The sequence below is a fragment of the Protopterus annectens genome, chromosome 2.part1 (assembly GCF_019279795.1).
Source record: "Protopterus annectens isolate FY-2018-M chromosome 2.part1, PAN1.0, whole genome shotgun sequence".
In the NCBI taxonomy this organism is placed as follows: Eukaryota; Metazoa; Chordata; order Ceratodontiformes; family Protopteridae; genus Protopterus; species Protopterus annectens.
The window spans coordinates 1,051,429,307-1,051,501,395 of record NC_056729.1 but is presented as its reverse complement, the minus strand read 5'-3'; positions in this window follow the sequence as shown (position 1 = coordinate 1,051,501,395).

The window sequence follows — 72,089 nt, the reverse complement described above, 5'->3', positions numbered from 1 at the left end:
GCACACAGACATGGGTACCAGTACTAGCATACATGGGTGCACTGCTTCATGGGTTTGTTGAGGTTGATGGTGCCAGATGGCTATACAAGGCTAGGCGATGGGTATACCTTGGCATCAGGCCACATGACAATGGTCTGCAATGTGGCTCAGGGGTGTAGTGTCTGGAGTTGCCCACACAGGTGGGTATTGTATTCACCATCCAGTCACCTGTGTGACTATTACATGTGGTCAATGCTGTGCATTGCTTGCCATGTATGTGTTCCTTAGTCCATGATATGGGCAGTGTCTGGGATGTGCACACCTCCTACATGCATGTACAGTGACATGTGGAACTGTACCTGGGGTGTCTGGCCCATGTTGTGTACACATATTGTTATCATCAGATTTGCCAGTCCTGGCCTCATGTGGCAGGAACTGTTAATGGACAGCATGTTGACCCTGCACCTACATTGATAGCATGAGACCAGTATTCCCTGGTGTCAGTGGCATCTGTCCATACAGGGCTTGTGTTTCAGGCATTCTATGTCCTTTGTGGGTCACATTTGATGGCAACACAGGTGTTGCAGGTGTCCAGTGGGGAACATGGGGGAGGTGCACTGTTGGCATGTACATGCCTATTGGACTAATGGACAGGGTGCCATGTCCTCTGTAGCCCACTGCAATCACACCATGGTTACTATCAGTGGGCAATATGCAGGGTACTACCAACATAGCAGCTGTTGCCTAGGCAAGTGTGTGTGTGTATGAGACATGGGTTGAAAGTGTTACCTGGGTAATACAAGGGTTGCTAACGTTGTTCAGCTGGCATTGATGTCACATTTAGGGCTATGGATTTGCACCCCAGCCTCTCAGTTATTTCACATCTGTTATCCCTGTATGGTGGACATTGTGATATATACTTAGTCCACCATATAAGAAGTTTGCAAAACCCGCTCCACACTGAGTGCAGTTGTTACACACTCACAACCACCTCCACACTGGATACAAATGACCAACACAGAAACACACACACACACACACACACACCTGTCATGTCTGGGATTAGAACTCCTACCTAACTAGTATATTACACAACAGCACTACATCATTATAGGATGCTCCACAGAGATTACTGGAGTACTCCTTACCCAAAGGTGTATTTCACAGTGAATGACATCAGCAGGATTGCCAAAGTAGGGCATGTGAATTGTACTGAGTGTGACTAGCCTAACATGCATTGCTCCCTACACAGACATAGAAACACGCACAAAACATCCGCAACTGCCATGTGTGGGAATAGAACCCCTACCAGAATTCTATATCACATTACAACATGATGCTCTTATAGGATGCACCACGGGGATTTCTGGAGTGCCACTTCTCCAAAGGTGTATATCACAGTGAATGACATCAGCAGGATTTCCAAAGTAGGGCAGTTGAATTGTACTGAGTGTGACTAGCCTAAAATGCATTGCTCTCTACACACACACACACACACACACACACACACACACACACACACACACACACACACACACACACACACACACACACTTGCCAAGTCTGGGATTAGAACTTCTACCTAACTGTTTTATCACACTACAGCTGTACACAGTTATGGAACGTGCCATGGAGGCTACAACCTTCCCAGATGTGTATTTCTAGGTGGATGACATCAGTAGCCTTGCCAAAGTAGGGCATTTGAATTGTAGGGAGTGTGAGTAGCCTAAAAGGAATTGCTCTCTACACAGACAGGACAGACAGACACACACACACAGACACACACACACACACACACACACACACACACACACACACACACACACACACATACACACACACACACACACACACACACACACACACACACACACACACACACACACACACACACACTGGCCAAGTCTGGGATTAGAACTCCTACCTAACTATTTTATCACACTACAGCAGTATGCAGTTATGGGATGCACTATGGAGATTACTGTGCTGCAGCCTTCCCAGAGTTGTATTTCAAGGTGGATGACATCAGTAGCCTTGACAAAGTAGGGCGTTCAAATTGTAGGGAGTGTGAGTAGCCTAAAAGGAATTGCTCTCTGCACAGACAATGACAGGCACACACACACACACACACACACACACACACACACACACACTTGCCAAGTCTGGGATTAGAACTCCTACCTAAGTATTTTATCACACTACAGCAGTATGCAGTAATGGGATGCGCTACAGAGATTACTGGGCTACAACATTCCCAGAAGTGTATTTCTAATTGGATGACATCAGCAGCAATACCAAAGTAGAGCATTTGAATTGTAGGGAGTGTGATGACTCTAAAAAGCATTGCTTTCTACACAGAGACAGACAGACTCACACACGCACACACACACACACACACACACACACACACACACACACACACACACACACACACACACACACACACGCACACACATACACACACACACACACACACACACACACACACATACACACACACACACACACACACACACACACACACACACACACACACACACACACACACACACACACAGAGTTGCCATGTCTGGGATTGGAACTCCTACCTAACTATTTTATCACACAACAGCAGTGCACAGTTATAGGACATGCCCTGGAAATTACTGGGCTACAACTCCCCCAAAGGTGTATTTCACAGTGGATAACCTCAGCAGGCTTGTCATAGTAGGGCTATGGGGAGGGCAGTGTGTGTGCATGGGCCATAACCCATTCATCTAGAGTTTGACACACCACATGCGGGCACACACAGGGTCATATTTCACAGGTATGTGTATACAGCTGCTAGATGACTACTTCCTTGTACAGTCATGTTGCACAGCTAGCACTTGCACCACATAGTCTGTAACGCTGACAGATACCAGTGGCAAGTATCTACAGTGAGTGATATCTGAACCTCATGTGGTTGTGGTCCTTTGGCTATGTGCTGGGTGGGACAGGCTTGGATGGCTCCTTGTCACAGTCACCCTCTGCCGCACATCTATGTATGTCTACCTTTGGCTTATTATAGTGTGTTGTCCTTAGATATATGTCTGTATTCCTATCCACTGTGTGTGCAAACCATGAGTGGTGCATACTGAGGAGTGTCTGCACTAACATCTGTGACTGCCAGATATGTCTGGTCTACTGGTGTTCGCAGACATGGCCTTCATTTGTTTGTGTGTGAGCATTCCCAGTATGACCTTTCAGTATGTTGTTGACTGACATTGCCTTCATTTCTCTAAGTGTGTGAGCATGACCAGTATGCCCGTCTGTACTGAATGTGTGGATCGAGTCCAGGTTGTTTGTACTGCAGTGCAGACCTTTGTGTTGTACACCTATAGGTAGTATACTGTTTCTGCAGGGTATCTGTCAGTCATTTGGCAATATGGGGACAAACTGTGCAGGGGATACTGTGTACTGTAGGTGACTGTGTCTGTGCTGCTTCAGCTGCATGGTACTGCTGTTAGCAGAGATATTCAGACATGTACTGATATACAAAGTGATGTTTTCTGTCCTCATGTACTGTCAGGTGGACATTCTTGCTCACAGTGATGTCTTGGGGGACAATGGTGACTGCACCTTTGTCTAGTATTGTGGGCAGACACCTACATATTCATGGTAAGTTATGACATTCTGGACAGGGAGCGGCAGACACTTGGTGCTGGGTTTGTAAATCCAGTTCAGCACCTTGGTACAGTACTGGCAGAGGATCCCATACTTATATGACCATCAGCATGACAATATGGGATTATTTTGCTGTGGCAATGCCTCACAGCTGTACAGATTCACACAGGTCAGCCAGGGGCAGGGGCCATGGGTCATTTACTCTTTTGTGGTATACGGGCAGGTGTGTAGCCACCCATGTATGTGTTTGCAGCCAGGGATAGTGTGTGCACACAGCTTGGTGTTGGACCCTGCACATTCCATGCTACCTATGCTCCCACCCCCCTTCTGTCATTCTAACCTCTTCCATACATTATGCATACATTCTCTGATACTTTCCCTAAGGGTATCGACCCGTCACAGGTGTGTGTTAGTGTTGGTCCACAATTAATGCAATGGGACATGGTGGACATGTTACTGTGGTTTGTCCACATGGCCTTGCATATGGCATATGTGGACTGTTTTATGTTATTTGGGTGTCCGTGACATAGCATGCATTGGCAGTACGTGTGAGACACCGGCCTTTAGCAGATGCCTGTGGGGCATTAGGTGTTGCTGCAATGCCAGATGTTGCAGGTCATTGCATTCTGTCAGTCCTACAGTCTCAGACCACCATACAGTATATTCCCCTGGTGTGACAGGGTAGGCGTGATAGGTGTTCATGCCAATACCTCCTAACAGTCTTGCTCAGATGGTGTGGATGCTGGTAGGGTGTTACCTACCACTAGGGACACCTGTACTGCATGCTGCAGTCTTCTGCTATTGCCATATATAGGTGGGGTCTTACTGTACCCATTCCCCACAGCAGGGATTTGACCAGAGAGGTGCCTGTGGGTGGTGTTTGCATGAGCTGCATGCATGTGTACTATGGACACTTCTTGCATCTGACACACAGATATGCATTGGGCATTCCAGTTATGCTTGCATGTGCAGGTACATCAGCTTTTTCCCAATACATCAGTCCTACCTCCTTTGTACTCTGTGAGTGTTTGGGCAGACAACACCACTATCCCCTACTACAGGATCAAATAATGTGATGCATACCTGTATGTATGTTTCCAAGAGTGTGCCTATTTCACAGTGACACAATATATACTGTACATATGGGGTACTTTCCCATGTGTACTGCTTGTATATGTAGACCAACAGCCATGCCAGTCTTTCAGATGCTGACATATATTACCACTATACATTTGCAATGGTTTACTGCTAGCTTGTGTTATACTGATGGGTATTGTGTATGGCACTGCAGCTGTGAGGACTTGTCCCTGTCATCAGCGGTAGTGGGCAATGGCCACCAGGCTTACCTCAACATGCATACATACCGATCACTCTCAAATGATATAGGACACACACCAACCTAACACACACAAACCTGCATATTGTGCATATGCTACAACCTATTCTGGTACCTTAGCCACCTCTGTGCATCTGTTCTCCACTGGTATTAGACCTACACATACATGATACTACATCTCTACATAGGGCTGTGGGGGGGCACACCTGACTGTTGCGACGTGTGTATATCACATTGGGGGGGCACACCAGACCATTACTACATAATTAAGTAGGGTTGGGGGGTGCACACCTGACTGTTTCTGCATTCCTACACAGGACTGGGGGGCACTCCTGACTATTTCTACATATCTACACAGAATTGGGGGGGGGCACACCTGACTGTTACTACATTTCTACGTAGGATAGGGGGGGCACACCTGACTATTTCTACATTTCTACGCAGGATGGGGGGCACACCTGACTTATTACATTACTACGTAGGATGGGGGGGCACACCTGGCACTTGTACACATTTGCTATAACTGTACTGGTATGTCAGGTACTCCATTTCATTCTGTATTCTAACCTATCATGCTGACTAGAGGCATACCAGTGTACTACAGATCTTAGCTTTGATTTACCTACATATTAGTTTCTGACTTTCGACCCTTCAGAACTAATGTCCCAGTGCCTGACCTGCTGTAGTCTGTCTGTGTAGGCCTGGGGGGGAGGTCACCTATAGGCATCATTCAGAGGCCATAGCACAGCCTTTGTTTGTGCTTGTCTACACCTGTCCTGCTGGCTGTGACTGGTGTTGGGTATGTGAACCCCCCTGACTGGCATGTGTGAATCACTTACCTTGTGGGTGTCCCAGTATTGAGGGTGATGCTGCAGGGCTGCCTATGTCGGATGCACATAGTACACTCCCTACACATGGTTAAGCACAGGTAGTGTCATGTTTGGCATCGCTTTTACAGTATGTGAGAGTCAGAGAGAGGTGTTATTCCCTGGGTCCCTCTTGTGTCAGTGTATGTGCTATGTATTGCCTCTTTGCCAAGGCCAGGGCATACTGGGCATGCCTCCTTCTGCCTACTGGGGCAGGCTCAGGTTGTTCCTTCGAGTCACTCTGTGCCTGTGCAGGCCTTGGCAATGGTGGGGGGCTGTGTGGCCCTGCCCCATGCTGTTCCTGTTGCAGTTGTTTCGGCAGGATCATATTGTGTAGCATGGCACATGCGATGACAGTTTGGGTACATGTAGCTAGTGAGTACTGCAAGGCTCCACCGGATGTGTCCAGGCACCAGAACCAAGACTTGAGCATCCCAGACACATGCTCTACTATAATTCTGGTCTGTGCGTGTGCCTTATTATGGAGTTCTTGTTTGGGGGGGTGTGCATTTCTGATGGGTGTCATCAGCCACGGCTCCAATGCGTATCCAGCATCCCCCACTAGGTGACCGTGAGGAATGTCCACATTGGCAAATCTCTGGTACAGTTGCGTCAGATGCCAGATGTGGGAATCATGATAGCTTCCAGGGCAGCCAGCACACACATTCATTATTATGCCCTGGGCATTGCACCTGACCTGGCAGTTGATGGAGGGGAAGCCCTTGCAGTTGATGTAGACCCTACCCTGCTCACCGAGTGGTGCTTTGATGCATATGTGCGTGCAGTCTATAGCACCCACTACCTCAGGGTATTCTGCTATTTGGTCACCTCACGCCTCACTGTTTTTGGTGAAATATACATGCTCACCAACATGTGCTGACATGGCATCCAGGAACTGTGGAGTACCCTCGATGCTGATCCCTGTGAGATCACCATCATATCCCCAGTTGGCCTTTGGAAGGTACCTGTAGCTAGTATTCTTAGGCCTACACATACCTTGGTATCCACTGGAATGGGTTCCCCTCTGTTACTTCTCTGTGTCCGGTGTGGCAGGCGCAGCTCAGCAGTTTGCTGTAGGAGGTCCCTGTCCACCCTATAATGCTCCACTATCTCCAGCTCATGTAGCCCCTGGTAGGTTACCCTGAGTCTGTACACTCTTCTCCGTCTCCTCATTGTGGGTTGGTCGATAGCATTCACATCCTCACCACCCTCAGCCTCTTCCACATGTTGTTATATGATATCTATTGCAGCCGCTATCATTTTGTTTATTTTGTTTGTTAAAAGTTCCCCACTTGTATACACCGGTGGTGTAGAGTGTGAAATACCAGAGGGGAAGGTGTTTGCATAGTTTATAGTAGTGTTCTGGGCTGAGTTAGTCTGTTGTCTGTGTAATTGCCTGATTCTGATACATTTCTCCTGACAGTTATGCTAGTTCTCCTAGATTACCTTCCTAGTACTGTTTTCCCTTCCCGTTGCCTTCCTGTTTAAGCCCGGGGGTGCGCCATGGAAACAGAGTGCTCAAATGTGCAGAGACCTACTATTTCCTGGTTTAATTTTTTTTTCCTTTAAAACCCAGTGAATGGCATGTACACCCGCTTAGGCAATGTAAAGAGTGCTAGGCAGACTAAGATACACCCCCTTGCTTAGCTGTTCTTAGCTAGGAGCAAACCTGAGCCACAGGGCTCCAATCCGCTTACAGTTTTCCTGACACACCTGCCCATGATGTCAGCTAACTCCTAGGCTTGCACCAGCTATTCCTACTCTTACACTGTTGGGACCTGACTAGCATGCTGGGGAAAACTGAGATTCATTATCATTCCCCTCATTTGCATAGGATTGCCTGCTAATGCATAATTACATGTCTCACACTGAGCCTCCCCCCTTAGCAACCACTACTTACTGGCCATGTGGTCTTCTGCCTGCTGTTGACTTTCATGGCAGAATAGTTATTTTAGTTAGAATGCTTATTTTAGGTTTATTTTATTATTTTCCCCCAATCCCGTTTGTGCGCAGCTACCCTACACTTAAACAGCCGAGATCAGCTAAAAAAAATAAAAGTTGATTTATTTTATTTTTTAAGCTGTTTGCAATGTCAATGGACTTATACTTGGCCATTGGCATGCTTCCTGACTGATATGCAGCCTTTATTTGGAGCTGTTACAGCTCCGTTTTGGATTTTTCAGAAATGCACTTGGTTACTAACCGAGTACATTCTGCAGATTACACTAGTTCTGCACAGCTGGTTTCAAGCTTCTTGGATCGCAATTTCATGTCATTTGCATGGATTTCTCCTGCAAATGGGGTGATTTGCATACAGGGGTTAGTCTGTGCAGGACTAATGCAGGAGCAGTCGTGCACACCCCTGCAGGCTGTTCCTGGACCGCACGGCAGACATATTGCCTGCTACAGCTCCTGCACTAATCCTGCAAGCCATGCAAGGCATGCAGAATCTGGGGGATTAATTAAGAAAAGTAAGTATTTTTTTCTTAAATAATGTCAGTGTATAATAGCAATAACCAACTCCGTTGTGTTGTATATTGAAAATTTACCCATGGTTGGCTTTATTTAATCACTCAGGCTTTGCCCTCATGATTAAACCACACCAACCATGGGTAAATCTTCAGTATACTACACCGACGTTGTCAGTTAATGCTTAAGTATACACACCTCTACCACAGGAGAAATTGGATCCATATGTCAAAGAACACATTCCATGCTAGAGGCAACACAAATTGTGTTCAGTAATTCAACACAGAGGCGTGACATGCAATGACACTGCCTAAGCCAAACATGAAGAAAGCTCATCAGACATACCCACACCGATGACATGAAATATGAAGAACATGGTGATACATAAACAGTATGAAATAGCATATGAATAATAAAGGCTAAGGAATGCAAGCCTGTGTATAGGAAGGAAGCATACAAATGTCTAGGTAATGAACAACACACAAGTAAAACATAAACACTGTTGGAAGCTACTGATGGAAGCAGTCTGTGCCAGAATAAATAGGCTGCATGATATGGGTAGTCAGCATTAGTGTTGTTCATATGATAACAACATGGAATTCCCAAAGGTAATGAGGACCATCACTCCATACAGCAACACCATCAATGTAACTGGCTAGGGATATTTACCCAACAGAGGCATACATTATGTTGCTAAAATAAAACTGTAATACATGGCACACACATAATCATTAATCATTACACCTTAGTACATTGCACTAATGGAACCTCCTTGACACAACTAAGTCACTAGCACATCTATATATATATATATATATATATATATATATATATATATATATATATATATATATATATATATATATATACACTGTGTTTGTAAACATGTATATCAAAACTGTAAACAGGTATATCAAAACCAAAACATAATTAAATTTGTGCAAAATATGCACATATATCAACCATTTGAAAGTAGTCTCAGGAGAATGGCACTACATTGTCAAATGTATGCAATGAATCACAGTTGCTAATGGTAAAAACTGCCCGTGCATGCATGTGACCACTGTCAGCAAGACAAGTGTGTCATATGGACAGAATGTCACCTGTGGCAGACATATCTATCACAGGAAAGGACAGACTGCAACACTGTCACACTGCACTGCATGCAGAAAAAGCAAGTCACATACAGAGTTAAGGAATACCTGTCCTACGGTCTGTAACACTGGACGCAGTTATGTCAGTATCTGATGAGAACATGACAATATGATGATATCGGCAGCATCATATTGTAACAACTGTCATACGTCAGCATCATTTATTTATTTATCTGACATTTGCTGAATGGGTTAGTCTGACTGGGCAATAGCCCTTTTTCAACAGAGACCCGAAGAGAAAAGCTCCAATAGAGAAACCAGAACAAAAAGTTAAATTACATAGTAAAATATACAGATAAACTAAGCATATGTAGTACAAAGTTCAAAAATGTCAGAGAAAGCATACAAATAACAACATTCAAAATTAAATGTACAATATATTCATCATAATAAAGTACAGTCAGTTTTGTACAAAAACTAATATAGGAATAAAGCAACATTCTATATACCCATACAAAATGAATTGTGAAGTGTGTATTATGAGGTACATCCTACAAGCATGGCTGAAGTATGGGATTATTGCACAAATGTGTGACTAATAATGAAAAATAATCCAAGTAGGAACACATCAATGCTGGCAGCATTGAATGTCTGTATTACATTGACTATACTTATAGCCCTGATGGCCCTCCCTGATGGGACAGAATGTCCCAAGTGATCTTATGAACAATGTGCCAGAAGGAATCATGCATGGCCTGTGCTATCCTCTTGAAGAAATTTCTCATCATGTCTGTCATCTGGATCTGGAACAATTGTTGATGACATCATCAGTTTGGTCCCTCAAGTCATCTGGGTGTTGTGGTTGAGGACATCATCTCTGTTGATCTACTACTATGATGGTGTGTACTGGTCCAGGTCCTTCATCATCATCGCCATCATCCTGGTGTCCAGCCATGTCCACGGAGTCCAACTCAGCAGGAAGTGGTCCTGCACGTTATCATCATTGATGTATCAGTGGATCTGCACAGGTGCCACTTGTGTAAAATGACAATAATTGCACATCCTTATATATTTCTGAAAGAGCCTCAACGGTAAAAGGAAAACAGCAATGTGTGCAATTCAATACATGAGCCATACACCATGGGCAGTAACCAAGTCTTATGTAAATGATACATTAGTCACTTGAGAATTAATCCATCAGTTATTTGCCTGTGCAAATACACAGTACAGTAGAGAGTCGATTATCCAAAACATCAATTATCTGAACCAGCCTTCCAAAGATTTTGGGTAGGAAAAATCATAAAGTCTGAATATGTAAACATTATACATATTTGCTTGAACATGTTTTCTGAGCTTGCGGCCAGCTCGTGTGTGAAAAATATTCTTTATTGTCCACTGGAATCATTAAATGGTTGAAAGGTGTATTCCTTTGTGCAGAAAAAACAAGATTTTAGAAGTTTTTTATCTGGTTCAATTATATATTTGATTATCTGAACAGTCTGATTATCCAAATTACCCTAGGCCCCAATTAGTTCAGATAATTGACTCTCTACTCTAAAACAAACCATTTCATGTCTAACAAATCTTCTATGCAAGTCAGATTGTAATATACAACACATTTGAAATAGTTCTATTCCATATTTAATGCATTCTTATGGAATGAAGATGATAAAACATATACCCACATCCCATTATACAAACACACATCATGTAAGCTACATGCCAGTGTGTTTACTGCCAATATCAAAGTTACTTATGACATCATGCTATTGATATTTGAAATGAAACAGATTATAGATATGAGACATCTGTTTACATGTCAGTGAAACATGTAAAATGCCCTATAAAGGAGGATGCACTCAGACATACATATCCTAAAATATCTGTATGTAATCCATATGACAAAGATCATCATAGGCCAAGGCATCAGCAAGTATATGCACCTGTGGAAATTTATGCAATCATAGAAGAACAATGACAACCACACCTAAGAATGAGTATAATAACAGTACATGTCAACATAATGGGCCGGATTTATGAAAGTTTGAATGGAGTTGTAAAGTAGAGTAAGATGTCAAACAGGCAATATGTCTGACGTGCGATCCAGGAACAGCCGGCAGGGGCGGGCACGAGAGCTGCTAAAGCTACTCTTGCACGGACAGCATCATGGTATGCAAATTACCTCATTTGCTGCTGAAAACTATGCAAATGAGATACATTTGTAATCCAGGAAACACTAACCTGTCCGTGGAAGATTAGTGTTATCTGCAGAAATGTACTCCATTGGTAACGGAGTATCGTTCTGCAAATAGCTAAACGGAGTTATGACAGCTACAAATAAAGGATGCATATAGTTGAGGAAGCATGCCAATGGCCAAATATAAGGCCATTGGCATTTATAAATGTTTAAAATGATTAAAATCTAACTTTTTTTCCCCCAATCTCCGATGTTTAAGCGTAGAGCAGCACCGCACAAACGTACGGTGCTTTAAAAACAAGAAAATAATTTAAAAAGGTGTGAATAGCCAATAATAATGACAGCTGAAAGCAATGCATATCAAGCAAATCAGGATGATATAGACAATGTAACAAATCCAAATGGATGCATTTGTAGATATGAAGAATGTAAGTCAAGGTAGAGCCATGTCCATAGAGTAAAATATAGTGAGTAGAGAGTAGGTAGTATTAGAGGGGTGTCAGCATGAGGGAGTGAGCTAAGGTGAGCAAGAGTGTGTGTAGTAGGTGAGGCCAGAAGTAGGTTGTTTCAATTGCTCATGGGGACTGTCAGCATGTGTACAGTTGTGTTTTGGTTGTGGGCGTGAAAACTGTCCAAATTGCTCTTTTTGAGGCATGTGGAAATTTGCAAAAAAGTGCATGTAACTGTTGCACACTCTGAAAAAGAGGTGGAACAGGAATGAAAAAGGATAAAGAAAAAAATGTGTGTGTTTGCATAGGAAAACCAGGTGAAAATAATCAGAGATGCAGCAGAGAGGAATATCAGAATCAGCCAAGCCAAAGCCCAGCAAATCAGCAGCAGCCTCAAAATCATGCAAAAGCTCATCTAGCAGCTGTTTTTAGCCAAGAACTCTGCAACACTGCCTGCAACAAAGAGGAAATCTTAAAAACTTGCAAAACTGCAAAACCAAAAGGGGAAAGCTTAAAAACAATAAAAACATGGTGCCAAGGGTGGGGAGGGTGAATGTATCATAAACCAACATGTGCAGGGAACAGTGAGGAGACAGAGAAGAGTGCACAGACCAGGTAACCTATCATGAGCCACCAGGTGGAGGTGAGAGACCCAGGTTGCTCAGGAGGGGAAACATGAGAGAGCAAGGAGTGAGCAACAGACACCTCACACACCACAGAAACACCACACCATCCACACACAGATACACAGGAGGGGAACCAGTACAGAATACTAGAATACTAGCTGCATGTACATTAGCTGAATAGCCATGGTAGACATTCAGCTAGATCAGTGCTGGAGCATGGTGAGGCTCCTGGATGCCATGTCAGCACATGTTGGTGAGCATTATATCATATGAAGCACACACCCACATTTCCCAACAAATTCCTGAGATCCATGGCACTTTGCATCAATAAACAAATGGTAGTGGGTGCAATAGTGAGCATGAGCATACACATCATACACAGCAAGCACAGCTGGTAGGGTCACCATCAACCACAGGGCTGGGTAGGGTCTTACTTCCAGGTCAGCCAGCCCTCCCAGGTGTGCTAATGATGGGGTATTAATAATTGTTGCGTCTGGATGCTTGCTGTATTAAGCTATCATGATTATTGGCATTGGATGCTGATGCAGCCCAGGATTGCCAATGGGGACATCCCTGTGGGTCACCTAGTGAGTGATGCCACTGGAGAACTGGCTGACATGCATGACCACAACAAAATGCACACACACACGACAAAGAACACACATACAAACAAGACACGCAAAACATAATTGAGCATATTGAGCATGTGCGTTTTGGGATGCTCAAGCGGACACATCTGGTGGACACATCTAGTACCCTTTGTACTACCAACACCATGTACCCAAATTATCATGGTATGCTAATATGATCCTGTGTGAAACAGCTGCAGCACAACAAACATGGGCAGGGGGGGGGCCAAACAGCCCCCACCCCAGCCTGGCAGGCCTGCACAGGACAGAGCAGCAACCTGAGCCTGGAGCAGTAGGCAGGCAGGCAGAAGGAGGCATGCCCAGTTGCTATGGCCTGGGGCAAAGCAAGAGGCAACATATCACATACACTGACCCCAGAACAACCCTCTGATGGACACTCTTCTCCTCACACAGGAACAAAAGGGATGCCAAACCAAACACTACCTTCTTTTCAATGATGTAATATGTGCAGTGTATATAGGCAGCCCGGCACAGCCACCTCCAGAATAGTCCAACGAGTCCCTATTTTAAATATAATAAAGCACTGCAAATTTTATTTTATCAGAGCATATTTAAATATTTAACACACATATTGCGCAATGCGCCAACCAGCGCAAACATCGTTAAGCAATGTTGGGGGTTGGGCATCAAAGCAAGGTACCAACACACACACACACTTTACTTACTGTTCTAACCAGTCAGGTCTGCCCAGCAGGAAAATAAAAAAAGCAGTGACAGGGCTCAAACTCAGAATACTGTGCACTATAGTCACAGTACTGAACCACTAAGCCATGACAGCATTTCGCTGGTGCAGACACAAATTAAGTCACTCACACATACCAGTTGGGGGGGGGTCACATACCTAACAGTCACAGCAAGTAGGACAATTGCAGACAAACAAAACATAAAACAAATGCTGTATCATGTCCTCTGAAGAGGCATATAAGTAACCTCCCCCCAGGCCTATGCAGACAGATAACAGCAGGCCAGGCAGTGTGATGTGGGTTTGGTAGGCTATGAAGTCACAAACTTGCGTGCAATTGGAAGCTAAGGTCTGCAGTACAGTGGTATGCCTCAAGCCAGTACAATAGGCTACAGTACAGACTGAAATGGAGTACCTGACATAGCAGTGCAGGCCTAGCAAATGTGTATAAGTGTCAGGTGTACCCCTCATCCTATGTACACCTACAGTAGCATTCAGGTGTAACCCCCCCCAGATAGAAATGTACAAATAATAGCGGCCCCCTGTTTGTAGAAATGTTGATAAGTCTATGCAAATTAACTCATGGAAGCCCTGCAGGCACAGTGTGCTTCCTGTCGATGTACAACACAAAGGTGAGCCCTGAAGTAAAAACCAACTTGATTTTTCACACACATATAGCATATATGCCCATAGTGGGCATGCTCACACACTTAAATAAATTTAGCAAATGTCAGTCAACAACATACTGAAAGGTCATACTGGGCATGCTCACACACTTAGGCCATGTCTGAGTACAGCAGTCGGTCACACATATCTGGCAGTTGCAGTTCTTACTCCAGACACTTGTCACTATTCACCATTCCTGCCTTGTGCACATAGTGGTATGAAAACAGACCCATATATTATATTGGACCCCAGTCATAATCAAACTATGTACTACAAGTACTTAAGTTGTTCAAAGAAAGTGAAAATCCAAAGAAGATCAATAAATCTCTGATCAGTATCATCAAGAAACAAAGAGCACTCCTAACATTATCCAAGCTATATTCTGGCAAAAATATTGCCAACAAGTCCATAGAAAACCATGAAGCTTTCTTTTGCTATGTCATAAATATCAGTGTAAACTCATATATGTTCTGAGTCACTGTAAAGTGTAAATGAATACATGTACATGACTGACATTGCCAACATCTTGTCAGAGAGGTTCATACATATTCACCCCCCTCTCACTGACAAAAGGGCCCATTACCATACCTGGAGATTGTGAAAACCCAGAAATCACATATACAATGGTTAAACAGCTCTGTCCAAACCTTAAAACAAGGCGTCTATGGTTTCCCTGGCTGTGTCATATGTGAACTTCAAACCAAACAGACCCTGCACATGAACAGTCTGTTGAGACTTACCCTCTGTACAGGATATGAAGCTGTTAAATGGGTTACAGCAACGTTTGACACACTCCACAAGTGTTGGTGCACAACAGACCATGGAAACTATTGTCTTTTAAGCCTAATAAGCCTGATCTGCAAGGCCATGGAGTCCATCATTATGGAACTCATAAACAGAGCTATTGGGAGCCTACAAACACCCAACCCTACCCATTTTGGTTTGGCCAGGGGCAGATCATGGATCCTAAACCTGCTAGACAGTTTTCAAGGCAGTTACTCAGGACATATATCAATGAAATGAGCTACACATGGCCTAGATGGACTTTGAAAAGCCCTTTTCCAACATCCCACATGCGTGTCGTATCCAGAAAATCAACAACCTGTGCATAAACACGTATGTCATCTGATGGTTTGCCAACTAGGGCACAGATAGATCCAACAAGGTAAGAATTGTGGTCTCCCTGTTGGACTGTAAGCTGGTAACAACTGCTGTCCCCCATGGCTCAGTCCTGGGACCCCTCCTGTCTGATGTATACTTTTCAGAAATACAGTCAAACACATGAGGGCTATGGTTAGCAAAGTTTGGGGATGACTGCAAAAAGGTTGTCATAATTGATGTTTGGGACAACAGAGACATCCTTAAAAAGAGTCTCAGTTAGACAGATGTGGTGTAAAAATTATGGCCTTGAGCTACAGTCATACAAATACCACATAGGTGCTAACACCCTAAATATGGAGGTAATAATAAGGGATCAATGGACACACGAGGATAGTCATCTCTACTTCCAGAAACACATTCACAAAGTGGTTAGAAAATCATGCTATGTGTTCCCACAAATTGCCAAGGTCTTTGCATGTAGGTCAAAGAAGGTTCCCTCTATTCATCAGTCATCAGACCCATCAGAGAGTATCACAGCACACTTGCGATGAATCTGACTAGGCACCTTCAGCAGCTGGAAAGACCATTGAAGTACCTCAACAAGAGGATCACTGGCCTCAAACAGTTGCCCCATGCAACAAGACTGAAGTTAACTCAATCTGTACTCTGTTGCATACTGTCTACTCAGGCGATCTCTGCCCAACAGACAGGTCCGTGCCCAATGCAGAATTGATGTACATGCTCTATCTGAAGTAAACCCAAGCTCACTGTGCCACATGCTCTAGGGATATCATCATCACAACAATAAATAGAACATGTTGGAGGGATACGTTACTAACTCACAGACTTCCCTTGCTTTGGAACAGGCTCCCAACCTATATTAAGCTGAGTCCCTCACTGACACTCTTCCAGAGGTGTCTTGGATGAGTGTATGTGAAACTGAACTGTCACACCATGGACCACTTAATCAGCACTACTACACAGAGGCCTAGGGAACTAACCCCATGTGTGGTGATAGCTGTACACTCTGGCCATACTAATAGATGCCTTCAGGCAGATAGCCTATTACCTTCCTATGTACCTATATATATATATATATATATATATATATATATATATGCAGGGGGAACACAGTATAATAAGCCAAAGATGGGTGGGCAGAGATGTTTGTAAGAGGGTGACCATGACAGGGAGCCATCCAGGACTGTCCCATCCAGCACACATCCCAATGGCACAAAAGAGATGAGGTGCACATCTCACCCACTGTACATAACAGCCACCAGTATCTGTAAGCATTACAGTGTATGTGGTCCATGTGCCTACTGTACAACATGACTGTACAATGAAGTACACATCTACTATCTGTAGACATGTACCTGTCACATAGGTTCATAGATATGTAGTAAACTATCTTCACGAAGGCATATATTAGCCTAGGCAAGTTGTGCAGCTTTCACCACCCCATTGGGTAGTCTCCTAAGCCTTAGATCTAATAGTTAGTACCCTAAACCCCTTTCTAGTGGGGCTGCTGATGTGATGCCTGGCGTGAATTGTCTGTTTCCCATCCACTCATCAAGGTTCCTATTGAAGAGTGTCAGTGAGGGGATCTGTTTGATGTACATTGGGACTCGGTAAGGCAAGTGCCTGGGATGGTAATCTATCCCACCAGCATGTTGTATTCATTGTTGTGATGAGGTTCATATCCCTGGAGTGTGTAGTGCGACTCAGTTTTGTTATCCTTAGATGGAACATGTTCAACATTTATGTGTTGGACATGGCTCTGTATGTTAGGTAGAGTGTGCCTCTGAGTAGGTGGTACACAATGGAGAACAGATTTAGTTTTAACACAGATTTAGTTTTACCAGTTGTGTTGCATAACACAACTGTTTGTGGCCAGTAATCCTCTTGGTGAGGTACCTCTGTGGTCTCTTCAGCTGTTGGATATGCTTAGTCAAGTACATCCAAAATGGTGCATTGTACTCAATGATGGGTCTGATGACTTAAGAGTAGAGGGCCACCACTACCTCTTTTGATCCTGATGCAAACCCTTTGTTGAGTAGGTGGGCCACATAGGATTTCCTAATCACTTTGGCAACATGGTTGTCAAAGGAAAGATGACTATCTACTTGTGTCCCCAGATCCCTTATTACCTTGTCAGTTTTTAGGGGGTAACACCTATGTGGTACTTTGTGGGTACTTTGTTTTCACCAAAGGGGATTACTATGCATTCTTTCACATTGAGCTTGAGGCCATCATTCTGACACCACACATTTGTCTCATAGAGTCCCTTCTGGATAATATTTGTGTCACCCGGGGAATCTATTATGGCAAACACTTTTACAGTTCCCAGCAAACATAGTCAACTACAACCCTCCTGTGTTGGCATGTATTTTTGAGAAGTCTGTACCAAACTGGAGGGAACCCAGGACTGAACCCTGGGGGACACCAGTTGTTACCGGTGTAGAGTCTGACATGTAGCCAGCAACTCTTAATTTGTGGGATCTATCTGTGAGCCAATTTGCAATCCATCTTGTGATGTATGGATTCATGCCCAGGTTGGTGAGTTCATCTATGATACCTGACTGGGGAATGGTGTCAAATGCCTTAGCGAGGTATAGGTAGGCTGTGTGGAGCTCATTTCAATAATCTGTAGCCTAGGTAACTGTCTCAAAGAAATCCACCCAGTTCAGGAGGCGTGATCTGCATTTGACGAAGTCAAACTTGGTGTGCTCAACTTTGTGAAGGTTCCCAATGTCTTTATTGTTGAATTCCATTATGATTGGCTCCATTGCCTTGCAGATCAGACTCATCAGGCTCATAGAGCGTGAATGCCAAGGGTCTTTTGTGGCTCCAGCCCTGTGGAGTGGGAAGAATGTTGCTGTGCAACATTCTATGGGTACATATTCTGTACAGAGGATATAGAGAGAGGTGTGGGTATCCTTGCTGAATATGGATACATCCCCACCCTATGTGCTATGATTCAGGTTCTGATGCTGGAAGGTATGGAATGAGTAGTATCCTGGTAATGCTGGTGTGCTCTCTGGAGCCTTGAACTAGGTTTCTGTTACTGCACAGATATCAACATTTTCCATACTGAGAAGTGCATCGAGTGTGTGCATCTGGAGGCTGAGACTTCTGGCAATGAGTAGCATTTAGCTCACTTTGTGGTTAGTTGTGTTGGTTATGGGGTTTGGTTTGTCCTGAGTAACCAGTGTTCCACACCTGAAGTCAATGACTCATTGGTCCCATCTGACCATAAGCTAATTACCCTACATATCCACATTCTGGTCCCACCCCTCATTAAGGAAACCATGTTAAAATATTTCTCCAAAGCCAACTTCATGCTTCTTAAGACAGAAGTGGTGAACTTCAGGACACCCATGCAGATGGACAATACAGTTACGACTACTGAATCCTACACAATTGCACTTTATAAGCACTTACGTGAGTGCATGCATTGTGCCATCGTAAACAGAACCAAGACGTTATCCTTCAAGAAAAGGAAGCCAGTCTGGTGGTCCCCTGCCATAAACAAACTGCACAACAGAAGGAAGAAACTGTTGCAAAGGAAGGTAAAATACCATGAGTGGAGGAGCTCCCCGGTCAGCCTCAGTAAGATGCTGTGATCCCTGATAAAATCCTCCAAACTAGTTATGAAATCAAAATCACCACGGATTCTAAAGACAACCACAAAGCATTCTACAGCTATGTCAAGAATCTCAATAGCAACACTCAGATCTGCTCTGAGTTACAGCACAATGGCACGAAATATACAGACCCAACTGATATTGCCAGCATCCTGGCAGATAGGATCAGTGCTAATTTTACCCCTCTCTCACCCATGAAAGAGCCCATCTCTATACCGGAAGAATGCAAAGTTGCTGTCATCATGGCTGCACAGGTAAAAAACATTCTCCAAAGCCAGGAACACAGCATCCCTGGGACCAGATAACATCCCAGGCTGCGTTCTACTTGAACTACAGAATGAACTGGCACCACACCTACGTACCATATTCAATCACAGCCTCACCTCAGGCTTTGTGCCTGCTGAATGGTGCACAGCGATGGTTATTCCACTACACAAGGGGGGAGCCACCACGGACCCCGGGAACTAGCACCTGATTAGCCTGATGAGCCTGGTCTGCAAGGCCATGGAATGTATCATCATGGAACTTATAAACAAAAAAACATTGGTAATCTCCAAACTCTGGACCACAACCATTTTGGGTTTGTAAAAGGCAGGTCATGTCTTCTAAACCTGATAGACTTCTTTGAAGCAGTCATCAAAGCCGTAGACAAGGGTAAGGTGGTTCACACAACCTATCTAGATCTTGCCAAGGCTTTCAACACCATCCCTCACTCTGGAATTATAGATAAACTCACTAAACTAGGTATAAATCCCTATGTCACAAGATGGGTTGCCAACTGGCTCACTGACAGAACCCACACTGTGAAAGTAGCATACTCCAAGTCTGACTTCAGACCAGTGACAAGTGGAGTACCACAGGGTTCAGTCCTATCCTGTTTGGTATCTACTTCCCTGATGTACAGGCTAACACAGAAGGTCTTTGGCTAATGAAGTTTCCAGATGACTGCAAACTAGGAGCCATAATCAAAACTACTAACAATGTGGACATCCTACAAAAGGGCCTCACTGAGACAGATGACTGGTGTCAAAGCCATGGCCTTAAGCTCAATGCCAAAAAGTGCATTGTCATCCCCTTCAGTAAAAACTCTGTACCTATGAACTACACATAGGCGGTAGTATACTTAACACAGAAAGTGTGATAAGAGACCTTGAGACACAGGTGGACAGTAGACTCTCCTTTGATAATCACATTGCCAAAGTGTTTAGAAATTCCTTCTATGTAGCCCACCTAATCATGGAAGGGTTCACCTCTAGATCAAGAGTGGTTATTGTGCCCCTCTACTCATCACTCTATAGGCCCATAATACAGTACAATGCCCCATTTGGTAAGTACCTTAATTGGTACATGCAACAGCTGGTAAGACCACAGAAATACCTCAACAAGAGGATCATGGGCCTCAAAGAGATGCTCTATGCAGCTCGACTAAAGAAACTCCAGCTCTACTTGGTTGCTTACTGCCTGCTCAGAGGTGATCTATGCCTGATGTATAAGGCCATGTCCAACCTGGAATTAATGGACATGCTCCACCTCAAGAAAACCAAATCTCTTAGACCCACATGCTCCAGAGAATTAAACCTCAGCACAGCAATAAACAGGATGTATTGGTGGGATAGATTCCTGTCCCAGAGACTTTCTTCGCTCTGGAATAGAATCCCAGTTGATGTTACGCAGATCCCCTCGCTGACTCTCTTCAAGAGGAATCTTGACGATTGGATGGGAAATTGTAAATTTACCCCTGGGATCACTTCAGTGGCCCTGCTAGACAGAGGCCCAGGAAATTAATTTAAAAGGGAGGCAAAAGCCAACACATTATGGCTAGGCTTATAAATGCCCTTGGGCAGATAGCCTAGTACCTACCTATGAACCTATGAACCTTTGAGACTTGCCTAAAAAAGGTAATATGGGGACAGCAAGAGCCTTGTCCAGTATTCAGAAGCATAGGGGTGACAGGTGCAAACCATCTGTAGCGAAGCAACAAGGCTCGTCTATCATGTCATCACAGGCAGACAGAGACGGACCCCATTGAATGACACCAGAAGCTCAGCCAATTGTTAAAGTTTATCGTCTTTCTGTTATATTGCAGTATCATGTAGGTGAAGGTAAGATGTTACTCAAGGTCAGTGTCATACCAGCCTGGGCTACATGATCATAGAGCTAATATATATCTCTTGTCATGTTGTCCTGGGAGGTATGTCTCAGATCATTCACACTAACATGTACAAAGAACACATCATATATGTACCTGTTCTGGAGTGATGTAAGTGCTTGTGTTATATGGTGGATCATAGCACCTGACAGACAACTGACAGTAGCCTTCCCTTTGTCCAGCCGAGTGAGTGGAACATCTGTGTGCCTGACTATGAAGTCACCTATTAATAGTGTGTTGGGTATGTTGTTTTGCCTTAGGGCCTGTTGTGAGGCACACTGCTTTGGTGTATTATGTGTTTTCTGGCATGTGCTTGGAGGTGCATGTTGCTTTCTTGTCTGCTTAGGAGGACACTCTCTCTTTTTCAGATTAATATTTGTATTCTCCGAGTATGAAAATGTGTATTTATGTGTGTGTTTTGCTGGTGTTTATATTGTAGGTCTATGTGAGACAGTTGGTGTTGTGGTTGTATTACCCTACTCCTCCTAACTGTATTGTCCAGTATTGGGTTGACAGAGATTAGCCACCAGTTTGACCCTGCATGTGCCAGCATGTGGCGCATCAACCCATATATGATATGGTCATGGCCTATGCATACAATACACTCACAATATACCTAGTATGATAAGCCTGCTGAGGTTAGCAAATGTGAAAAAAACCTTTGGGCAAACTGTCAGCAAGTAATGTCTATTGCACCCTGTAACTCCATATTGCTTGCTGAAGTGTAAAGACGTACTTAGTTTGGATTAAGAACACCACACTTGCCAACTATGTGTGTGTGTGTCTGTCTCTCTCTGGGGAGAGAGCAACCTTTTTGGAGACTACTCACACCCCTTAAAAGTGGTATACTCATCTTTGTCAAGCCTCATGATGTCACCATCTTACAAATATACCTGTGGAAAAGAGAAATCCCAGTAATGTGTATAGCGCATTGTGTAAATGTACACTGCTATAGTGTCATAATGTAGTTAGGTAGGGGTTTGAATCCTGCACTTGCCAATTGTGTGTGTCTCTCCCTGAGGAAGAACAACCTTTTTGGAGACTACTCACACCCCCTAAAAGTGGTATATTCATCTTTGTCAAGTCTCATGATGTCACCATCCTACAAATATACCTGTGGAAAGAAGAAATCCCAGTAATATGTATAGCGTGTTGTGTAAATGTGTACTGCTGTAGTATCATAATGTAGTTAAGTAGGGGTTTGAATCCTGCATTGGCCAACTGTGTGGGTGTGTCTCCCTAGGAAGGAGCAACCTTCTTGGAGACTACTCACACACCTTAAAAGTAGTATAGTCATCTTTGACAAATCTGATGATGTCACCCTCCTACAAATATACATGTGGAAAGGTGAAATCCCAGTAATGTGTATAGCACATCATGGAAATGCATACTGCTGTAGTATCATAATGTAGTTAGGAAGGAGTTTTAATCTTGCACTTGCTGACTGTGTGTGTGTGTGCTCCGGGTGTGTGACACCATTAGCCAATGTGGAGTGGGTTTTGATTTTTCTAGTGTATGACATATCACAGTGACAACTGTATGTGCATTACACATGTAAGGTAGCTGTGGGGCAAATCCATATCCATACATGTGACCTCAATTATTTCATAGGTGGGTACTCTGCTTTCTCCATGAATGCATCTGTTATCTTTGCCAGAGCGTGCTGGCACTTTCCAGACCTTAGGTCACTTCTGTATGCTTGTGACAAGCTTAGCCACTGCAGTGATCCCTGGGCTGCATCTTTCATTTTACATCCACTCAGCACGGTTTCTATTGAAGAGTGTGAGTGAGGGTTTATGCTTGAGGTATATTTGAAACCTGTTCCAAAGGAAGCAAAGTCTGGCAAAGATGACTAATCATTATAGGTGTGCAACAACCTCTGTGGATCTGCATGCAAACCCTTTATTGCTTATGTGCTCCACAGAGGGATTTCCAAAACCCTTTGGTAATGTGATTATCAAAGGAGAGATGACTTAACACATGGCTCTATGTGTACATTAGTACGTGTTCCACATTTTGGGGGCTACTACCTATGTGGTACTCTGTGGATATTTTGTTTTCTAAAAGTGGATAACTATGCTTTCTTTGGCTTATAGTTTTACAGCATGAGTTTGACACCAGGTATCTGTCTGTATGATACCCTTTTGGAGGATCTGTGTGTCATCTGGAGAATAAAGTATAGCCCGCAGTATGCATTGTCATCAAACGTGGGCAGACATATCCCTACTGTGTTTGCTTGTACCTAAGAAAGCTATATGCCAAACAGGAGTGGTCCCAGGACTGAGTGCAGGTGAATCCACTTGTTACTGGCATAGAATAGTACACGGAGGCTGCAAATGTTACTGTGTGTCCTACATCTGTGTGTCAGTTGTCAAGCCATCATCTAACAATCGTTTATGGTCAGTCTGTTGAGGTTATGTATAATACCAGTATGTGGGATGGGTATGAATTGCGGGTGAGCTATAGCTTGGCTGTGTTGACCTCCCCTCCCTCACCTATAGCCTTGTTGACTGGCTTGAAGTTTACTAGGTATAGGAGCCATGATCTGGCCTTTAGAGAACCTAAGTGGGTATGGTGCAGTGTTTGCAGGTTCATAATGTCTCTGTTAATGAGTTCCATAATGCTGTGCTCCATAGCCTTCAGATAACATTTGTCTGGCTTATAGGGTGAGAGTTTCCAGGACCTGTTGTAGTTCTACCCTTAATCAATTTATGTTAACATTTGCACTGGGTGTGATGAGGGTGGACAGGTTTAAGAATAAGTATATTAGAGGGTCAGGCCAGGTTTGAAGGTTAGTAGACCAAGCCAGATAGGCAGGATTAAGTTTTTATGTACATGTGCTGAGGAGGGATGCAGAGTATATTGTGAAATAGATGCTAAGGATGAAGCCGCCAAGTAACAGGAAAAGAGGAATGCCTAAGATGAGGTTTATGGCTGTGGTGAGAGAGGACATGCAGGTGGATGGTGTGACAGCTCAAGATGCAGAAGGCAGGAAGAAATGGAAACAGATGATGTACTGTGGTGACCCCTAATGGGAGCATCTGAAAGGAGAAGAAGAAGACGTTGTAGCTCAACCCTTGTGGACTGTGAACACCATTACCGTGTGTCATTCCACAAGTATGTAACCTGTATAGAGGCTGCATCTGGACAGAGCGTTTAGGTGAGTAGTGACTTCATATGTCAGCTTGTGTATGACACAGCCAGGGACACTGTCCAGTACCATTGCCACTGTGGTCTGTACTTTGTTAAAGAGATGTTTTAATGAGAGTGTCTGTGAATCATCAGGTTTTACATCCTTCAGCTCTGGAAATGTAGCCCATGTGTAATGCCAGGGTGGTGAAATCTGCATTCAAACTGTCTGACAAGGAATTGGTAATGTCAGTCAGATAAGTGTACTTTGTGACCATTTACATTAAATGTGACCCGATCTGAGATTTCCCCTGTAGATTATGAGCAACACTAAAGAAAGCTTTAGTGTTGTCTTTGAAATCCTTGCCATTTTGTATTTTGAAGCTTGCCTTGTATGTTTATTGAGGGATTGTATTTCCCAATGATACTGATGAGAGGGGTTATCCCTTCTTGGTATGTAACTCTTTTTTGGTACAACTTCACACCTTCTATTATATATTTAGTTTATGGCAGGTGTCCATGAGACTAATACACTTTTACTGTATAAGTGAGAATTTCTTGTGTTTGTGATAGCATGGTCCATGCAACCCTGTAGGTGAAGAGTGTGCATTAATAAAGGATTATGCAGCTGGGACAGTGTTAACCTTGGTAATGTAAACCAATGACATATAGCAACAACAGCATCACCCACAGCACAGTGTCAACCTATGCCATACACACACATGAGTACTCAAGTTCCAAAATGTGTGTAGTACAATGCATACTGGCCACCAATAGAAACTACGGAGTGTTAACACTGGCCAATACAGGGCATGTCACCCTGCTCATGTGTCCAATATGCACGTACATGCAGACAGTGCACCTCCACCATGTTCACAAATGTACACCTGCAAACCTGTGCTGCACACACCCCACACTTACTGTCCACTGTATAAAACATGCTGACACAACTACATACATCAGCCAAGTGGCACATGGGCAAACAAAACACAATTGGAATAAACACTGGTGAAAACAATACAACATTGCTAATTACAGCTTTAATGCATCATGCCTGCTCAGCTACACCTTCAAAGATATCATTACACTTTACTGCTGACAACATGCTACACATTCAATCATTGCTATACTTTATTAAAGTCACCCTGTGCATCAGAACCATGTTAGCCTGTTCCTGCATCAATGTTACAGATGACAGGAGGTGGCACAGGTTTCATCATATGCACAGGGTGTGTTGTTGGTTTGCCAGAGGCCTACACTGAGCCATGCAATCGATATGTGTGTATGAGTGTGTGTGTGAGGGTCATGAGTACTGTTATGGGCTAATGCTGATGTAATGTGTGCGGGTATGTGTTTGCCCTAGATTTCTGGTTTATGTGTGTGTGTCTGCATGCACACAGTTCCACCATGTGGCTGCCATATACAAGGATTTGTGAACAGCTACAGACTGTACCTGGCAAGCTTTACAGATCACCATCTCTGGCCATGGATATGGAACCTGTGCCTGGCAGGGGTGCTACAGATGGTATCAGGTACTAATCCAGACTAGGTACTATCCAAAGAGGTTGACATATAGCTACTGGATCCAGGTCCCTACTGGGACTGGCCAGAGCCACGTGCACATGGTCTTCTAGGATGGTCTATGGACAGCCCCTCCCAACATTGCTGGGGCTGGTACTGGCACTATGGGAGCAGCTGTGACTTGCTGGGCTTCCATGGTGATCTCCAGCTGCTGATGTTACTGGCATACATCCACATCGATGTCCCAATCATCCCGCACTGTCCTGACACATGGACATGACATTGTGGAGGACATCCAATGTCTCACCCCAACGTCTATCAATGACCTCAGTATGTATGGCACCTGCTAGGTCATGGATACTGTCATTTACAGAGGTGTTATAAGCCCTCTGTGCCCTTAGTCCCTGTCTGGTGTAATGCTCCATTTGTGTCTGTACCTCCATGACAGCCAGGAATATGCATGTGGTAGAAAGAGGTTTGGCATGTCTGCCAGGGGCATGATGACTAGTAGTGCTCTGACTAGAACCCCTGGGCATCTGCCTGTGTGGTACTATTCCAGACATCTGACTATGGCTGCTGTGTCCTGATACATGTGCCCTAGATACCACACTGTCCTGGCCAGTGCCAACCGTACACTGTCCTTCAGCTAAGGGAATGGTGATGATGGATGTACAGGCAGTATGACTGTGTGCTTGGATGGGGTGGAGACTTGTGTACTGTCAATTGGTGGCCGAACAACAGACCCTGACAAACCTGCCTGTGCCTTAACACACCTATCCTCATGATCACTGTCTGTCTCAGTGACATCAGGTACCCTGCTGTACTGAACCAGCCCCACCTTGGCACCTGAGTGAGGAAAACAGGAAACACACTTTAAGATCTGAACATGATGTCAGACCACATGCGCACATGCACACATGCACACATGCACACATGCGCACATACACACATGCGCACATGCACACATGCACACACACAAAAATACACTCCTCCCTAAAGCAGACACACACACCAGCAATCTCAGAACATACACAATAGCAGGTGACGGTGGGGTACAGTATCACAAGCAAAACAGTCATATCGCACATGTCAGCATGCAGGACATGTGTTGCTCAACAGCATGCAGTGCAAGTGTAGACAGTCCTTGTTACTAACAGTATACATGGCTTTGGTGCATGTGTTTTGTTATTAGGTGATGGGCTTCCCCCTGGAACACAATGCATGCATGGACACAACATTGCTGTGCAGGTATTCAAAACTCTGTAATGTACTGTGCACCATAACTCTCAGGTGTACATACCATGGCTGGATGTGTATCTGTGTGTCAGATAGGTATCCAATGCTGATTACAGCCTCTGTGTATTTAGAAAATAATTGTGGACACATTTTTAGCACAAGCATGATGAGTATTCACACAACATCATCAGTGGTGCATGGATAATTGATGGAATACCAACCGGCCACATACCCAATGTACGGTACTTATGGTGAGTGTAGATCATATTGTGGACATGCTAGTGTCATCCATCACATGGCATGCTAAAACACAACTGCAAATTTCAACACTATACAAATGTGTGTCATATGACCTAGCCACTCAATAGCATCACAAGACATATATGTGTCAGTTGTGCAAATGGTGATTGGTATGCATATTGTTTAGGGGTGCATATGTGTGCACACACGCAACATGAAGGTATATAGCAATGAAAGCTATGTGAAGTACTGTGGTTACAATAACTGGATGGGGTATAGTATCAGAGGCCATCATCATGAAGCATCATGTGGTCACTCAAGGCTACAAATGTTTCCCAAACCAGCACTAATCATGCTGTACCAGAACTGTACTACCTTGGCTGCATTCACCATTTCACAACCAGTTGTTACATGAGTTTGTAAGGGGGCCAATAAGGAGCATTCCCTGACATGAATGTGTAGTGTGTTGCAGAGTGTTTAAATGCCCCATGATAGGCCTCTACCCCTCAGGTATATTATGTGTAATGTGTGAATGAGATTTTGGATACTGGAGTGTGTCTTTACAGAGGGTTTGGGAATCCTTTATGTGTAGCATGTTAAAATGCTCTGTGTATGACATAGATGTGTATGTCATGTGCATGTTGAGTATCAACAGTGCCTATCCAATGGTCACTACAGTCTAGCCACATTTCTTTGAGATGGTCTGGGTATTGCATATGTTTGAGGCAGCTAATCCCATTAGTGATATGTGCGTGGTCTTACACACAAACATGCACAGCATGCATTATGGGTAGGTGTGTTACATGTGTACATGGCCTACAACGTAACTATAACATGCACTTTTTATTTACAATAATAAATGTAGAACACACTCACCAGCATCTGTCCACTGCCTTGATGTCACCCCAGAGGGACCTACATAGAGATGAGACAGTTTGTCAGTGGCTACAACTGTGGCATTGCTACTGTGTGTTTGCAATCTTACAGTACAACAACAGTTTACATTCACAGGGCTACAGATTATGTTCCAAATGATCAGTATTGAACAACAACAGGCTCCACATCTTTTAACAACACACTCCACATCTCACATATGCATGATCTACCAATACAGATAACAGTAGTCTACAGATATGCCATGTTACCTGCATGCTCCATGTGTGCTTGTTGGGTGGCTCCAACCTCCCTCATGGTGTATGTCTGCTGCTGTTGTTGTTGGGCAGGTGCCACCAGGCGCAGGAGCAGCTCCTCCACTCTGGTGAGGGGGTAATGGATATTAACACCACCTCCTGTTGCAAGCTGTTGTCTCTGCACATCAGCAGCACGCTGATGGACATGTCTGAGAAGATCACTGCAGTGGTGGTGTACCTGCTCATATGTCCGGTTATGCAGGCCTACCTCATTTACCCTGCAGACAACATCTTGCCACATTGCAGTACACTCCTGCTGGTCCTGGCTGGTTCGTGAGAACATGAGACTGTAGTGCTGAATCATACTGCTAGTAATTATATCATCTTCAGCACTACTGTAACTGGGGTTCCTGCAATGCGCCATGATCCCTGGAAGATATAAACATGAAAATATGTCTGAGCAAGTCATATGGCACATTTAACATTATACAGTACAGATATCACTGAACTGCCATATATAGCAACCTATTAGCTAACTGAGAGTGAAACACTTTAACTGCCACTTATCACTGCTCACCCCACAACTGCTTGAAAGTGCCTGGCTCACTCTCTATCTATTGAACCATGCTCTTCGCAGCAACAAAATAAAATCACTATATAAGACTATACAAGAGTACCTGGCACACTGTATGCAGCACGATGCACCACCTAGCCACAGCAAATATACACCAAGCTGATGTGTAAAGAAATATATTATCCATCACAATGAGTGTAAGGTCCAGTACATGTATTACTATTATACCACACAACTTCTTAATGGCAAACCCGTGGCCAAAATATGTGCACAATTGGGAATATAGGTTACATACTGCTGTAGTACACTATGAATGTTGCTAGAAACGCAGTTATATGTGTTACCACACATATGTCAAAGAACATGTTACAGACATACCCACACACACATCAGACATAATACAGGACACAAAGGTATGACAACCCAGATAAGCTTTCAGTGTGTACTATACAGTACTGTGTGTCAGTTCTTACCAACCTTAATCTTGAGAATTGTAATCTGTGATGAATACAGGGACCACACAAAACAGTGGATGCAAGCAATGTGGACATACACCATACTTTGCTGTACAGGCCCAGAGCTTCAAGTAGTACTACAGTACACACAGGATTTGGATTCAACATCAGTACCAATTAATAATCATAGATGTAGTGCTTTAGCCTCCAATGACACACCCTAGTTAAAACCAAGGGACTTAATCACAATGTATACAATAGCACTTTTTCTGCCTAGCAACAGAATACACAGCTTTTGCTAGGATCAAAGCAAGGACCCATAATACCATGACATAAACAGTTTCCCACTAAGCTATCCCATAGATACATATCTTTGACGTATTCACAAACACATTGACCATCACAGTCAGTCAACAGTACAGAGAATCTATTGCAACAAGTAGATGTGTATGAGTATATATATATATATATATATATATATATATATATATATATATATATATACATATATATATATATACACATCCATTGGTGTACATATACATATATATGTAGGCACATATACGTTTCACTTTTCATAGTGAGAATATCAATTATACAAAGGATGAGAGGTGTACAGTAATGTAATAAAATCACACAGTCTTGGGATAAATGCATTGAAGGTGTTCACAGCCCAGGTAGCTTTAGCAGGCCTCACTGGCTTCAACATTGCAAACTGAACAAACCACCCACAGTGTTTAACCACCACATGTCATATACCATCACTGTATGCTGTTTTTTTTGTCACACACTAAAACCTACATACAAATATGTGCATAATAACCTTCACTAACATATATATCTCCACACTTCACAAACATTTGCAATATGTCCCCTGCTCTATTCACATATACAGATGTGAATATATGACACATATATATTTCTCCGTATGTGTGTGGCATACAAACACAAGGTCCACACTGCTGTAAGTCCCTGTAGGGCCTTGCTGCAACACAAACAGGTGTCACATATGAACACACACTAAAATTAGAGGGGTATATATGGCTACAAATGCTAGATAAGCATACGAGACTGCTACAGCAGTTGCCAATGCTAAGCTACACTTTAATATGACTATCATGCATGTGTTGTTCTGTCACACCCATGTTTATATAATGTCAGTGCTAATCCCCCTAACAGCCATTGGCCACACTACTGTACAGAACATAGATAACATGGATCAGATTTTTGACATTTAATGCTGAGCTACACATTTCACAGGTATGTCCCACTGCCCACAGGTGCACACTGTATTGTCCATAGCAGTAGTTAAGCAGAACATCTATGCATAAATAAGTACTGCTGCCACATATGAGTGGTTCACATTATGTAGACTATTCTTCAATAACATCTACTACATGCCAGTAAATACATATGTGTCACATACCGTTCTTTTGTATGATTTGGTAATATTTCTTTTTCTTTTTCCTTTTCTCTGTCTCTCTCTCTCTCTGTCTTTCTCTCTCTCTGTCAGTCTCTGCAATAGAGTGATTGAGTTTGTTGGCAGAGATTGCAGCCTGCTTTTGTAGGTATTTGCACATGAGCATGTGATGGCCTCTGCACCAATTAGTGGCAACCATTTGCTAATTGTATGTAGCCTGCTGTATAGTAATTGCAGTAATTACTGTCATAGCAACCCATTACTATAAATTGCTAACTCAGGTACACTTGGCCCTTTCAGCTTTCCAAGATGGAGATCATCCTTGTTTGCTGTGGACATCATTGTTTAAGACAGACGGTTGGTATAGTTATTATATCTGAAGCCAGGGGTGTAGCCAGAGATTTACATTTTGTACTCAGACCTAATGTTGCTGCTTCCAGTACTCACTTGTCAGTGTAGAAATGTACTCACCCCTCAAAATGTTACCCCAAGATATATGGAAAGATGTACTTTATTTTCAACTTTTACAATTAACTGCCATACAAAGCTAGTTATTGAGATATATTCCTTTGGCACAAGAATTGTTTGTGAACTGCTATACTGTAAATATTCATTTATTTAGTTCTAAACAGTTTGTGCTTTTTTAGTGTTGACATTAGCACAAACTGCTCAGAAAAACTGGATACATTTCAGTACTGTCACTATGCTTACCTACATCCTTGGTAGACCCTGCACACACAGGTATATTCTACATTTAGGTAGGGGTGCAGAAGTACAGAGAGTGTAAGTGTTATTGTGTGGATTTTATCTTGCTGGACTTACAGGGTTGCTGTGTACATGTTAGTTTATCAAGGCAAGTAGTCTGTCTGCATAACTCCCAACTGTGGACCTAATCACATGGTAGACAGAGAATAGTCTGTTATTTTTGTCTGTGCACCACGCAGGTCTTTTCTGCAATAGAGCAATGGCATTGTTACAGTTGGTTGCTACCAGTAAATGGCTACATCCATTTGTATTTCAGTGTTGTATTCCTACATAAGGGTATGCTTCCGAAACTCTTTCCAAAGCTTTTTGCACAGTGTGTAACAGCAGAAAGGCTGATATGCCTCTGTGTTTCTGCCTCTGCCAGACCTCTCAAACACTCAGGTAAATATTTTAACAGACTCAGGGAAAATTAAAGAAAAAGTCAGGGACACCCTTAAAATATTAGTGCCTTTAAGTTGAAACAATGAAAGAATCAGAGCATATGAATCAATACACCTTTTTTGAAGTAAAAGAAATGTCTAACTCTTAATTATTGTCATTATTCATTAAGTGTAATTCACTACCTTTCTGCCCAAAGTCAGTAGTTTTAGGAGGGATTCAGAGTGACAGAGCAAAAATTTTTGTCAAAATCAGGGACATCCCTGAAAATTAGGGAAGTTGGGAGGTATTGCCTCTGCCCTAAACAGATATGCCAGTGTTTGTCCTGCTGTGATACTGTGTGGGGTTGTAAAGTGATGGTGTAACATTATTTCCTGCTAGAATGGCTGCTTCTCTTATCACAGTCATGTAATGTAATCCCACAACAACTGTTGGTAAAGATCCACAGAACAAGTTGCGTGGTATGGCATTCCTATTTTTCCTTTACATTCACTCATTTTGATGCATGATATATTTATTTCAGCACCAGCTTGCTGTATATCTACTGTGGCTTAGTGATACTTCATGTTGTGTAGTGTGTTCAAGGTCCGGGGTTCGAGACTGACAGAGGTGTTTTATTTTACTCCTGAGCAGAACAAGGGCCCTCACATACAGAGTGACTAAGGCACTTTTAAGCAGTTGTAAGCAGGTTTGCGCAGGTTTGCGCGATGCTTAGCAATGCTTAGCTAAGCGCAAACAAGCACACACTCGTGCAAACCCGCTAACTACTGCTTAATAGTGCTTACTCCTGCTAACCCCCGCGCTCATTTCTTTGAAAGAAAAGAAAATGGGGAGATAGGAAAGTGGTGAAAAGGGAGCACAAAGAGGGAAAGACAGTATGGAAAATAGCTTGGGATGTGCAGGATGGGTGTAAGGAAGGTCCATAGCTCCAAATTTCTTTAACAGCAGCAGCTGTGCATATGGAATACATTTGGAGGTAGATATGAAACTTTCAACCCCTGAGAGAAGGGTGAGGACAACAAAGTATGTTGTAATTCCAATTAAATTATATTTTATGTGTCCAGTGGACATGTGTGCAAAATGGGCAGCTATGTATGTGGCATAATTTTATTTTGGGAGCACATTGCCCTTTTTTCAGGTGAGAGTGGAATGTGGGGTAGGGGAAGTAGGTATATTTGGGGAGGTAGGTTGGGGAGGTAAACAGACAAGACAAACAAGATGCATATAGGGGCGGTATATGACACATGTGGTGGGTGAACACCTTTGACGGGGAGGGATGTTTGGAAACAGTGGGACTGAGGTCCCTACCCATGGGCAGTCACCACTGCACCTTCACATCCCAGTGGGTGGCTGTGCTGGGGGCTGTGTAGGAGGGGCAGGCTGACCCGGGAGTTGCACCACTCATGCCTCAATCTGGCATAGAGGTTCTGCAACAGAACGTTCAATCTCTCTACGAACCGCAGCCCAGACCATTCAAAGTGTAATAGGTGGCCCTCTTCTGCCCAAGCTTGCATGGGGGGCAGAGCCCCATCTCCTGCAGAGCTTCCATCCAAAGGTGGCACAGGGCCAGTGGAGGAGGAGGTCCCAGGCTGGGCACCGGACCTGCTGGTGCCAGGTGCCATGGCCAGCTGAGGTGGGACAGGTGGGTCCGCTGGGACCGGCCTTCCCATACAAACTATGTTTTGGAGAGTTTAATAAAGATATGGGTTAGTAACAGTCAACAGCATTCCCAATTAGTTATAACAGCATGCAGAAGTATTCTCATTAACCCAACACACCAGATTTTCAACAGTTGAAAAGCAAGCATAACATATGCATATATAGAACAATAGTGGACATTACAACAGCATGCAGGGTGAATTGATGGCAACAGGCCACCAATATTGTGGTATTATAACAGGGCACATGCATAGAAATAAATGCAAATATTTATAAACCAATAGGATATATGTCCCAACAAATGTTTTGAGATTAGATTGATGTGTGGAATTGCATTTTTTATGCACATACACTAGGGTGGAAAAAGATAGCTCAATTAACAATTATATATCCTTTTAATTTTCACTACATTCCTATTAACTGCAGTTATATGTCCCTTACATGTATTATTACACTACCCAATGTCCTTATATTGCGTAATTGGATTTTGCTAGAACATTATATACATGAGCTGTATCTTACATACAAACTGTCCAAGATGCAGATGTTACTGCTACATATTTTGAGAGTTGCTCACACACTACTGCTAAGATGGTACACTGGCAACTCTACTTTCATATAATTATCTAGATATGTTCAGGTGAAAGTATCAGTTATATGTTAACAACTCCCTACATTTCTGGCAGCACACTGACATTTCTGGGGAACACAATACCAAGCTACTCATGTGCCTGATTAACCTGTACATGCTGGGCATGAACCAACAGTTATATGGGCCTACCCAAGTGTGGGTTAACACTGCTTAATACAACAGTACTATTTGTAAAATGCAACAGTACAATGACATATCAAAGAAAATGACACAGACGCACTCCCGGAATTATACATTTATTAAAGGATTATTTCACCTTTATTTATTGGGTTAAAACACTTTCTGAAGGCTCATTTATTTTATGTAACAGTACATGCAGAATAATTACTAACCTGCCTGATGGCGCAGCCTTTGCAACCTATCTTCATGGGCTTGCTGATTCATAGCCCAGACACCTGCAGCTGTGAAGTAAATGCAGTGATAGTGAGACATAACTATCCATAGTATAGACAAGCATAACAAGTCTTAACTACTTAATACAATGGCTACTTACTCAGTAGTGGGGCATTAGGCATCGCATGGGATTACTGGATCCACTGGTCCAGTTGATCCTCCTTACGTCACTTCAGGTCAGAATAATGGTGCCTGACCAGCTCACCAGTCCAAGGAATGCCAGTGGCACTGGTGAGATCACAAGCAAGACTGTTCCAGGCCTCTGTTTTATATTGGGTGTCCTGGTACTGGCCCCACAGGAGTCTTTCCTCATGATTGTGGACAAGGATCCAAACCATTACTTTGGACTCCTCAATGCCCCAGTGTTGCACTTGAAATTGAGTGCCTTCTCCAACACTGGCCATGCTGACTGCAGAAGGGAGCTACAACCAGTTATGGCAAGTATTCCTGCCTGTGGAGCTTAAATATGCCTCATGTCCCGCACTTATTTGTGATTGACCAGTTTTGAAAAAAACTCAGCTGTAGGCACACCTGCTTAGCTGATGTTGGCAATGTTTAAAATTCCTTTGATAGATATGTGTCTGTTGAAAGTGCATGGTTATGAAATGCTGTCATGGCTTAGTGGTTATGTACTGTGACTATAGTGCACAGTATCCTGAGTTCGAACCCTGTCACTGCTTTTTATTTTCCTACTGGCCAGACCTGAATGGTTAAGGTACAGTAAAGGAGGTGAGACCGTGTTTAGCTGACTTTGCTCAACTTTGCCCGACTTTGCCCAACGTTGCTCGACGTTGCGCTGGTTGGCATGGTGCACAGCTGCGCACAAAGACATTACGCTTGCTAACGTGGTGCTCAGCTACGAGCAAATGGATTTAAATATGCTCCATACTGGTAAAATGTGCTTAGCAGTGCTTTATATTGCTTAAAATAAGTTACTCACATCTCAGAATGCATAACCATTTCACCTCTATATATATATATATATATATATATATATATATATATATATGTATAATTCGTTCACTACTACATATAACATTTGAATTCTTTTTACAAAACTTATACATGATAAATGTCAGGAAATATTTTTGTATACAGATTTTCAACAGAAAATGGAACGTGCAGTAGTGGGACTTGAACCAGGAAAGCCTCCTCTTTGTGCGAAGGTTCTAACCACTACGCTATCGCTATTTTGCTTAATTTGCATATATTTTTCTTAATATCTTCTTCGGTGTCTAAGCTGCTAACTGTAGCTAAGCAATGGGCAAACCCGCGCAAACACGCACAAATATGGGCAGCTATATCGGAAATAAAACAAAAAAAAAAATAATAAATTTCTTTTAATTTGTAAATTTGTACGAGATTTAACATATGGGGGAGTGTAGTGTTACAAAGTACACATGTGAGCAGACTCGCTCATGTAACTTGACATTTCTTGAGTTTCGTCATTGCAGGGGCATGGGTTTACGCCCCCTACACTCATCCATGCTCCGTGTAAGCTTTAGAGTTGAGGCAGTGCACCCTCATTAATATACATGGTACGCTGCCATCATACTCTTAGACTGGCGCTTCTTACATGGAAGATTAGTAAATCCTGGGGAATGTGTATGTTAAATTTGCAGCTGACAACAGAAACTAGCCTATACAAGACTGGAGTACTGATCCCCTACCTATTATTATGGCCATAGGAGGATGTAATGCTTGTATAAAGGGCACATTAACGGATGGCAAAGAAAATGTCCAAGTGCAGAGAAAAACCTACAAATGTTTATGAATCACCTGCTGAAGTGATGGTATATGAAGAAATAACACCATCACATCACATAATTATTAATAATCTATAGATGCATATCAATGCCTGTGTGAGTTTAGATACATGTCAAAATGAAGGCTACAGTATCAACATGTATAAGATATCACATAAGACATCAGCATGATAATTTTATTTATTTATTTATTTGACATTTGTTAGCCAGGAATGGCCAACTCGGAATGAGCCAATTTTTAGCAGAGGCCAAGGGAAGAAACACTCCAGATGGATGTTTGGTAGCAGCAATCCACTCACTCTGTGCAACATACACATACACATACACAGTAGTATTACATACCTTCACCACAAATAACAATTCTTATTATATTATGTCATTCTACAAAGACTCTGAAAAGCGGTACAGGTACAGGTCAGCAGGTATAGATGACCTCACTGCAATGATTACCATACATATATATGTTGAGGTGTCATTACAACAGCAACAACACAAAATCATAACAGTGGAATTTATGCAAGTTGTGCCACGTGAGATCATATTCTTCAGTTATGTGATATACGGAATATTTCAATTTCTACATATTCAAGTCTGTATTTGGAAATTCAAATGCAAATGAGTTGTACAGTACATCATGGGTAACAGAAAGCATCACAAAATACTTGCATCCAAAATGGAAACAAATGTAAGGATTCCTTCTGCAATGCATGCTGTATTAAATGGTGGCATGGTCTTGCATAGGCCATGCTGTACTTATATAAATGATACATAAACACTTTCTTGTCAAGTCATATGTGTGTCAGTGAATCCAGAAATAACACACTGGCACATGTAAAAGCAATATTTAAAAGGAGATGCACCTATTTGCTCTAAGCTCAGCCTGAATGTGCCTATAACTGGGCTAGTTACAGCATATTTAAATACACACTAAGGAGTACAGTAGTCCATGTAACTATTACCATTTTGACTGATGTATGAACCTGTATGAAACTGTATGGTGTAGTTATATACGTAGGATAGTGTTTAAACAGACCTGTGCAGCTAGCCCAGAGGTGCTAAAAGAGTGGAACTCAAGCAATACACAACATTGCAATCCTGTCAGTGTTACTAATGTGTGAGCTAACAGACACCCATTCAAGAAATGAATAGGCAAGTGATGCACACTGTGTTGTGTCAGTGGAACAACAGGTAGAAGACTCACCTTCAGTGCAGAAGGTTGAGTGCTCAATTCCCACACGATGAAGATCAAGTGCTGACAATGCAGTGCAGCATAGGGAGGTGCTGCACTTCTGAGTGGGCTGTCCTTTGGATGAGATGTTAAACTGAGGCCCCATCTCCTTGAGTGGGTGGTAGATAAGGTAGATGTGAAAGACCCCATAGCACCTTTTAAAAAGAGTAAGATAAATTCCCTGATGTCCTGGCCAACTTGCCCCTAGTAGTATAAATACCAACTCAGGTGTCTCCTGAAAACAGGCCACTAGCCTATTGGGACTAACTGGGTCAACAAAGGATAAACAACAATGCAGCCAGCTGCTCACTGTCTGCTGTCAACAATATTCATCAATACAACTCACACATAACTTATATGTAAGATAAAGACACCACTCTGTCCAAGTACAACAGTGAAAGGTACTCACAATCCATTTACAGTTACAATATATATACGTTGTGGGTACACAATGGGAATCTGGACATCTAATTTTATGCATGGATGCCATCTGAAAAACACTCACATCCAGCAAATGGACACATTGTAATGGTCCTGCTATGCAGACATAAGGCTGAAGATGAGAACACATACCTCTGTCCCTTCACTGCTCTTCTATCCTGTGCATTTGTTCTATACACAATGCTTGGTTATGGACTCAGTCTTGCTCACCTGCAGGTATAAAATGCAAAGAAAGGTTAGGCTCCAATATTCCTTTTGCTTTATGAGGTTTAACACCATTTATCATTAAGATAAGTCAGTTCTGAATTTACTCTTAATAAAATAATCACATTACCCAGCAGTGTCAATCAATCCCAGGTCATAGTACAGACAGACTTTTTATATAACTGTGCAAAAGTATCACACAGACTAGGAGAACTGAATAGAAGTAACCAGAAACTGAATTCAAACCTACAGCATCCACTTATGTTCACACCGAAGTCCAAAGCCTTACCTAGCTAACCACTTGATTTTTACTACATGTAAAGAACTTCATGGAAGTATAATAACAGTAATTAATGACTATGCAGTTGAAAGATGATATGCCGTGCATCTCTGGATAAATGAGGTGACTTCTGTATAACATATGAGACAGTCCCAATGTAACATCCAAACAAGTAAGTTGTCTGCAATGGGCACATGTTTCAATTTAATAAAAAAAGGGATGTGCTCTATGCACAATAATGTTAAAGAGAATGGGCTTACAGTCATAGCACATACCCCCGATAATGTATGCAATGTGTATATACTGACATATAGCATACAGCACATATAGAACAACTGCTGCATAAGTGGGCAAAAGTATTATTCACACTCATAATAGCAATACAACCTTATATGTAGAGTGTATAACAATTATCACATCTGGATTGCTGAACAAATAACAGTGTGCATAAAATATAAACATACACACTATCATACTAACTATGGACAGGGACAAAAACATAATAATCAAACCAATGGAATGAAGGTGAGCCAACAATGAAAATAAAAATAATGAAGTAACAACTGAAGAAATAAGCCTCTTTCACTAGCAAACAAATTGCTGTGCATTTTAAGATGCAAATATCTGATGAGGGATTCAAAGCCAGTAGGACAAAATAATGTGGACTGTAGTTATTTACATAACCTTTCAAGTTAACTTTTTTTTTTTTTTTTTTCAAAACAAGTTTATTGTTTTAACATATAAGAGAAATATCATAACAATTTTATACAAATAATTAAAAATAGGTATTATTATAATATTCAACAAAACAACTAAAGTATTTACAAAGACATCCACTACAATCAGATCAATTAATTAAACTAAAATACTGTGCTATTGAAATTAGAATTTTTTTAACAAATTTTGTAAATTATCCCATACAATAAAATGTGATGTTTTTCTAGTTGTTCTCATTCTAATTGTGCTTATTTCCATATGACACATTATATTCATAACATTTTTAAATTCATTGAACGAAGGAGGTGTATCTGAAATCCAATTTCTAGTTATTATTTTCCTAGCCACTGCTAGGATAGACCATAACAAGGGAAGCTTAATCTTTTTAACATATTGAGGTACAGGTGTGTTGAATAATATAAGAGACTTGGAAATAATGAAATTATCTGTAAAAAGAGCCTGCAAAAATTCCTTAATTGACTTCCAGTATTCTTTCAACTTCATACAGTCATAAAACATATGAGCCCAGTCAGCATTAATTTCTACATTACATCTCTTACATAGATTATCTTTATTATTAATTTTATTCATCATCAAAGGTGTATAAAAAGATCTATGTAAAAATTTCCATGTATAAAGTCTCCAGACAATGGAAGATGTAGTTCTATAAGCAGATTCAATATATATTGTTTATCTTGTTGAGTTGGTGGGTCCCCATTAATAGAGGTGAAATAATTCCAGTATGAATCTACATTGTAAAAGTTTCTTGTCTGATAATTTTATGTATATATGAAAGTTTACCTTTATCAGAAACTTTATGCTGTAAATTTATTATCAAGTAATCAATCAGTTTTGGAATAGATTCTTTAACTGTTATAGACATTAGATCTATTCTATCAATGAGATGTTGTCTAAAGATCTGAACCTCTAACCAGCAAGTTTCTCTTAGATCAAATTCTTGTTTTAAGAAATCTAGATTTTTAACTTTATTATCAGATATCAGCTGATACCAGTATTTTAGATTATTATCTATAGCTAAATGAGCTCCTTCAGAAGTAGATGACATAAGCATACCCTGAGTATAAATTATAGGGAATACAATAAAATTCCATTCCCTATACTTAGGGTGCATGAATATAAAGTTACGATAACTAATAATAATATTTAATGGGTAACAGACCATATGTTTAGGTGTAATATGTGAAGTACAAAATTCCTTTAGCAACCACAACATGGAGTTATTTATAATCATATTTTTATGTGTTAAGGAGATTTTCATGAAGTGCATACTAATTAGCTCCCAATAATCTTTCCATTTTGCGACATATGACCGATCTATTAATAAAGTAATAACTTTTATAATAGAAGAGATAATATATAAATTAAAGTCTGGAAAAGAAATACCCCTTGAGACCAGCTATTAGTATGTTTCTTTAATGCAATCCTAGGTCTATTAGGTGCCCATAAGAAATTTAACATTAGTGTATTCAGTTTCTTGATAGTTATTTTTGTAGGTGAAAGTATTATTGATTGTATTAAGTATAAAATCTTGGGGAATATTATCATTTTAATAATTGTAAGTCTCTCCTCCATAGTAAAAACATATTATTCCAGGTATTAAAAGATTTTGTATATTAAGAAAACAGGTATTATAGTTATTATATATAATAGATTTAATATCTTTAGATAGTATTATACCTAAATAAGTTATCTGACCTGAGTTGGGTACATATTTAGTAAAATCACTAATGAGAGTATTTTTCATGTATATATAGGTAGTATTTTAGTTTTTCTTCATTGAATATTAAACCAGAAATACTTTTAAAATTCATCATTTTATCAAATAAAGACTGCATAGAAGAATTAGATCCTGCTGATGTAATTAGAACATCATCTGCAAAAGTTGAATTTTGATGTTGTATTTTCTTCTATTTCAAAACCCTCTATGTCAGTACTGTTTCTAATCAAATTAGCCCAAGGCTCCATTACTAAAGTGAATAATAGTGGAGAAAGTGGACATCCTTGCTTTGTACCTTTAAGAATGGGTATTTTTGTGAAACATATGTTCCTACCTTAATATAAGCCAGCGTTCCTTTGTATAAATGCTCAATTAAATTTACAAATGCATCAGAGAAATTTGTGCATTTCAGTAAGGTAAACAGACAGTCCCAACTTACTGAATCAAATGCTGAACCTATATCAAGACTAATAAGTGTTAAATCTTTCTTTTCCTATTTGCAAAATCAATTAATGTTAAAGTTCTTCTTATATTATCAAAAGTATTTCTATTTACAATGAAGCCCGTCTGATCTATGTCTATAATGCCGGGATAATTGTCTTCAATCTATCAGCAAAATACTCATAAACATTTTATAATCAACATTAAGTAATGAGATGGGTCGATATGAAGAACATCTAGTTGGATCTTTATTAGGTTTTAAAATTGGTGAAATAAATGTATATTGCCAAGATGGGGGTTATTAACTCAGTTTGGGCCAGAATAAAAACCTTATGTATTAATGAATATGTAGTTTTAGAAAGGATTTTATATATCTCTGGTATAATACCATCATTACCCGGTGCTTTGTTTGATTTAAGCTTATTTATTTGTGTAATAACTTCTGTATATGAAATACTCTTGTCCAATAGTTTAATCTGTTGTTTATTAAGCTTTTTATTCATGTTTGTGGTTATAAACTCCTTTATTTTATCTTTAGGTTCCATGTTAATGTTGTTATGGTTAATCTTGTGAAAGTGATTTCTAAATTCATCCAGTATTTCTGGTATACTAGAAACATTCTTCTTTTTCCTTAGAGAAAAGATTTCTTTGATATGGTTTTGTTTATTCAATCTTTTTGTTTTATTTTTAAGTCTATGTAAGTATTTGGGGCTTATTGAATAAGACAAAAACTTGTATTTCTCTAAAGTTATTTTAACTTTATGAGTTAAAAATTCTTTGTATTTCTCATTTAGTTTGTTTATTTCTTCAATAACTTTCTTGTCCATAATATTTTCTTTATTATTATGTTTATAAGAGTCTAGTTTACTTTGAATATCTAACAATTCCTTATCCCAAGATTTCCTTTTGTTAATATACCATCTGATACTTTGTCCATATAGATATGATTTTAAGGCATCCCAAACATAGACAATGGAGACTTCAGGAGTATTATTTATGTCTAGAAAATGTTGTACTTCTGAAAGTATATATTCTTTATAGTCTTTTAGCTGAGTTAAGTATGCTGGTATCCTTTTGATCTGAACATTATGAGTATTTTTTATCATGAATTTGAAAACAATTGAGTTATGATCAGATATAGGACATGAAATGATTTTGGAATTAATTAAATCTGTTACCATCTGGTTAGAAATAAAGACCCTATCTATTTTTGAATAAGTTTTGTATCTGTTAGAAAAAAGGTGTATGGTAATGATTTTGACTCTATCTGATTATTAATATCATTCAAATGATAAGAATTAGCAAAATCATTTAAATGTTTTGCATTAGATGTAATTCTTCTTTTCTTTATAGTGGTAGTATCACTTTCATGTAGTATACAATTAAAATCACCAGCTAAAATAATATCCCCTACAGAGAATGATATGATCTTATCAATATGATGTTTCACTGTATTAATACCAATTCCAGGTATCCAATATACATTAATTAAAGTGTAAGTCTTCCCATTAATTTGTATTGTAACCATACAAAACATTCCTTTGTCATCCTGATAAGACTTAATGGTTTTAGGAATGGGCATACTTTTATTCCATAAAATAGCCACTCCTCTTCTTTTCTGAGTGTGCTCTGAACTAACCAATACTGTATACCTATTAGTGGCTAGTTTATCAATATCTTCTTTCAAGAGATGGGTTTCTTGCAGGAAGACTAGATTGGCCTTGTGTAGATTAATGTATCTTATTAGGCTTGCCCTTTTACATGGATTATTCAATCCATTAATGTTTAAAGAAATTCCTTTTAAAGATGTCATTTGGCATTTTTAAAACTCAAGAATCTTATGATCGAAATAACAAATAACAAGATAAATAATGTTACATCTCCTCTTTTAGGTGTACCTTTAAACATAGCTGTATTTATTAAATCTCTTATGGGATTTTGTATAGGATTCAATTTTGTTTGTAGTGACAATGAGTGTACAAAATATATTGTGAATGTCAAAACTATATACATATAACAATGAACAAGTGAAAATAATGTAAGGATTAAACCTTGCATCCCGCCTGGAGTTGAAAACTCCAACTTAGAGCAGTATTTACTACTCAAGTTAACCCCTACCCTAAGCAGCAGTACCTCAGCTACCACCTTATCAATTTAATACTAGTTATATTTAACTGAGGTTAACAGTTTTCAATTCAATTATCTATCAAGACAAAACTACACATTTGGTAAAACAGCATCATATAAACTAAAATAAACTTTTTTTTTTTTTTTTTTTTTTTTAAAACTGTTCATACTATTATATAGATCTATGTAATATATAACACTTGTATTCTAATAGCATTCAAATAATCTTAATGTTAGAAATCAAGAGGAGAGAAAATTATGTTCTAACATTCATTTAAATCAAAAACTTTGGCTAATATGATTCAGACATTACATGCATTAAGATGCATCTATTTTCTGTCATGTGAATTCTATCAACAGCTTCCAAAAATCTTGAATTGTTTGTATATGAGCATTTACTTAAACTCATTATTGTCAATAGAGTAAAATATTGTATTCATAAAATTATTATAAATCATATTGCATAGTTATGCAGATTCTCAGAAACACCTGCGTTATTACCTAAAAAAAAAAAAGCCATCACACACATAAACACAGACACACACACATACATATACACACATATACACACACACACACACACACACACACACACACACACACACACACACACACACACACACACACACAGGGATACAGACATATATATACCTACACACACACACACACACACACACACACACACACACACACACACACACACACACACACACATATTTACACATATATCTGATCTCACCGAGCCGTGCCCCTGCAGAGCACCATCCCACTTGCCGTCCCCAGAACAAATCTGTCCGCTTCACACAAAATAATGCACAGCAAACACACTAGCAACCAGATTTTACAATCATGCTAACCGACTGCTTTAAAATATATCACATGACATTTCTTCCAGAATAGAGTTATAAGATTATTTATGCTTGTCAATCAGATGAATTAAATGAGTTATAGTAAAGTATATGTTTGGGACACAAGTTTTTAACACAGATTATTATGCTACTAAGTAGATTTTCAAAAACATTTAAATAAATGTTTCATTTTCTATGCCTTCTAAAATAAGATATTTACTTGCTACAAGAAACTACATCATCTAAACTCATCATAACTGACACATTTTATGAATAGAGTATTTTTCCTGAATCTGTGGTGTGTCAGTGTGATAACCTTGTCAATGTTTATACTAACTGCTTTCAGTTTCTCTGTGAAAATTCTGTGAGTGAAGCTTCTGAGGAAACTCATGGACACTGTGCATGAGACAGCCCACATCCCAGATTGTCTCCTTAACATTTTGGCGGGAAACTTATTAAAACTTGTGGCAAACATTCATTTTGTCAATAGAGTAAAACATTGTATTCATAGAAATCATTACAAATCATACTGGATAGCCATGCAGACTCTCAGAAAAAGCCATCACACTCACACACACACACACACACACACACACACACACACACACACACACACACATATATATATATATATATATGATCTCACTGAGTTGTGTCCCTGCAGAGCACCATCCCACTTGCTGTCCCCAGAATAAATCTGTCTGCTTTATACAAAACAATGCACAGCAAACACATATTGGTAACCAAATTTTACAATCATGCTAACCTACTGCTTTAAAATATATCACATGACATTTCTTCCAGAATAGAGTTATAAGATTATTTATGTTTGTCAATCAGATGAATTAAATGAGTTATAGTAAAGTATATGTTTGGAACACAAATTTTTAACACAGATTATTATGCTGCTGTTAAGTAGATTTTCAAAAACATTTAAATAAATGTTTCATTTTTATGCCTTCTAAAATAAGACATTTACTTACTACAAGAAACTACATCATTTAAACTCATTATAACTGACATATTTTATGAACAGAGTATTTTTCCTGAATCTGTGGTGTGTCAGTGTGATAACCTTGTCAATGTTTATACTAACTGCTTTCAGTTTCTCTGTGAGAATTCTGTGATTTGAAGATTCTGAGGTAACTCAAGGACATTGTGCATAAGACAGCCCACATCCCAGATTGTCTCTCTTAACATTTTGGCAGGAAACTTATTAAAACTAGTGACAAACATTCATTTAGCAGTGTAAATGCATCTAAACATGACAGAACCTCCACAATGTATTCCACAGATCATCACAGCCTCTATGCAAGTGAAATTAAACTCAAAATTACCAACAAGCAATAAAACTCAGCATTCTTCTCCCAACTCAATTTTCATACAAATCCTATTATTCACTGTGCCCACACAGTCAAAAGCATTCTATATATTAATAAAGAAAAGAAAAGAGAGTAGAAAATAAAAGAGAGTGAGGCAGAAATAAAAAATGTAAGAGAAAGCTGTAAGAAGTATATACAATGGAATGTTACTTACTGTTTATATTAATAGAGTTAAAAATAAAACATATTATTTACTCTTATTTAGTTCTGATTATTATTAGTTAAAGCATGACAGATTATTTACAAACAAGCATAAGCAGTATAATCAAGAAAGTATAATTAGAAATAGCATTTGAAGAACTTATAAACTTTTACAAGAAATAAATATGTTATTATTCTATTAATGATATTTTCATTACTGTTCTCTCCTGCCCTCCCCACCCTTTACCCACTACATAATCTAAATAGAATGTCATTGTTTAAACAAAGAAAATAATAAAAGAAGAAGGAAAAAAAAAGATAAAGATAAAAATATGTATCAAATTACTAACCTTACTTTTTCAGAAAGAAAACAAATCGAGTCACAGCCTGCCATTAAATCCTCAGGCATTTTGACTGGTTATGAAACAAAACATTTCTTTGCACATAGAGAATAACTTTGATTAAATATTTTCCAAAATATTTGTGGCTTTCTGGAAATGCAGGAACTATATTCAAAAGATTAATAATGAACTAAAATGATGAGAGAAAAAAACATATAACAAATCATTTGTTTTAGTCTCTTCTTCTTCTCTGAAGTCTTCCAGGAAGCTTCAGTTGCCAATCTCTTTAATGAAGAACTATCCCATTCCATTTCTTCTATTTTATCCAAAATCTTTTTTTCTTTGACAAACAGTAAAGCAGAGTCTAAATCATCAAGACCTTAGGACCATCAGGAAGGAAGATTTTAAGTTTGGCAGGAAACAGAAGGTATGTTTTAAACTGTGCTTTTTAAGCTCCCTTATTAGTGGCAGAAAAACTTTCTTTTAGCAATTACCATGGAAGAATAGTCATTGTCAAAACGCACAGTTGTCTCATTAAACTTAACAGGAGCTTTACCCCAAGCAGATTTAAGAACCATCTCTTTATCAAAGATGATAGAAATCTAACTATAACTGATCTAGGATAGTTTTGTTAGAGTTAGTATTAGCTATAGATCTATGTGCTCTTTCGCTACCAAAAGAGAATGCTTCTGGTAAATCTAAAGTTTTAGGGAGCCATGTTGTTAAAACAGAAGTAATATTGTTACCTTCAATATTTTCTGGCAGTCCAAAAATCCTAATGTTATTGCGCCTAGATCTATTTTCCAGGTCATCCAGCTTTGTTTGTAAATGTGTATTTTGTTTCAGCAGAAACTCAATGTTGATTTCCTCTTCTTGTATTTTATTTTCCATGTCATTCACAGCTTCTTCTATGCCTGTCATCTGGATCTTCTGTTGTTGCAGGTCCATATGTAACAAGTCTATTTGTTTTGTAGTTTTTTCTATGAAAGTGTCTATTTTAGTATCCATTTTATCCATCTTAGCAGTAAGTTGCTGGACTATAATTATCAGAGACTGAAGTTCTTTCTTGATGCTGGAGTCTTGAGAATTTGTCTTACTGGAACTCATTTCAGACTGATAAACTGACAGGAAAATTTCCAAAGTAATTTCTGACAGGAATATTAAGATTTCCTTTCTTTTTTAGATATAGTTCAAGAACTATATAAAACAAACATATTTAGAAAGAAAATTACTTCAAGAATTAATTTTTTAAGTAATTAATTCCTGTCAATGTAATGAAATTGGTGGAGCTGAAGAAATCTGCTGCTATCCTGTGTTCATCCTTGGCCACGCCCCCTCAAGTTAACCTTTGAAATATGCCATAGTCAAGGGAATACATGGTCAAAGTGTCTGTAAGTGAAGTGTGACTACAACACACACCCAAACAGAATGCACAGTCCACTGTAATGTTCCAAAATGTCTTTAGTCAACAAAATATTAATGATAGTGTCTGATAAACATGCAATATGCAATGCTGAGCATACAATAGCAACACAAAGAAATACATGGTAATATGTAAGTGGCATGGAAGTATCTAGAATTACAGTGGATAACATAGGAATGAATGGTTATTTGAGGTATGAAAGAATTTTGAAATAGATAACAGAGATTTCCTGTAGAAGTTGCATACATCACACATATCTGACTTTTTTAAAAATAGTATGTATGGCAGTAACTAAAAGGCAGCATTTGTGTTTAAACCCTACTCGTATAGGGTTGCAGTTAATGAGACAAGCCAAAACTGTTAAATTATCAGCTATGCCACAGTGCAGTGCTCACATCCCCACATTTGAAGGTTATTCAATCTAATTACTGCACTCAGTAATATGAAATACATGGTGACCTGCATTATAGGTTCAAAGGTCAGTACTAGGCTAACTGCCCTGGAACCAATGCAAGCCTAGTCCAATAGTGTTCCCAATCATCTGGCTTACCAGACATTAGTTCGCTGTGCCCATATCTAACAATGCAATTGAAGTGAACCCCTAGTGAATTTCCTATTTCTCATCCACTCATCAAGATCCCTCTTGAGGAGGGCCAGTGAGGTTCATAGGCTCATAGCTTCATAGGTAAGTACTAGGCTAACGTCCCTGGAGTGTTAGTGTTACTATTCTCAATTTCAGTCAAGAAGTAATGCATGTGCACACGTTAATGAATGCCTACAGCAAAGTTCACAAAATCAAATATTATGATCATTGCAATTGGATAACACATCCTTTGGTACTAAGCAAGTACTTGGCATGGCAAATTCTTGAAGAATTGTGGATAATGACAAGCATGGTCATCACAGCCTATGTGCTGTAGGCATTAATGCACTCTGAGAATAAAACAAATGCCCCTGAGTCAGCAAACAATCTTGCAACATATCAAAATGGGTTTATGAAAATTATAATGATTTGTTACCACATTGTGTGTGTATCACAGAATTAGTGGGACTTGAACCTGTGGTTAATCTCTCTCTCTCTCTCTATATATATATATATATATATATATATATATATATATATATATATATGAGTTACCTTCATTTGATTGAAAACTCATTTGATTGACACTCATTTGTCTGAGACCAAATGACTGAAACTTCATTTCACTGATACTTCATTTGACTGACAATTAGTACAGGCAGTGTCTAGAGCACTGTAAGGCAAGTAAAAGGAATATGTCCTTTTCCCCCACTGTAGTGTGACCCTGGAGTCAGTATATATAGTTAGGGGGTGTGTGGCTTCACAGCTCCCACACTGTGGGGTGTGGGGGGTGTAGCCCCCCCCACTTAGTTTCGTTATATTCTCTGCTTTTGGTTTTATATTGTTTAGTAAAACCAAAGTAAGTGGGGAGCCCCCCAACCCCCAACTATATATACTAACTCCAGAGTCACACTACAGTGTGGAAAAGGACATATTCCTTTTATTTGCCTTACAGTGCTCTAGACTCTGCCAGTACTAATTGTCAGTCAAATGAACTGTCAGTCAAAAGAACTGTCAGTCAAATGAAGTGTCAGTGAAATGAAGTTTCAGTCATTTGGTCCGACTAAAATGTTTGTCAGTCAAATGAGCTTTCAGTCAAATGAAGTTAACCCATATATATATATATATATATATATATATATATATATATATATATATTGTTCAGCAAATTGAGTTAATCTCTAAATGACTAGCAGCCAAATTGGAATCTATAGAATAGTTGCACTCCTTCATAAAATCTGATGCTACTTATATATATTATACCCTTACATGTCTGGCTAAGCTAGTTTGTGGATGCCAACAGTATGCATATTTAAGCATCCATCATTTTTTAATTAAACATTTTAATTCCATTAGGTGTTCCTTAAACATACTCATGTATGTATTGTATATGGAATAGCAATGAACCCAAGTTCATATAGCAAAATATGGGGTCAATAAATGCTGTTAAGATGTGGATTTTGGCACTAACTGTAGGCATCTTAGGGCTGTGCTTGAACCTGAGTGATCCTGTTCCTCAAGTTGTCCTGGTCCCTTCTACAAAGATCTTCATATCAGTTGTAGACCTGCATGTCTATTCTGTCAATCCCTTTTCATCTTTTGAGTTCCCTCACAGTCTAGTTCCAAATGTCAATCTGTGCAAAGTGCATCAGTCATGCTCACATCCCCATCTCATGTCCAGCATAGATGAATAGCATCTAAAGAGGCTCATCTTCATTCCAGTTGGATTTCCAAATGTGCTGCAGCCTCTTCTAGGTCATCATCATTGTTTTGGTTGTTAAAACTTACAGAAATACACCTTCCAAAAAATTCTCACTGAGGTCCCACTCAGTTCGCATGTAGCAATGGCATGGAAAGAAAATGTATTAAGATCACATTTTAAAAGTGGCACAAATAGGTTGAGACAGACTATCGGTGGGCATCAGACATGTTACAAATATTCCCATTTATCAATACCTATTGGGCATTTAGGCTGAACAGTGTACAGTTACACCAAGCAACTGGTTAATGCAGCGAGATTCCAGAACTTACATGGCTGTTCGCTAATAAGATTCTAAAACATTGTATGTTAATTAACTCATTAAGTATGTATTGCACAAATGGCAGTTAAAAGGTGTGCACACTAAGCTCATCACACTGTGAGGTATAGCTGCCACATGCTATATTCAGAAAGGTGATCTGCAACCTGCTCGCAATGCTTTTGTAGAACAAACGGCTCATTATCACTCTCCTATATTCATAGTATTTTGTGTAAAACCACATATTTTATGCATATTTTATATGAAACTCACTGCATTTCAATATATCAGTTACATTTAAGATGGGGGTTAGACTTTCACAATGTGCATCCATATGGGTAAATGTCCACCGCTATTAGGAAAGTAGTCCTCATACAGTACACTAAACGCCGAAAGTGTGATGAGAGACTTAGGGACACAGGTGGACAGTGGTCTCAACTTCGATAACCACATCACCAAAACAGTCAGGAAATCCTTTTATGTGGCACACTCATCACTAAGGGCTTGTCATCCAGAAAGTGAGGTCATTGTCCCACTGTACTCATCCCTCATTAGACCCATTATAGAGTACAACGCCCCATTTGGTAAATACATCCCAAGACATCTGCAACAGCTGGAAAGGCCACAGAAATACCTCACTAAAAGAATCACAGGCCTAAAGCAGATGCCCTATGCTGACAGTCTAAAAAAACTCCAGCTATCCTCTGTGGCATATCGTCTACTCAGAGGCAATCTCTGCTTAACATACGAGGCCATGTCAAACCCTGAGCTGTTGGACATGCTCCACTTAAAGAAATCCCAGTCCTTCAGAGCCACATGCTCCAGGTATCTAAACCTTGTCATCACAATGAACAAAACATGCTGGTGGGATAGATTCCTGACCTAGAGACTTCTCATACTCTGGAATAGACTGCCCATACATGTCAAGCAGCGCATCTCCTTGGCCCTCTTCAAAAGGAACCTTACCAATTGGATGGGAGATAGGAAGTCCACTCTGGGGATCACGTCAGTTACCCTGCTGGACAGGGGTCCAGGGAAGTAAATATTGTGGGAAGAAATATCCAGGGAATTGTTATGGCTAGGCTTGTATAGGCCCTAGGGCTGATAGCCTAGTATCAACCTATGAACCTATATACATCTCTGTGGCTACAAGCAAACCACCCCTGGTGAACTCTGGATGTGGATGGAATCTGCTCACATTCATAGATAATGCATATTAACTTTAATGCCAGAAATAGGTTTGAGGATAATGACAATTTACAGGGTTACCCCCAAGCTGTACATTCAGGAACTTATTTACAATATTCTGTGATGTTTCTGTGATAACATTCAATGGGATTGGGTGAACATCAGGGTGGTTTAACATTTACATCGTCTCTTGGCACATGTAGTCATGACTGCATAACTGTTCATTTTCATAAGCTGATCTTGTTCTACCTTGTTGTTATAACATTTTCAATAGCTCTATTGTTTACTATATCATAAAGGTCACATTTGTGCTGCTGTCTGTCACTGAATGCAGCAACATCTGTGATGCATCCCAAACACTTGGAGTACAATTAGTTGGTGTAACTGGATGTGTATGTAACTGTGGCAGCACCATTGCAGTGCTACTGATGTTGTAGTGCATTAATTATGGGTCTTGCCCTTGCTTGCTGAAACATTCACTGGCATGGGTTCAAATCCCAATGTTGCATATTTGATATGTCCAAACATGTGGAATGAATTGACAGGTATATACAAACCGACAATGTTAGGGCATATGGATCAGCTATTCTGACATGTTCTTTATGCTCCTCTGTACATGACAGTAATATGGATGCCATGGATTATTTTGCAAAGCTATACATTGTAAATGAGAGGCAAGGCAATTGATAAGTTCTGAAAATTGACATTACTATGTGAGCCCCTGTATAAAATATGTGATTTCCATATCACCCTGTCTTTCAGATGGCCAATTGAAATAAACGAGATAGATTTTCTCCATGTGAAAATGAAATTATTTTAGAGTTTCTGCAGCAGCATGGTGGGAACCTGCTAGGACAGATAGACAGTACCGTGTGGAGACAGCAAGTGTGGGGGGTTATCAACAACATGATCAATGCTGTGGGTGGACACAACTGATCCAGGGAGGCTTGCCAGTGAAGTTGGTCTGACATGATCATCCATGAGGCCAACAGACTCTGCTGCTATGAGAGGGAGAGGAATGCCACTGGAGGTAGGCCACTATTGCCTCCCTGTATACAATAGTGATGGAACTTGCTGACTTCCCACCATGACACCTGTCAGATCCTCATATATTGGGGGGGGGGTATTGAGACAGGTGTTCCACGATGTACAGGTATGTCTTACATTCACAGTGAAGCATACTCCAGTTGTCATTAAAAGACTTTAATTCACAATTCTTACCTTATTTTTATATTTTTTATACAGCAGCAGAACCATAGCACATATGTCACAACACCACATTGCAGATTCAAAAGGTGTTATAGTGTTTCTCACCTACACAATGCATAGATAACACTGTCAGCAACATGTCAGATGTTGTGTATTTCAATTGCATGTATGTGTCTCCATATTCTGATAGAGCTGATCCATAGCTTCTGTGTGCCTCTGCCTCCTGTTATGACTGAGGAGTATACTCACATATTGTTATGACTGAGGAGTGCAATCACATGTTGCTTGTATGCCATTTTAAGCTGCAGATTCATATTTGCACAACATGGAACATGGAACATTATGCACAGACAGACCTGGCAAGGCTGTTCATAAGTCTGCTATAGTGCAACACTCTTTAGCACACCTATGATCTATGATATTAATGTTGGGTTCTTCCCTACACAGGTACATCAACATGACATCCACATCATTTGTCACATAATTGTCTCCATATTAAGGTAGTTTGAGCCATAGCTGTTGTGTGACTCTACCTCCTTTTATCACTGATGAGTATACTCGCATATTGTTAGCATGCCATTTTAAACTTTGGGTTCCCCTTTACACCAAATTATAAGCTCCCCAAACAGGGAGGATGTACCCAGTAATCTACTCTGTAGGATTACTACATTTCAATATTGTTAATTATATCTGTAACCTTCATGACTAATGTGGTCTTGTTCACCTCTCTAGGACACATTGTTGCCCATGAGGTATCAGTATAACTTATTTGCATATGTTATATGTTATTTTTTTGTACCACATGATGCCTTGTATGTGTTTACTACTGAGTGGCATACATTTATCTTTTCACATGACAGTGGCATTTCAACCCTCACCACCGGAGGTGGAGTCAGAGGAGGACATGTCAGGTAGGTTTTAGTGGGTCTCTTCACATTTTCCATCATATTTGCTTGATATGTGAAAGGCATGGCATATGTCTGCTTTATAGAGCTCCTGCACCACCCACAGCCACATTGACCTTGTAAGTCCATATCATCATAAGCATTGTACTTGTATAGTTGCCCAACAATGTCAATCATATGCTGCCTCGTTTGACTTCTGTGAATGTTTATGACATGTGTCATCTATCTCTTTTTGCAGCATGTTCATTACCCGCCTCCTTCAGTAGTCCATATACTGACCCTGAGGCGGAATTTGATGTTCCTCACTCTGATAGTACAGCCGATGGCACATGAGTCACTGGATTGGGTTCATTGCCTGTCCCAGAAGAGGACAGATGTGGTTCATGATGCAACCTAACATAGAGGATAGTATAGCTGAGTGTTCTGTTGAGTCTGGTCGTGATAGTGATGCTTCCCCATGATGGATTGATACTTTTCATCATGAATGATCATATGCATTGAAATAGAAGCAAGCTGTGCAGTACTTGGATGCAGATTCTTAATGGATTGTTACTTGTGTATGAATGATGAAGTATTTAAATCACTTACGCTCTTGTTGAGTGTTGCAAGCAAGCAAGGACTTGGGCATTACCAGGAAATTAACTTATGCCCAGGCTTGCTGGAAGTCCCATTGCTAAAGGTGAGGGGCCTTACCACCCCTGAAAAGGCATTATTTACCTTACAATGCCCACCCTGGAGGGTGTTATTATACTCTGAGAATGGGCTGCCAGTTATTTCTTTTTTGTATTACTGTATACATTTTTATATTTTTATGTGAAGTAGTTATTCCTACTGTTTCAAACTTATTTTACCATTCGTAATTTTTGTTTGAGGAAGTATTTTACATTTACACACACGCGCGCGCGCACACACACACACACACACACACACACACACACACACACACACACACACACACACACACAGCAGTTACAACCACTTTGTTAAATGAATACACCTTAGATGCCTCATTCTAATCTAAAAAAAAGAAAAAAAATCATAGAATGCAAGGCATTGTAACCCCCCCCCCCCTCCATGTCTTGTAACTGTCCCTGGTTTTGCCACATAGTTCTGCTCTGTCCCTTGTAGAATGTTTGATTCACTGTAAATCATTTAGAACTAAAGTCAGTCACTAATGCTTGATATTGCAGTTTCATATTTCTTATTGTTTATGCAGTACTTTCTGATGGACTGCCTGTTGCGGTTGAAAGAGATTGGTATGCCTTGTCTCTGTCTCACTCTTGCTTTCTATCTCTCTCTCTGTCTCTCTTATTTGCACAGATGCATGCACACACACATACAAATGTGTCACTTTTTCACACACACACACACACACACACACACACACACACACACACACACACACACACACACACACAAATGCATTACTTCTTTTCATTATACACTGCTGCAGAACATTCATTCTCCAGTCATGGTGAATATGTATGTGTAGCCCATTCTCTAGTGTGTTTTATCGGAGTTTATAAGATGTGCTGTTGAACTGAACAAAAATTAGATAGGTATATAGAAGGTACAACCTAGCAGTGAGACTTACAGATAATAATTGGTTTACTATTGGTACACAGCTTAGAGATGTCACTCCTTTTAATGTGCATATTACACGTGAGTCTGTCAAATAGCTATAACAACTTTCTTAAATAAAGTTCTTATAAATTCAGTCATCTATCTTACCACTATGTATTGTTAGCTTAGGAATACACAACTCTATTATGATTTACCTTCCATATAGTGTTCAGTTATAAACAGTGCAGTAACCATGTCCATAATGCACACTGAAAATATCTATAATACTATTGTAGAAATAGCAAAGCACTATTAATGGTCCTATTGTATTTGATATGATAGCCTGTACATGCGTGTTGTTATTCGTTAGTGACTTGTATGTTTATGTCTGTTTTTGTTTAAAGTATAGCAAAATTGCAGCCTTTCTCTAATAGTTCTGTGTTTTCTATTTTATTGTGCCCATCAGCCAAGTCATCTTATTGCAAATTATATTTAACCGCTGTGACTAAAAACATTACAATACACCAAACGCAGTTTATAGATATGCTTAAAATAATAGCAAAAGCAGAGCTAAGCACATTTGTAGTTCCATTTGGACTATATGCAGAAATCTCTTAGCAGTCACTTTTTGTGATATTGTGATAGTGAAATTGTGATAGTGAGATTGTATGCTTGTACAAACAATACACTCTCAATACATATTAGTGCAGTTATACACTTAGGTTACTAGACCATGTATGGTATATGTATCTGACAAGGACTCATAGGTAATATGCAAACTATAGCTGACCACATCTCTATTGCACCTCTGTGTCCACATAAGAGGTCTTAAGTGGATACATGAATTATGACAACTTGACTTTGAACTGCCTTCCAAAAGGGACCTAAGGAAAAGAACACTAATTTTTCTACAAAAATGCTACATTCATATGACAACACAATTTCTGTACCTAGCACTAACAAATGTACACCTCTATTAGCTATGAAAACAGCCAAAGGGAATAGTCACTACTCTCTAGAACAAATTATAACAAGTTATAATGTGATAATATTCACTGCTTATGTTGATGTTACACTGCTTGATAAACGATGAATGCTAAACATATTTTATAGTACGTGTGTATGCCACTGCTGTTAATACATTGTATATCACATATGTACTATACAGACATGACCATATTGCATTGTGCTCTAACTACTTGTGATACTGGAGACGTACCTGAAAAGTCCAAGTTTCTGCAACTACACATCTCTCACTGTGGTGGTCAGTCCTGTATCACATTCATATTTCCATAAAAAAAACATTTTTTTGTGAATCTATAGAGATTAAATGGGTTGCATTAACTTTTATTGAAATGTGTCCTCCCTAAGTCCTTATCTACCTGATAACACAATTATTCAGTGTCACTCAGGTATTTAATATCTCTGTGTTGGCGTGAACAGATGGATGCAGGAAGAGAGTGAGCCAAGGTGCCATCATTGACAGTCATATAGGATGGCTTGCAGTCTATGTGTTGACATCATTCAGAAGGTTATTGTGATCTCTTAGGTATGGGCCTCAGGAGTGTCCTTGCCGCCACCTTAAGTGAGAATATCCCCTCATAACCTTCTTATTCTCTTAGGCCAGATGCCATTTTCAGTTCCATTTTGATGAAGATGCAGGGCCACAAGGAACATCTGCTTCACTCCACACATTGTAATTATCCCTCCCTTCGTATAGAATAGATCAGGTATAGCATCATCATTCCTTTCTCTGCCTGATCCTATAGATGCCTGGATTGCATAAAGTAACTTAAGTCTGGCTCATTGTCAGGACTTCATCCCTCTACACTAAAGTAGTTGGCTTTTTCTGCAAAACTTGCAGACTTTGGCACATACATGGGATCAGTGAGTACTTACAAATATAAGCAATGTATGCTATCAGTCCTTGGCATGTTGCACATTTTGCAAAAGATGCAATTCTGAAATATTTCATGTTAATGAGGTCCATCAGAAATGTACAGCATTGGAGAACTAAATCTTGAGGCCAATATGTCAAGTCTGTAATATTGTGAGACACTCGCATGTATGGGATTATTAACTTTATTTTGGGATATAGTACAGCTGCTTGATAGCAAGGTACATCCACTTATCTATTATATCACATTTGCAAGGTTGTTTTATTTTTTCCATCTGTGTATCATATGTATATGATTTTAGTGATCCTGCCCTGTGTTATTGTTGAGATACACTTTGCATGGAAGCTACAACCTCTACATTGTTTTATATCCTAAATTGTGAGGCTTCCTTTGGAAACTGTTTAATGTAGATGGCAAAACTATCAGTGTAATCCTTGTTGCTGATACCCTTTGTGGGTACTAATGAACACTTTTCTACATATATATGCTGTTCATAGCTATAGCATGTTCTTAGCATAGAAAGCTGTTTGCTGTCCATAACTATCCATGACAATAAGCTGCCTACCAAAACCATATGCAAGCAGTTCAACATCTATGTGGTTGTGTAGAAAAGTTTATCAATTTGACATCCAGAGAGAGAGAGAGAGAGTATATTTTATATACTGTATATATACATATATCTCTGTGCGTGTGTGTACATTTGTGCTAGTGCGTGTGTGTGTGTGTGTGTGTGTGTGTGTGTGTGTGTGTGTGTGTGTGTGTGTGTGTGTGTGTGTGTGTGTGTGTGTGTAATGTGAGCACATAACCATAAAGTTAGCAAAACCAACATACACTGCATCGGTGCTTTGGATAAAAATTTCTCTTGTCAATGTTACAGTTCATGTTACATCACACATACACACCATTCTGCTACATTGCCAGTTTATTTGCATCAAAAACTTTAGAGTTGGGTGGGAGGTTGGCATAATAGTTAAGGTGTTTACCTTACAGACACAAGGCGCATGTTTGATTCTCACATGGGTTAATTGACTAGCCTTAAAATGGCCCACAAGGGCAGTTAGCCTAGTACTGACTGAAAAACTATGAACCTATAGAGTGCAATAATGTAAAAATCTTTGGAATTCCCAGTTGTAAATGTATACACATTAACATAGTATAAACAAATTCATCATAGACTGTAGTAGCCCACTGGATACAAATCTGACATGTCCATATTACTATTTCTGTGCATCTCACACATGAATATACTTTATTATGTTACCTCTTTAATACTGCGGTGGTGGTGCTGCGGTAGCATTGTCGCCTCACAGTAAGATGTTGACCTGTTCGATTCTCAGCTAGAGCATCTTGTGTGTGGAGACATGCATGAATGGGCATACCTTCGTTGAAGGTTGTGCATCAGGGCAGCAACTCGGCACATAAAAATCTACTGCCAATCATTAGCGGACCGGAGTTCCGCTGTGGTGACCCCTAACCGGGAAAAGCCGAAAGACACAACAACAACAACATGTTGCCTCTTTAATAACACCAAACACTGTGGAGTAGAGTAGTGTAACACTTTTTGGAATCCCCCATGTCTGTCATGTTCCTTGTTGCAGCACTGCTATCATTCTGATGTTGCTTCTCTCCCTAATACTATGCTTTCCTTTAGTAATGCTATCCATTGATCAGACTTCTAGTCATGTCAGCCTACTTGTATGGGTCCTCATATAGGTTCATAGGTTCATAGGTTGGTACTGGGCTATCTGCCCGATGGCATATATTAGCCCAGCCATGTTGTGTGGTATTCACCTCCCCTTTAGTAGTTGCCTAGACCCTTGTACTTGCAGCTAGTACCCTTGGCCCCTATCTAGTAGTGCTGTTGGTGTGATCCCCGGTGTGAACTTTCTGTTACCCATCCACTCATCAGGGTTCCTCTTGAAGAGTGATAGGGAGGGGCTCTGTCTTATGTAGATCGGGACCCTGTTCCATAGTAAGGGAAGTCTCTGCGAAGGGAATCTATCCCTCCAGCATGTTCTATTTATTGTTGTGTTGAGGTTTATATCCCTAGAGCGTGTAGCTCGAGTAGATTTGGTTTTGCTAAGATTGAGCATGTTCAACAATTCTGGGTTGGACATGGCTCTGTACATTAGACAGAGATCGCTTCTGAGAAAGCACTATGCAACAGAGAACAGTCTTAGCTTTTTCAATCGTGCTGCATAGGGCAACTGTTTGAGGCCAGTAATCCTCTTGGTTAGGTACCTCTGTGGTCTCTCCAGCTGCTGGAGATGTCTAGCCAGGTACATTCCAATTGGTGCATTGTACTCAATAATGGGTCTGACGAGGGAAGAGTAGAGGGGCACCATTACATCCTTAGATCTTGATGCGAACACTTTTGTGATCAGATGGGTCACATAGAAGGATTTTCTAACCACTTTGGCAACATGGTTATCAAAGGAAAGCAGACTATGTACTTGGGTCCCTAGATCCCTTATTTCTTCTTCAGATTTCAGGGGATTATCTCCTATGTTGTAGTTTGTGGGTACTCTGTTTTTTCCAAAGGGGATTGCTACGCATTTTTTTGCATTTAGCTTGAGACCATGGCTTTGACACCATGCATCAGTCTCATTTAAGCCCTTCTGGAGGATCTCCATGTCCCCTCTAACATTAATGCATTTTAGGTGTGCAGATCTTGTCTTTGAATCCCAGTCTGTGCAAAGAGATAGTTGCACCATTACTTGTGTAATTGCCTACCTTCAACTTTCAACAAATGCGCTTTTGTCGTGGGCACTGACAGAAAATAATTTTTACTATCAGCAAGTCAGTCGGGCTATCAAATATAAGGATGAATGAATGAATGGATAACTAAATAAACTCTGCAAGAATCACTGAGATTATCAAATTAACATCTTAGAGACCAGAAAATAAATACCATCTGCAAAGAACCTTTAGCGTCCTCTTCTACTTCATTTGCTTCCATTTAGTGCCTGGGTCATCAGAGCATTATGTCAGAGGTCCATTTCTGTTTTTCTTATGCATATGTTAACATATTTTTTACTGATGTTAATCTAATGGAAATTAAGTATCTAAGTATAAAATGACACTTATTTGTAGGTTTATCTTGCAGAAACTGGTATGCAAGTTAAAAAGAGAGATGAAATTGCAGCTATTGTTTTGAGCCTTCTGCAGAAATGCTGCTGATTAGCATTTTGAAATGATCCCTGAATAATTTATTATTAGTACTGCACTGTAAGCCTCATAATTGTCTGCAGATTATGCATTCATCTGTGGCATGAATGAAAATCAGCCTGACATCTTACCTATGATAAGTAGTTATTACCCTATGTGCACATCATGAACTTCAAGCACTTTTCATTATCCTGCAATCATTTTGCCTTGTGTTTCCCCATGGCAATTTTCTTTTCCTTTCACAGCAAATGATTATGGCTTTTTTAGTCATTATCTTCTTTTCTGATCCTTCTGTTTCTTTGACTAGTTCGCATTCCATTGTCCATCTTCCAAAACAGTAGACAGCATCTTAGTACGTTATCATGCTAGAATTAGTATAAACTTATTTCATAGTGAAAGTTAGTCACAGATGGTGTGTACTGGGATAATATTTGTCTACCTGAAAATATGATTTATTCTTACAGATTGCAGTCAGTGATTCATTTTGAAAAATGATAAAAATTTGGGAAAATTCACAATAAATGCAAGATTTGGAGAACAGTAATGTTAACAACTACAATAAATAATATTCTTAAATTGAAAGATACACACACATAGCATTAATCAGCCATGGCTAGTCAAGATTATTTTATTACCCATTCATTTAATAATTGTTGTCAAGAAAGACATCAAGTCTCGATTCAAATCATATGGTCAGAAATGAGAACAACAACTGCATCATCTGTTTATTCAGGAAGAGGGGAAAGTTTGTTAATAAACTGCTTGAAAAAAGGCCATTACTTTTATGGCATGCCTTGAATTAACTTACTGGCATTTATCACGGTGAAATGAATGCAACTAATAATAATTTCTGCCTAGACTTGACGTTATCACCATCTTCAGTTAAGCTCCCATCATAGTTTGAATAACTTTTAGCAGCAGCTGTCTTGAAGGTATCCTATTACTACACTTAGGTAACATGCGTAGTAGAACCAAGAGATTATCATTTTTATTTTACACAGGCTGTCAAGCAATATTGCCTTAGAGAACATTCACCGTTCATAGAAAATGTTCTATTTAACTTTATCTCTTCTGTGCTTCAGTATTACATCTAATTCACATTGTCTAATTTGGTATAATTCTTTAAACTGTAGATGTTTTTGTATTATTTTTGAGGACTGTAAAATTATTGTTCTTAAAATGTTTTTGTAATACTTTGGAGCTGTTCTCCCCGGGCCTCTGCTGAAAATGGGTGTCTGCCCAATTAAACTTTCCTGTTAATCAAATGTCAATAAATATATAAATAAACAGCATATTACAGTTTTATGATGTCTCATATTTAGTTTTATTTCTTGTTAATTCTCTTTGGAAACTAGATTCTTACTGTGCCGTGAAAATGTTAATATTTCTCATTTCTAAACCTGAAACACATGCATAGTTATTTTAAAAATGCAAATTGTAATACTTTTATTGTTTTGCTTATAAACCTGTAGCTGGGCTCAGTAGCACATTAAGTGTACTTTGGGTCTTGGTTAGTGTTTAAGTTATGGGCCCCACACACTTTTTTGGACAACACATTAATGTTCTTCTAGATTTGCCTTCTAGATTTAAGACCATTTGAACTGTTTTGATTATAATCCACCAATCTCTGTATCCAATAATTACATCTATTGGCTTTGTACACCTCAAATGTCAGACAAGGATAGAAAATGGTCACAGTAAAGAATTACAATCTGCTATACACAAATGTAGTCCTGCAAGATCAGACTAATGATTGCTTAACTTGATCAAGACAGCATGCTTAACCATTTTCATTTACAAACATCCCCAGCAACTAACATTTATAGTCCCAATGTTGACTGCATATACCATGGATATCTGTTTTAACAGGTGTATATCTAAACATCGAATGCTGAAAAGTTCAAATATCAAAACCTCGAACTTGAAAGATTGAAGACTGAAAATATCGAAGCCACAGAGCATCAAATTCTTTCCCAGGGAAAGAATTTGGTGGGCTATTTCCGCAGCTTCGCTATTTCCTCCACTGTGATACTATCTCGGAGTTGGTATATTTAAGTAGGGGGGTGGGGGGCACAGCTTCGCCCCCCACATTAGAAATAGTTCGTAGTGTTTGTGTGTTTTGCATTTTGTACTCGAACAGCAATTTTTTTCTCAGGGAAAAAAATTGCTGTTCTCAGTCTTCGAGGTTTTCAGCTTTCGTGGTTTTGGGTTCAATGTTGTAACATTCAAAGTTTTGACACTTCACTGTTATGATATAGACCCATTTTAACTTGATACTGATAACAGACTCAGCCATTCTAATCCACAGACATCCCCCATACCCAGCAGTTATAACTCCACTGTTGAGTGTACACCTCAGATATCTGACAGTGGTAAAGATAAATAAATAAATGCTATTTAAAGGCAAAAAACATGTATTCCGGGTTTGTTTCACAGAAATACATAGTATCCCATGTATTCCAACTTATTTCACATAAATGTACTCCAGCCTGCAAAGCCTAATTATCTATACTGATCAAATGACAAGAAGGGTAAGCTACTTTCATCCACAGACAACCTTCACATCCACCAAGCAGTTATAGCCACATTGCCATGAACATCTCATCGGATTGTGAAAAAAAAGTACCTCCCAATCTCTTAGAACAAGAATCAGGACAATGTTAAGAATATAGTAAGTGACAAAGGCCCAGAAAATGGAACAGACTTTGAATATTGCTGTTATAAAGTTAGAAATTTAGTAAAATGTAAATAATTATGACTGGGCCTCCAAATCTAACTAACTTGTTATGTGCTCAAGACTTAGATGCCAGAAATTCACCTCAAGAATTAAGTTTGAAAGGTAAATCGTGGTATCCAAGTCGAGAAAACATAAAGCAGGGTAAGATCGGAGAAACAGTCATAATTCTTTGTTTAGGAGCATGAACTGTTTTTCCAGCTTTTAAAACATTCGAAAGCCTGTAAATCACTTCAAGTGCTGTCAAGCAGACAGCAGAGAGAAATAATGTGCCCCTGTGAAGAACTAATGGCTTTAAAAGCTGTTAGATTATTTGCTGTGCCATATTTTATTTGTAAGTGTGGTACAGGAAAGAAAAGCTTTCTAGCAGCTTTTAAAAGCTGTTTAACCTTCTTCCACTGACACTGTCCACTGTTAGTTACTGCCATGAGACCCAATCTTAAGAGTTCTCAGGTGTGCTTAATGGGTTTTTGTTAAGCACACCTGAGGACTGTTAAGATCATGTGTCTTCCTAGGGACATCTATTTTTGGAGCATAATCACAGTGTTCAATGTACTACAAATGTTTTATATTAGCATATATTTTCTAACCAACATAAAGTCTGAAACTGAAATGTTTGTCATTATTAAGCGACTGCAATCTTCAATGATTGTCCAGAAAGCCATACATTTTCTGAGCAGCAAACAAAAATATCAGGTAAAATCAGAGACATTCTGCAAGCTCAGAATAGCTCACAAGAGCTATGGGATCTCAGTTTTCTTCACATACACAGTAGCCAGCTCACCAAGTATTCTAACATATTTCTCACAAATGCACATTATTCCTGCAAAGTCATGTGGTTAAATGAGCAAGAAACAAGAGGTTAAGTTCCTTTCATTAACTAGTAGCCCCCCCAGCAGTTATAGCTATTTTCCTGGGTACACCTTATATGACTGTGATAAAAAATAATACCTCTTAACTTCTTAGTGCAAGAATCAAGGACAAAGCCAAAAATAATAAAGGACACAAGGACCAAAATCATGGACAGATTTGAAATATTGTTCTCATTTACTTATAAATTTGCTAGAATAACAGGTTTTGCACTGGAATGTATTTTATGACTATGAAGTCCAAAAATGAGATGCCATTATTTTGCAACTTTAGCGGTCCTCAAAGATGTGCCAGAAAACTAGTAGTTTTATAAGGAGCAAAATAAAAATCTAGGTCACAAGACATGTGTACTCTACATATATGCTCATAGTCTGTGGGGTAACCAAGTACCGATAGAATCAAAAGTGTGTCTGAGTCTTAGTATACTGACCTCTGGGACATTTCACTGGCTGGGGACTTTCCCAGACAGCTGCAAGTTGCATCCTCTCACATTTACTGGTAACAATGTGCACCAAGGGGGATAATTACATCCACTTTCCAACAACCGTCATGGATTGAAGAACTGCCATGCAACAGGTCTATACCACAGCTAACGTCTACCATATCTTCAGTGCAATAGTCTGTACCTATGTCAGAGTTAAAGCCCCAGCAGTACCTGATCTTGAAGGGTATATTAATAGAATAGAGTGGCCATCCTTAATTTATCAAGTGGTGTGCTCAGGAGATGGCCTCATTACCAATATTATGGTAACATACCCCAGTAGTGTGCACGATTCCACAATAAGGAGGAAAAGTGGTCTGAGAGTCATTTTCCAACAGAGTGAGATACCAGACAGATTCTGTAAGCATGACATCAAAGCTATGATGCAAGTAGAATCAAGACCTGTCAACATTAAACATGAGGACGACATATGTGTTATCTCATTCTCACAAACAAGTGACTGTAGTTATCATAGCTAATAACTCCATATTAACCCTAGCCAAGAATACATACAACAGAAGACACACTGTAATATGCAACTTCACTGAGCATGTGTTTGCCATGCTGAAAGCAAGCTTCAGATGTCTGAACATATCTGAGGTTGCACTTCAATACACAGCAGAAAAGGTATCACAGATGTTTAAATTGAGTGCCATGCTTCACAACATGATAACAGCAAAACATGGTGGATTGGCAGCCAGAGGTGTGGGTGACCTACCCTAAGAACCCCAGACGTCTGATGATGACATATCAGAGGTGTCACAGGATGATCAGGAAGACACAGGGAGTAAGAAGACATAGGCATGAATGGTGGAGGATGCAGCTATATGTCCTAGCTCAGACAACACTGCAGCATCTGGCACACACCTTTGAGTCATGGCAAGCCATGCTTGCAAATGTACACAGACTAAGCACTGATGTTCACATGTTGCCCACAACAGCAGCACAGATTACAACTAATGGAAAGAACCCATTAGTTAGCCACATTGAATATCATACATAACAGAAGCATACGGTGTACCACTAAGAACATATAGAAAACGCACACAGAGGAAACATCAATGCATGAAGGCTCACTGCAAGGTGTATCACCTAAGAGCTAAAACAAAATAAAGCACTAACAGAAAATTGCATCACAGTAGTCACTCAAAGGACAGAGTGCAATTGAGAAAGCAATTAATAAGCACACTTCTGACACCATAACTGTTTAGCTAAGTGCTTTGGTCCTTTCTAATAAGAACATCTTCAGAGCTAAAAAACAGTCCAATCACATTATTTAAATACTTCTTTTGAAACTGGTCACATGATTTAATTAAATACAATACTACTTCTGAATGTAATACCTATACTACTATACAAAAGTTAATTTAATACATAATGTGTTATACACATTGTGATTTTAGGAGACACTTAATATTAATATTTTCATTTAAATCACACAGTTTATCAGTCTGTAAATAATCATCCATTGCTTTGGTGACCTTCTCAAAGAATGACCTGCCCATGATGAAACCAAATACGGTTGGGTCTTTTGTTCTAATGCCACTATTATTTTTTATTTTACTAGACGGCTATCAACTCTGTGTGCAACAATGCGAGTATATGGTTTATATATATTGTTGCAAGTCAGATCAGTGGGCTGAAGTTCCTAGTCTAACTTGCAGGCTCACTCTGAAGTAGAAGTATAGTTTTCCTGTTGTTATCTAGGTTGGTGTCTGTTTGGGATGCTCACATAAGCCAGTTTTAACTCAGGGCTAGATCTTTGTGCAAATATATTAATACCTTTAGCCAGGAGTTATGTAGCACATTGGAATCCTGGGTTTTCCATTTAGGAGCTTTTCTTAATTTCATAGTATCATAGGGAGTTACTAGGTTAATGGCCTTAGGACCCTTACAAGCCTAGCCAAGTTCTTACCCTTATTTCCATGATCAGCACCTATTGCCCCTGTCCAAGAAGGCACAGGTAGAACCCCCCAGGGTGAATTTACGATCACCCATCCAATCGTCCAGATTGCATTTGAAAAAGATCAAAGAGGAACTCTGTTTGACATGAAGTGGGAGTCTGTTCAAAAGGTGTGGTAATCTCTGGGATACAAATTTGTCCATCCAGCAGGTTTTATTAATGTCACATACCAGGTTAAGGTCTTTAGAGTGACTAACCCATGTACCATTTGATTTACGGATGTGCAGCATTTCCAGTAAAGCAGGGTCAGATATTGCCTTGTAGGCAAGCCAGAGATTACCTCTGAGTAGTCTGTATGAAACAGAAAAAAGTTATAGTGATTTCAGATGGTCCCCATAGGACAGATGCTGAAGACCTTGAATTTTCCTTGTGAGGAACTTTTGTGGTTTCACCAATTGCTGCAGGTACTTGGAAAGGTACATACCAAAAGGGAAGTTGTACTAAATTATTGGCCTGATGAGGGAAGAGTACAGGGAGGTTATAACTTCTTTTTTTTCTGGAGACATTGCCCTTACTTAAGATATGAGCAATGTAAAATGCCCTTCTTACCACTGTGGAGACATGGTGGTCAAAGATAAGATTGATGTCACCCCAAGGGCCAAGGTCTGTCACCACTGAGTACATACGTAAGGTGTTGCTATTGATGTGGTAGTTAACAGGAAATCGCCCTTACCAAAAGGAATGATAATACATTTTTTGCATTGAGTTTAAGGCCATGACTTTAGCACCAATCATTTGTTTGTGTAAGACCCTCTTGTAGTATGTTACCATCATATTGAGATGCAGTCAACAAACTTTGTCAGCCACAGACCTTTAGTTTTTGTTTGTACATCAGACAAATATATTCCAAACAGTGAACAGAAACAAAAATCCAATGGATATAGTAGTAGGATAAGAACACCAAACAAAAACCACCAAGCAGGCAGAATAAGGATCAGAAGGAAGTAAATACCACCCTCTTAGCAAAAAACTGCTTTAATGTCGCTTTTATCTCAAAGCAACTTCATCAGAATAAATTTCCACAAAAAAACTTCACCTTATATACACTCAAAAAACAATGACATAATAATCCAATTAAAAGTCAGTTAAACTTTGTTTAAAATATTAAAGAGGCAGACCAAAATACAAATAATGAAATAACCATTTAAAACCAACATACAACTATATATAAAATATTATAAATATTGTAAAGGCTTTACATACTTTTCTATTTTCTTAACCTTCTATCATTTAAAAACCTTTAATATTAATGGTGTCATTCATCCCAGGCTGTTTATCTACCCCTAGCCTTAGTTACCATATGGTTTCTCTCTGTTCAACTTTATTCTTAAAACTACCCCCTCTTAAGCTCATTGGTACTTTTTCTAAAATAGAAAATAACATTGTTTATATTCACAACACTTGAGTGTGTTTATACAATGCATTGTTGGAATTTTTTGTCTTAATACAATAAAGATGTTCCTTAATCCTTATGTTTAAACATCTAATGGACATCCCTATGTAGAAATCAAAGCAAAACATACATACCACAATATACACTGTCCGTTGTGTCAAACAATTATAGACTCCATTAATAGAGGTAGGAATGATGATAACTATTTAATGGTTACTCTTGATATCAATTCACTTTTTACTGTGATTTCAAATGAATATCACATTGATGTCATATGGAAATTTTTGCACAGTAATACGGATATAATGGGAAGAATGATAGAAAATGTGTGCAGTCTAACAGAAATTGTCCTAAGAATATATTCCTGTTTAATGGTGAGCCATTTTTACAAACAGCAGGTGTGGCTATGGGGACTCGCATTGCCAACACATATGCTAATATTGTATTAAATGAAAGGGAATGGGAATATATTAATAGCTCTGCTAACCCTTTTAGAGAGAATGTATTATTTTACCAGCATTTTGTTGATGATTTTTTTTTAATATGGAAAGGGAATGAACACATGCTATCTGATTTTGTGGAATATTTGAATAATACCACTTCTTTCTTGAAATTTAAGATGAGTTTTTCATGTAATAGTATATCATATTTGGATTATGTTTGTATAAAGAAGATAATATCTTGAAAACCTGTGTATTTAAGAAGGATATCCAAGTGAACAAATACACACACATTAATAGCATGCATGCCAGGCACATTTACCATGGAATAATTAAAGGCCAGATGATGAGGGTTAGCAGGCTTAATACAGATGATATAACATGTAGAGAACAGATGATGGAATTAAGTGATGATTTTGCAAGTAGAGGTTATAGTAAGGACAAATTATGAATGAAGTAATGGAACAAAGAAATAATAGTAAGGCCATTTTTTAGTGAAGTGATGGAAAATGAAATACAAATACATATTGATAATAATAGGCCTGACAAGAACAGGATTAGATATATAACAACCTATAATAATATGACTAAAGATGTGGAAAACATTGTTTGAAAAAATTGGCGAATACTTATGTCCATGCCTGAATGAATCACTTTGTTGGGAGATAAGCCTAGTTTTACCTATAGGAATAGTATAAATTTAAAAAGGTAACTATGCCATAAAGATTTTGATGCTAATCTCGTGAAATCGATATATAATAAATATGGTACTCTACCTTGCCATAACTGTTCTTGTTGTAGAAATATTTGTGATTTCAAACATTTCTGCCATAAAGTAACAAAGAAACAAATATGAGTCAGGCAACTTGTAATACCATGCATATAGTGTATATAGGAACATGTTTGAACTGTGAATCTTTTTATATAGGAAAAAGCTCAAGGTGCCTGAAAGATTGTATAATTGAGCATAAGTCTGATATCAGAAGAGGCATAGGAACGAACGCTTTAGCTAAACATTGTATGGATAGGGGTCAAATGCATGACTTTAAATTTAAAGTTTTAGAAGTTATGCATAAAAATCTAAGAGGGGGGGACATTAATAACAAGCCTGAAATAGATGAATACAAATGGATAACTATACTGGAGGCTGACAGGCAACCAGGGATGAATAATATGGTAAAGATAAAGCACATTTTGGTTGATAAACAAAATCAGTATAAATAAATGACACCTTGTATATATTACTTCAGGTTATTGTATAAATATATGTATATGTATGGTTCCCATTCAGAAGCCTGAAACATCATAAGCCTGAAAATCAAAATCCTGAAACCAAAAGCCTGAAAATTCAGAATCCTGAAAACTCAAAATCCTGAAAGCCCAAAATCCTGAAAGACCAAAATCCTGAAACTCAAAATCCTGAAAACACAAAATAGACATACTGATGTCATTGTGGCTTTGCTATTGTTAGCCCTGTGGTGTTAGGTCATCCGTTGGGGTCAGGTAAGTGTGCGGTTGGTTTTATTTTAGGGTTAGGGGCGGTTTAAGTGAGTTAGGGCGCAGGTTAAGCATGTTTGCAATAGTGACAAATATTGGGGTTAGGGGCGGTTTAAGTGAGTTAGGTTTAGGGCGCGGGTCAGGTGAGTGTGTGATAGTGACGGACCTTAGGGTTAGGGTTAGGGTCAGGGTCAGTTGGTAGATATTAGTGTCTTTATAGTGACATATTAGCATTATTTGTGTTTTCAGGATTTTGAGTTTCAGGATTTTGGTCTTTCAGGATTTTGGGCTTTCAGGATTTTGAGTTTTCAAGATTCTGAATTTTCAGGCTTTTGGTTTCAGGATTTTGATTTTCAGGCTTATGATGTTTCAGGCTTCTGAATGGGAACCATATGTATGTATAAATAATTTTATCAACAATATTAGCTGCTAGCCTATATATGTGTTTGTATTATATATTTTTTCTGGAGAACTTTTATTTTAATTGATTGTCTTTTTTTATTCGTCAGCTGTGTCATGTGTTTTATTCTTTCTAGGGTTTAAAATGCTTGATTTTTAAATTGTATAACGAATACTGATGAATGGTGTTTTCCCGAAAGCTCTGTTTTATGTGTAATAAAGTAAGCGTTTCTATCACTTGGATCTTGTTTTTGCTTTGAAAGTACATTTGTCCAGTGTGGTTAACTACAGCTAATTTGTATATCTGTTGTGGTCAGATTTCACCAGGGAGAACCTCACAGTCTGGGTACTACAGTGCTCCACCATATCGCCTTGTGGGGTTGTCAACTAGCTGGTCCAGGGCACTGGAGTTAATGAAGTCAAGGAATCTTTGGGACAGTGAGCTTGAGCATGAGTAAGTTACCCAGTCAGTGGATGGGTAGATAAAGTCACCTAAAACCATGGTGTTTGGCTGTATCTTGATAGACTCAAGTAGATTCAAATAGGAAGAATGAGTGTCCTGATTCACGGAGAGGGTCCTGTAGCTGGCAATGACCTGAATAGGTGTTCTACCAACAATAAATTGCACCTGAAGTGTCTCCAGGGGATCATACTGTTTCACTAATATGGAGGTGTATTTATGTTTAATAAATATTGATACACTGCCTCCTTTAGTTTTCATGCCTTCAGTTAGAGGTCTGAATGTGTCAAATGAAGTGTTACCTGGTATGGCTGGGGTGCTCTCCACAGCCTTGAACCAGGTCCCTGTGACTGCACAATTGTCCACGTCTTTCAAGGTGAGGACAGCTTCCAGTGAATGCAGTTTCATGTTGAGACTCTAGCATTTAGCATCATAACCTTGACGCTGTTTTTTAATGTAGTTTTTACGTTGGGAATTTTGTCTTTGAGACAGTGCATAAAAATGGCACTGTGGGGTGGCAAGAGCTTTTGCCAGTAGCAGAAATCCCAGGGGTGACAGATGAAGACCATCTCTGGCAAAGCACTGAGGTCTGTTAATCATGTCTTCCCAAGTTGACATATAGTGGATCCCCTTAGAATGGCTAATGATTTTACTGGGGATTGAGCCCTGGACCTTCTTCCTGTAAAGCAGATGTGATATCTGCTATACTATAGAACCCTGTCTTAACATCTCCAGCTGTTACTTCATCCCAGTTCATACCCGCTGTACTAGAGCTTCTCACTATTTCTATTATTTTTTTGTCCATTTGGCATCTTTGTTGTGTTCAACAAGAATTTCAGAAATGCTTCTCCAAAACATACCTATTTCTTCTTTTTGGTAATATTTATTTTGCTTTTGTTTTGTTTCAATAATCTCTATAAAACCTTTTTGGGTTATAAATGAATTGACCATTTGTTTATTTCTCTTTATATTTATCTGCATAACTTCTAAGTTTGTTTCCCTTTTTGTTTTGATACTTTAGCTTATTTTAGGAAATAGATAAATCCTGGGTCATTTTAATATCATATGTTGCTTTTATTACAGCTATTTTTCTAAGAATTTCTGATCTGTTCCCTTTTTTGCATTCCACTAACAG